At 37.3% G+C, this 72,089-nt stretch overlaps 2 protein-coding genes, 3 long non-coding RNA genes and 1 other non-coding gene across 6 annotated transcripts; 3 read left to right on the top strand and 3 right to left on the bottom strand.

Annotated features, from left to right (window-relative positions):
- Positions 1–7,373: 7,373 nt before the first annotated feature.
- On the top strand, positions 7,374–8,163 carry LOC110898081 (phytosulfokines 5). The gene is made up of 3 exons (XM_022144812.2): positions 7,374–7,524; positions 7,617–7,699; positions 7,796–8,163. The coding sequence occupies exons 1-3, from the start codon at positions 7,443–7,445 to the stop codon at positions 7,910–7,912; spliced, it is 282 nt and encodes a 93-aa protein (XP_022000504.1). The 5' UTR covers positions 7,374–7,442; the 3' UTR covers positions 7,913–8,163.
- Positions 8,164–21,339: 13,176 nt separating this feature from the next.
- On the bottom strand, positions 21,340–21,446 carry LOC118486090. The gene has a single exon (XR_004877946.1). It is a non-coding gene; the product is annotated as a small nucleolar RNA R71 (small nucleolar RNA).
- A 14,253-nt stretch (positions 21,447–35,699) lies between these two features.
- LOC110898082 lies at positions 35,700–40,561 on the top strand. Its single transcript, XM_035981956.1, has 4 exons — positions 35,700–35,797; positions 35,906–35,955; positions 37,749–37,799; positions 38,572–40,561. Exon 4 carries the CDS (start codon positions 39,258–39,260, stop codon positions 40,536–40,538), a length of 1,281 nt encoding a protein of 426 aa, XP_035837849.1. The 5' UTR covers positions 35,700–35,797; positions 35,906–35,955; positions 37,749–37,799; positions 38,572–39,257; the 3' UTR covers positions 40,539–40,561.
- Positions 40,562–43,008: 2,447 nt separating this feature from the next.
- On the top strand, positions 43,009–47,142 carry LOC110902773. Its single transcript, XR_004877185.1, has 3 exons — positions 43,009–46,410; positions 46,536–46,617; positions 46,881–47,142. It is a non-coding gene; the product is annotated as an uncharacterized LOC110902773 (long non-coding RNA).
- Positions 47,143–47,366: 224 nt separating this feature from the next.
- On the bottom strand, positions 47,367–49,020 carry LOC110902774. Its single transcript, XR_002571410.1, has 2 exons — positions 48,987–49,020; positions 47,367–47,585 (listed from the first exon to the last, which is right to left on the bottom strand). It is a non-coding gene; the product is annotated as an uncharacterized LOC110902774 (long non-coding RNA).
- A 3,937-nt stretch (positions 49,021–52,957) lies between these two features.
- LOC118485625 lies at positions 52,958–54,632 on the bottom strand. Its single transcript, XR_004877184.1, has 2 exons — positions 54,599–54,632; positions 52,958–53,176 (listed from the first exon to the last, which is right to left on the bottom strand). It is a non-coding gene; the product is annotated as an uncharacterized LOC118485625 (long non-coding RNA).
- Positions 54,633–72,089: the final 17,457 nt, after the last annotated feature.

Genomic DNA, 72,089 nt, shown 5'->3' with positions numbered 1-72,089 from the left:
CTGTTTGGCCTGGTGATATTCCTTCCTCATCTTTGTTGGATTTGACGCTTTAGCACTATGATCTGTCCTGCACCCAGCAATTTTTGAATTTTTAAGTTTTAAATCTTTTGATTTTTGATTGTGATTGGATGATTGAACTGATGAGATTTTTTCTCCATTTTTAATCTTTTGTTTCTGTTTTACAATCTTCTTTACAGGTTTCTGCTTAGAGCATTCTCCCTTTTCAGTCGAGTGTAAAACAGTTTTCTGAAATTTTTCTTTTAACTTCAAAAATTTCTCCTTTTTCTTAATTTCAACATCAGATTTTGTCTCAGATTCATCTGCTGAATAAAATTCCTCATTTTCATCATCAGTTTTCTCATCACAATCTTCAATCTTTTCACATATCGGCATAGAATTGAGTGGTTTTGGACAGGGAAAACTCAAACTGTCAGATTTAGTCACAAAACCTTTCAATTTCTTCTCAAGTTCATCAATTTTGTTCCTCGAATTCTCAGCTTCACTTTCAAGCTGAGATATTCTCCCAAAATGAGACTTGATAGTTTTCTCATTCTCAATCTTCAAATTTTAAAGAACAGATTTTTCATTCATCAAAACTTTTATTTGTTCCTGAAATTTTGATTCATTCGCTTTTAGGTTTTTGTTTTCCAATTTTATCCAGAAATCTTCATTTTCAGATGATTTCTGTTTGTTTTCAAAAACCTTTTCATTTTCTTTCAAACCTTTGTTCTCTAATGTCAAACTGTTCACACTACCCAACAGTTTAACATTTTCGGCTTTCAGCTTCTCACAAATACTCTGAACTATAAGAATCTGTTTTTCAGCAGTATGCTTCTCGTGTTTCAACTTTTTGACTTCAGATGTCAAACTTTCTGCATCCTTCACAAGTTTGTCATTGACTGTCTTGAAGTTATGACACTTTGAACATACTGAAGCAGACCTTGACGATTCATTTTTCCCAGATTCTTTGACTTTTACTGCTTTTTCTTTCTTTTTCTTATCTTTGATCTCCATCTGTTCTTCAATCCTTTTAATGAGTGGAGTAATTGTCAGTTGAGAAAATTCTCTAGAACTTTTCAAGTTCAAGACATAATCTTCCCATTCTTCTTTCGGTAACGCACTGATAAATTTTTCAATCCACTCTTTTGGTTCTTTTGTAATATTTAAATCAGACATTGAACGAACAAGATGTTTGTATCTCTCAATGACACTTCTTGTACTCTCTCCTGGAAAACCTGAAAATGAATCAAAATCATTCTTTAATATTATTATTCTATCAAGTGTTTCTTGAGTCCTGTTAACGAGATTGAAATCCATGATTCAATAACACGTTTTTCAAACACTGTGACGAATAAGCGAACCAAGTTTGTCCAGATGAGCGGTTCGAGAAGTTGTCCGGATGAGCGATGCAGTCGACCAAATAAGCGACCCTGAATACGTACAAATAAGCGGTTCAGGGTTGATCCAAAACGCGATCCAGAACAATGTCTAATAAGCGGTTCAAGTGGTTCGAATAAGCGATCCAAATACGTCCGGATAAGCGATTTCAGAGTAGTCCGGATAAGCGGTCCAGAACTGTTTGGTCGAGCGGTTCAGGCTATGTTCGAACGAGCGGTCCTCATTCAAATCCAATTTTGACCCACTAAAACTTTGAGTTTTGATCCAAAACTTTCCAGGGTTTGTCACGGTACTATTTTGCACAATCCCTGAGATTTTGAACAAATTCCGACCGTGAAATCTTCCCGAATTAGAAAAAGAAGATGTAGAAGTAAGAAAAAATGACAAAAACCGGCTGATTTCTGTAGAGAACCTCCTCCTGAGCTCTGATACCAATTGTAGGATCGTGTACTGACCCGAACGAGTCGTTCAGAGGCTTTCTCCTTGGTTTCAGGTGCGGAATAACAAGAAACTAAGATAGAAACAGCAGGCAAATCACTTTTAACTACTTGTTTATTGATTTCAAACGTTTACAGATCAAATCTCGCACCGGCAGAACCTCGGCACGATTTCTACGCAACTGTTACCACCCTTACAACTGGAATCGCCCTAAAGGTATTTATAAAGATCTGGACCCGCTTATTGGACAGGCCCAATAAGCGGTCCACACATGATGTCACAAAAGCGGTCCAACCATGTATCATATTAGCGGCCCAGATTGAATGTCACATGAGCGGTCCAGCTTGTTTGTCGTTCGAGCGGACCAGCATGTCCGTTCGAGCGGCCCAAGCTCTAAATGACCTAAAAGGCGATCCAACAACCTAATTTGACTCTAAGAGCGATCCAACCATCTATCACCTATACAATCTCACTATTTCTCGTATTTCAAGCCCAGATCTAACGTTCTAAGACATTGACTCGATACAAGACGTAATCAGCAGATGTAGTGCACCAACACTTATGCTAATAAAAGTTGCATTTTGAATATATATATATATATATATATATATATATATATATATATGATAATGCTAGATAAAAAACCCTAAAATTCTTAGAAAACTCTGGAAACCCAAATGGGAAGCCATTTTTACCCAACCTCCCGACTTTTTTTTTTTTGAAAAAAGTTACACATGTAATATACATGTTTTAGAGTGTTTTGGGCCAAAAAAAACAAAAAAGCGCCGAAGGGATTTTTTTAAAAAAAATAAACAAATTTCAGCTCCTAACACGTGTTAAGCAAAAAAGACATAATTTCCCTAAAAATTGCTGAAACTTGTTTTTTTTTTTTTTAAAAATATCCCTTCGGCGCTTTTTTGATTTTTTTGGCCCAAAAGTCTTAAAAACATGTATATTACATGTGTTATTTTTTTCAAAAAAAAAAAATGTCGGGAGCTTGGGTTTTCTCGGGTTTTTATATATATAGGGTTTTCTATCTAGCCCTACCCTATATATATATAGGATAATGCTAGATAAAAAACCCTAAAATTCTTAGAAAACTCTGGAAACCCAAATGGGAAGCCATTTTTACCCAACCTCCCGACATTTTTTTTTTTTGAAAAAAATTACACATGTAATATACATGTTTTAGAGTGTTTTGGGCCAAAAAAAACAAAAAAGCGCCGAAGGGATTTTTTTAAAAAAAATAAACAAATTTCAGCTCCTAACACGTGTTAAGCAAAAAAGACATAATTTCGCTGAAAATTGCTGAAACTTGTTTTTTTTTTTTTAAATATCCCTTCGGCGCTTTTTTGATTTTTTTGGCCCAAAAGTCTTAAAAACATGTATATTACATGTGTTATTTTTTTCAAAAAAAAAAAATGTCGGGAGCTTGGGTTTTCTCGGGTTTTTTATATATATAGGGTTTTCTATCTAGCCCTACCCTATATATATATATATATACCACTTCCTGTTTTTAGAAAAATTGAAATTGAAAAGAGAGAAAGGTAGAAGATGGGAAACAGTTGTTGAGTACGTGGAAAAGGTTGACTTTGGGTTGTTGGTGTCAGCCACTAACACACTGATTCTTTGTAAGATTTAAGTTTTGAATTTACTTTGGACCACTATATCCTTGACAATGACCAAACACATCACATGACTCGTCTCATCATCATGAGCATAATCATACCTCCATATAAATCGGAACCATTTGCATACCATAATCATGTTTCATCATCACTCATATTATTCCTTGCTAACAAGTTGAAAGAATGTTTAACTTTAAATTTTTTTTGAAAGGCAAGCTTCATATAAAAATATATGTATAACCACTACAAAAGTTGATGTTTTATAAAATTAATAATAATAATAGCTAAAATTTAAAATTGTTATAATTCTAAATGAATGGTAACAACTTTTCTTTCACATTCATAGTAACTCAGTGAAGGTATATGAGTTATAATATTTTAAATCCCTCGATTATATTATATAAGATTGTATTGATATTTCAATACAACTTTATTTTTTATACTAGTATTAAGCTTCTACGTTCCAGTGGTTGTCATAAAACGTTGTTAAATAGTATCAATGCTATACCATTGTCAGCGACCACCAACACTGGAAAAACTAGTAAAAATAAAATAAAGAATAAATTACAAGTTTTGTCCTTTATGTTTGTCCCAAATTTCAAGCGTTGTCCTTTACCTTTAAAATCGATGAGTTTTGTCCTTAACGTTTCAAAATCCTGCACGTTATGTCCTTTGGGCCTAACCCAGTTAGTTTTTTATGTTAAATCAGATCATGTGCTAGGCACATGATGGTGTAATTATCTTTTCACCCTATTAGTTAAAAAACACTTAAAAACTAAAATACTATATATATATACAGACACCCATCTCTTTATCTTTCTAATCTCTCTCTCCAAATTACTGAATCTATCTCTTACCACCACCACGGCACCACCACCACATCCTCCTCCTTCGAAACCCTAACCCTAAAAATCACACAAAACTCATCTGTGCTTGTGCCATGTGGTCCCTCAGATGCCTTAGAAGATGTAGTGGAATTCGAGTGATTGAGTGTTTTGTTACGCTCTGCCGAAGTATGTGTGAAAGCTGCAGAAAAATACTCTATTGTTATACTTTGTGAAAATCCAATGTAAATCAAATCGAGATTCGAACAAATGTTATTTGTGTTCATTGCACACGGTTTCTGCTCTAGGCACAGGTTCTACAACATAATCCTGCACCTAGTACAACTATTTGATGCAGAATTTGGATGTCACGGGTGGCAATTTATGATACGATACGACCCAATTTTCATTGGGGATTTATGTATTTTTGTAGCTCTCTTTTGGGGATTTGTGTATTTTTGTAGCTCTGTTTTGGGGAATCTGAATAGTTTGGATATTTGGGTATTTTTTGTTTGTTCAGATGATTTCGTAGGGGTGGATAGATTTGGGGATAGTTTGTAGCTCTATTTTGGGGAATCTAATGGTGGATCGAAGGGGTGGATGTTGATGATGATGTTGGAGACGGTGGAGTGAGTGGTGATGGTGGGTCAGACGATGGTGGAGATAGTGGGTGGTTGGCGACATGTGAGGGTGGGAGGTGGTGGTGTTTGGCGGCAGGTGAGGGTGGGAGGCGGTGGCGACAGGTGATGGTAAGCGGTGGTTGGAAAAAGAGGCAGAGTGTGTGTGGGTGTGTTTAAGAGAGAAATTGCAGAATAGGTATGTTTTATTTGTTTTTTTAAAAATCATTTATAAATTAGGATGTGAAAAGACAATGCTACCCTCATGTGCAGTGCACATGACATAACTTAACTGGAAATTATAACTGGGTTTACCCTAAAGGACAAAACGCGCAGTATTTTGAAACGTTAAGGACAAAACTCATCAATTTTAAAGGTAAAGGACAGCGCCTGAAATTTGGGACAAACATAAAGGACAAAACTTGTAATTTACTCTAAAATAAATAAAAACGGAAAAAAATAACGCCGAGTGAAAAGCAGACGTAAAATCTTTGAATTACGCATGCTCGTTGCAGAGAAATTAAACCGAAACGTAAAACATAGAAAAGAATAACTAAGTCAATCCAGGACCCGCACGCTGCGAGAAACTTGTCAAACGGAGAAAAATAGATGTGTTGCGATGGGCCAGTCAAACGGGAAAAAATATACGAAAAAAATGTTGAACCCCACACGCACGTTGCGGTGTGTTAACGTTAACACACAAAATTTAGAACGAAACGAAAAACTTGGGAAAGATGAAAAGTATTGTGGACCAACATTGAAAATAAAAGAGTTGAGGTTAAATTGGAAAAGATGAAAAAGTTTGGTTTAAAAGTAAAAAAAAAACAAAGGGTCTAAATTGTAAAAGAAGAAAAGTTTTGGGTTAGAAATGAAAAAAAAACTCTATACATGAGGTACATAACCATAAATTACAAAAAAAAAAAAGTAGAAAAAATATTTTTGTAAAACTTGAATAAACTATTATATATTATATATTAGAGTAAATTCCACTTTGTGTTCTTTATGTATTACCAAAATTATGAAATGTGCTCTTTCAAAGATTTAATTTCAGTTTATGTCCAAAAATCGCATGCTATATAACACTTTATATCCTTTAGGGCTAACCCAGTTAAGAAACTCAATTAATCTCAATTTAACCGAGGGTAATTTCATCCATTCACATGCTTTGACTCTAAAACTCCTATTTGACCTAGATCCATCCTATTTGTCTTCTTCTTCAAAATCAAGTAGGGTTCTAATATTACCACAAACCCCACCTCCACTAACACAACTAAAGGTTACAATCACCATCGTCATCATCTTCATGTCGCCTCTGTTCGCGACCGGCGACCTTCTCCGCCGCCGGCGATCTCTGTTACTATCGTGAAACACCACCCAAAATCACCATTACTTCCTAACATCAACACCACCTAGATCTGTGTCCTGACCTCAATGGTTGTAGATGGTGCAATCACCGGAGTGGCACCGTCATTGGCCGGAATATAATCAATGAGACGACATTAGGCTTGAAATCCGTCAATGGCGTGAATTTAGCCTCAAAAAGTGATGTTGGTTCAACAAGCTAGAAAATGACATCAACCCTGAAAAATAACATGTTTTGGCCTTAAAAAGTGCAAATGAGCAGATTTTTCTTCTTTGATGTTCTTGGTGCCGAACATATAGAAGGTGAGGTGGTACTCGGCGGCACATGTAGGTTCTTGTGGTGGAGGAGGAAGACGGTTCGTAAGAATAGAGTCGTAGCTTGAGAAAGATAGGAAGCAACCATAAAACAAAATGAAACTCGCATAAATAAATAGTTATTTAACAATCAAAACACATTAAAATATGGAATAAAACACATATTCTACAAAGGGTACTAATAAAACCACACCTCAAAATTTTAATTTCAATTCATACCCAGTATACGGGTCGTATAACGTTATATGGTCCACATAGAATAATCTGATATTACAAATATTGGGCTATATAATGTTATACGGCTCGTATAGATGGAGAAAATATTAGTTCGTATAACATTCTATACGAGCCGTATAACATTATAAGGGTCGTATAACATCATATGAGGTTTGGGTTGCATAACATTATATTGGTCGTATAACATTCTATACGGATCGTATAATATTATACGGTCAGGCCCGTATACACGGAGACAAAAAGATATTTTCTGACATATTTTTTTGTGTAACAATCATTTATATGGCATGTATAACTTTTTACGCACCAAATATACAATGTGAAAATAAAATTTAAAGGGTGTGAGAACTATGGGAGTTAATTTGTATACATAAAGCCTTACACAAACCCACTAACCCACTTAGTTAATTTGGATTTTCCAATGAAATATCTTGTTTATGAGTCAATCAAAGTCAATATATCAGTGCGTTGTCATTGCATGTATTTAATGTTTTAAACTAAAGGTACCCCACCCCCACCCCCACCCTACCCCAACTCCCAACAACATATATACACATATCACACACCCCACAAACACAAACACTCACACACTCTCTCACACAACAACACCCAAAGGTGAGACAATGAAGCACACCTTCCGTTGTACTGTTTCTTTCCTCTTCTTTCTCTCCCTCACTTCTGCTCGTTTCTTGCACACCAAACCAGGTAACTATCATCAATCAATCTTCATACATCTATCAACAATCTTAAACACGTAAAACCCTTTACATGTTTTGACTTTTCACATCATATTTCAGGTGAAAACATGATGAAAAAACTTGATGAACCCATCAACACTAGTGGCAGTGAAAACCCTCTTGTTGATTTTCACTCCTTCAATGTAAAGTTTCTATCCTTTTATATCTTCTTTGTTTTTTTTTTTTAACTTTTTATCTAAAGTTTTGTTATTAATTTATTTTATGTACAAAAAATATAGGAGGATATGGGGTTGGAAGAGTGTGGAAGTGGAGATGAAGAGTGTTTAAAGAGAAGAGTTCTTGCAGTTGCAGATGCTCATTTGGACTATATTTACACCCAGCACCATAAACCTTGAAATAAGTCATGTTTCACCCTCCATCTTTATAGCTTGTTAATTGTCGATGTAACATAGGGTTAATGTCACTAAATAACAAGGTACTTAGATTTATTGGTGGTCCACTTCTATAGTTAATTATTTATGTTCTCAAACCATAATATACTGTTTGTTTTTCTTAGTTTAATTTGTAGACAAGCAACAAGTATGATCTATGTTTCAACTATGTGAACACTAATTAGTCTCTATATATATCGAGTAACTCTTGAATATTGATAGATTCTGTTTTTTTTTTTTTTTTTTTTTTTTTTTTTTTTTTTTTTTTTGGGTTAGAACAAGACACATAAATCCTTAATTCTACACCATCTAAAATCCGCCTGAACGCCCACAATGAGGCCAAAGTTCTCTTGACAATAGATTTTGTTGTTTGAGTTCAGTTGCACAGTTGCAATATTACATATATTTATGAGCATTAAAAGATATATCTATATATATCTGAGTGAAGTTGACAAAATTGTACATTAATTGTTGTCATGGTTGCAAATTTCAAAGATTGCAGTTACCATCAATTTTTTTTTTGTCAACAAGAAACCACATTCAGTTGGAGTTAAAGTATGCTAAGCTTAGTAAGCTTTCATGTAAATTCAGTCACATGCTCATCTTCCCATTTCATACCACACTAAATTAAATCAACAACTTTAATGGGTCAGGCTAAACGTACCCTTCTTCTATTGAACATAATCCCTATGTAAGAGAGAAATTATTTTTTAGGTAAGTCCTTTCTATGTTTTATGAAGGAGGGTACGTTTAGTAACACCCTTTATAAATGACCAGACCGGACACACAAAATGGTAATGGTAAATGGGGTTAAGGGGCTGTTTGTTTACCTCTTAATGAGGCTCTTAACGGTTCAGACCTCTTACTGGTTCAGCACTTAATGGCTCAGACTGTTTGTTTCGCGAGCTGATATCTGAATGGTTAAGACCTCTAATCTGAATTGGTCAGACATTTGCCTCTGAACGGTTAAGCATTATACTGGCTCTTAATGGTTCAGACCTCTTACTGGTTCAGCACTTAATGGTTCAGACCTTTTACTAGTTCAACACTTAACCATTTAGAAGTTGCCAAACAACACCTAAAATTCTACAGGATACCATGCAGCAAGACCTCTATAGTGGCAAGATGATAGTAGAACAGCTGGATGGAATAAGTAAAGTAACAGGGATATAGGCTTTACTGTTAATTATGGCGTCCTTGGGTCCTGACCATGTGCAACAATATGTTAATAACTGAAAGTATGGCTACATGCTATGAGGCATTAGCCCCACTTTAACTAGGATTCTAAAGGCCAGGTGGAAAAATAGTGGCTTTTTACTCACTCGTTAATGAAGCAATAACAGACGTTTAACTGGTTGTTCTTTTAACTCTCCCAACCCAACTATTTATACATATAATGCCCATGCCACCATTATACACACAAATTGGACAAGTTGGTCATGAAAGGCAAATAGCTTGTTCGACTAGTAATCTTAAAAAACTAACTTATATATACAACCAAAGTGAGAAGCTAGGGTGGGCCAATGCCAACCGTCCACTCCAGCCCACATACATAACTTTTGCGTTTGCAGCCCATAAATCTTTGTTTTTCACATTTTATATGTTTGAGCATTATGTAAAAGATAGTCTATTACACATTACAACTAAAGTTAGCTTTGTAGTGTGTATGTACTTCATTAAACAAAGATGATGGTAAAATGGGGCACTTTGAAGGAGGAAACGAAGAAAGTTGATGTATACCAGCCCTTTCATAAATAGTTATATGTTTATCTTGGATATGACTACAATTTTGAATGTTAGTTTAAAACCAGTTATACTACCGTGGAGGGTAAAAAGATACGTGGGTGAGCTCTCTCTCTAGAATAACTGAACCGTCGCCGGAAGTGCTCGACGGAGATAACTCAATCGGAATAGCTGTACAGGTCCCGATTTCCTTCCTCTCTGGTTGTACCTGTCCATCTATCTCGATTAAGCGATTCTCCCACTCGCATCCAGGTCGGTTTTTTCTCTACTTTTCTGCTGGTCTCTTCATCTCCTCTTTACCCTCACTTCCCGCAGTGGTTCTTCGATCTCTTTGGGGCTTAGTGGGTCTGATATTGATCGCGGCTATCCGAGTATAGTTCAGCTAGATTGATTCGAATCCCATTAACACCTATAAGGTTCGAATAGCTACTGATTCGTTTGTTCATTTTTGAGGGGTAGGGAGATTGTATAAGTTTATCGGTTCCCTTCACAAATACACTTGATATGGAGTCTGGTAGACAATACTACAATGGCACTGGGTCTGAAGACAGGCGGGAGGAAGAATGGCATGTGGCTAAGTACAAAGGCAAAAGATTAGTTTATGAAGGAAAAAATCGAAACAGGCTTCAAGTGAAGGAAACGACTTTCTTCGTTGGGAATCTACCGGACGACAGTTCCAGCTACCTGCTTTGGGATGTATTCAATGGTTTTGGAAAAATGTCAGATGTATACGTCCCAAAGAAAAAAAGACAAGAAAGGCAACAAGTTTGGATTCATAAGATTTGAGAACGTAAGAGACATTCATGGCATGGCTGCGGATCTTGGTACGGTAAGGATTGACCGAAGAAAATTGTTTGTAAAACCAGCCAAGTTTGCTAAGGAAGCAGAAAGAAAAGGTACCAACTACCATAAATCAGAACATATGAAACACTTGAATCCTACAAACCACCCACCAAACACGCTAACTGGTAGAACAAATAATAAAATGGGGGCGCAGTTCCAAACCAATGACAACAGATCATATGCTGAGGTTATCACTGGAATTAAACATGCTGAGGTACGTGAATTGGATGTAAGTATAAAGGTGGTAGAAAGTGAAGTATCAAAACGATGGAGAAATACGTCATTAGTAGCAGAACTAAAAAACCCGTTTGATCTTAAAGATTTTCAACAACTACTCAATGAGGATGATCTGAATGGTTTCACAGCTCGTTACATGGGTGGTCTCAGAATACTGTTAACGTTTGATAACCAGAAAGAGGCAATGTTCTTCTTAGAACATAAGAAAGATAGATGGGAAAAATGGATGAAATCCCTTCATTTTTGGGATGGACGGCACATTCCTTTTCAACGGCTAGCAAAATTATTCATTAGGGGGGTTCCACTGCAATTTTGGGGACCGGAAATATTTAATCAGATTGGTGGGCTGCTAGGAACGGTGGTTTTACCTTCAACGGCCAGTGAAGAAGATGAGGATCTCACAGTCAGTACAATAGGGATCATTACAGATAATGTTGCGCGTCTTAACAGTAAGTTAACTATTGCATGGCATGGACAACCTCATAATATACTTATCACGGAGGACATCGGTGCCGGATTTCCCTTTGCCACGACCATGTCTGTTCAGCAGGAAGACGAAGATAGAACAAAACCGATGGAAACTGATTCAAACAATTCGGTAAGAGAAGTTAGAAAGTCGGCTTCGGAAAACGGCGGGAGTGGCAATAGCGATGGTAACGAAAAGTCAGACGTAAATGCCAATTCCCCTATTCCAAAAAAGGCGGCGATGTTAGCTTCCCCAAACAACCCCCAATCAAATAATTCGAATTCCGATGAGGGGTCCACAACGGTATCTAAATCGATTAACTCAAATCTGGGCCCATATGACACTCCCCCACCTCCCCCACGAATAAGGCCTGTAGACTTGTGGGCCAACAACTCTGCAATTGGGCTTGACAACCTCTTTGAAGATAATGTACCTACAACTGTATCGCCACCGGTTGGGCCAATAAATGAAGATATTTTGGTCCAGCCCATCATGCAAGAAAATAGTAATCAGGCTTCGTTGTCCCCGGACCCTTTTAATCTTAGGGAACTCTTAAAGCAGGTCAAAGAAAAGGAGCATACCCTGGACTTGAACAACCCTCCCTCTCAACCCGTGATCTCAGTTCATAATTCCACCTCCGCAAGCAGGCCTGACAACACCAAGAAAGGGAAATTCAGATTCCCCTCTATGAAGATGAAAGATACTCTGTGGGTTCCAAAAAACGGTGATAGTTCAAAGAGTAAACCTAAATCGGCGGGGTACAGATCCGATGACGGGAGAGCACTTTCTCAAACCTCAGATACGCGAAGTAAGGAGTTGGAGGTTGACGAAGAAGTCCAGCGAACTAAGGAGGTTGGAGAATTTCTGGGTTTCAACCTGAATGGTAAGGAAGGTGACCTCAGGAAACAGGTCATGGAGGAACAGGAGTCAAGCAAGATCCAATGAATTACTTATCTGCAAACATTAGAGGGGCGGGTGATCCTTTGAAAGCGGATCATATAAAAGAACTGAGAAAGAAAAACAACATAAATTTCATAGCTATCCAAGAAACTCAATTCACAGACGCATCGAAACTCAAGGTAAATACGTTCTGGGATAATTCTATTTTTGAGTTTGATTCGGTGGCGGCGATGGGCAGATCTGGTGGTTTGTTAAACATATGGGACCCAACGATCTTTTCAAAGAAATCCTCGATCTCTAACAGGTTCTTTCTGGCCACAATGGGGGAATTATTAAACGGGGGGAAGGAAATTAACGTGGTTAATGTTTATGCACCTCATGATAAAAATCTTAAAAAGGAACTTTGGGCGGAATTAACCAGCCTTATGTCAACATACAACGGGGCATGGATTCTCATGGGCGATTTCAACTGTGTACGAGAACCCCATGAAAGAAAAAACTCACAATTCAACCCACAAATGGCTGAATCGTTCAATCAGTTCATCCGCTCAGGTGCCTTATCAGAATACACTATGTTGGGTTGCTCTTTTACTCACAGGTCTGATGATGGCAAACGTCTTAGTAAAATCGATAGGATGCTAATATGTCCTTCGTTTCTATCCGAATGGCCGAACGCTGCCCTAACTGGTCTGTAGAGATACAGATCTGATCATCGACCGCTTTTGTTGACGTGCAATGATGTAAAATTTGGTATTCCTCCTTTTCGGTTCTTCAACTCCTGGTTGAATGAGGATAGTCTGCAGAAGATAGTCACCGACTCGTTTGCAATCTCCCAACAGCCTAATCCGCCAGATAAGTTATTAGCTCAACGTTTGAAAGAGGTAAAAAAGGCTATCAAATCGTGGAGTAAAAACTTAAAAGCTCGTGATAGAAACATCATTAATGAACTTACTAAGAAAATTGAAAGTTTGGATCTTAAAGCCGAAACTACATCCCTTTCGGAGGAGGAAAGTGCAAATAGGGAAGTGTGGGTCAAAACGTTGGCTGAGATTGAAGAAAACAACCTTGAAGACCTCAAGCAAAGAGCGAAGGTAAAGTGGATTACTGAAGGGGACGAAAACTCTTCCTTTTTTCACGGCATCATCAAATGCCACCAGAAACATAATAGAATAAATGGCCTCAGTTTCAACAATATTTGGGTCTCGGAACCTTATTCTCTAAAGGAGGAAATAAAGACATACTTTGAGAAACTATTCAAAGAAGAAAATCAAGAGAGGCCAGGTTTCATCAATGACGGCTTTAAGATACTCACTTTGGAACAATCAGCCATGTTAGTTAAGCGTTTCTCCAAAGATGAGATCAAAGAAGCTGTTTGGGAATGTGGTGGCGAAAAAACTCCGGGTCCGGACGGGTTTACCTTTGGTTTCATTAAGCACTTTTGGAACATTCTTGAAGCTGACTTTGTCTCCCTCTTCGATTACTTTTACGTGCATGGTAAGCTTAATCGTGGGTGCAACTCGAGCTTCATTACGTTGGCACCAAAGATTGCAAACCCACAACACATTAATGAGTTCAGACCCATTAATCTCATTGGTTGTATATCGAAGTTAATCTCAAAAGTCTTGGCTAGTAGATTGAAACGTATAATTGGGTTTTTGGTAAGTGAAACTCAGACTGCCTACGTCGAGGGACGCAGTATTCTTGATGGACCTCTGATAATCAATGAGCTAATCTCCTGGGGTAAGAAATCAAAAAAGAAAATGTTGTTGTTCAAAGTAGATTTTGAAAAGGCCTTCGATTCCATCAGCTGGAAATTCTTGGACTCAACACTTGCACAGATGGGGTTTCCTGCATTATGGAGGAAATGGATTACGGGTATTCTGTCTTCATCTAGATCTTCTGTTCTAGTAAATGGCTCACCATCACTCGAATTCAACATTGAACGAGGCGTCCGACAAGGTGATCCGTTATCACCACTATTGTTCATCCTTGCAATGGAAGCACTCCACGTAGCTACGATAAAGGCAAACGCTCAAGGAATATTCAAAGGCTGTGCAACGCCGGGTAATGGGCCTACCATTTCCCACTTACTCTACGCGGATGACGTCCTATTTGTAGGTGAATGGTCGGACTCAAATCTCCTAAATCTAGCTAGACTACTCAGATGTTTTCACTTGTCTTCTGGTCTCAAAGTCAATTTCAACAAGAGCCAGCTTTTTGGTGTGGGGGTTCCCCCTGATATTGTGGAATCAAAAGCTACGATACTTCAATGCAAAACGGGAGCTTTTCCTTTCACCTATCTAGGGCTTCCGGTTGGTGCTAACATGGGCTTGGTTAAGAGTTGGAAACCGGTAATTCAAAGGTTCGAGGAGAAACTCACATTATGGAAAGCTCGTACGTTATCTTTTGGTGGTAGGGTGACACTCATTGAAGCGGTCCTAGGTAATCTCCCAACCTATTACCTTTCACTTTTTAATGCTCCGATTCAGGTTATAAAACAACCGGAAAAAATCCGTCGTAAGTTTTTGTGGGGTGGGTGTCTTGAGAAAAACAAAATAAGTTGGGTCCCGTGGTTTAAAGTAGTAGCTCCAAAGAATGATGGGGGTTTGGGGATAGGAAGTCTTGCATCTACTAACAAAGCTCTCATGACCAAATGGTGTGTGCGATTCAAAAATGAGAACTACTCGCTCTGGGCAAGAGTTATCAGTGCCATTCACGGTGGGCCTAGATGTCAAAATTTTATTCCATTAAAAAGTTCAATTGGTGGGGTATGGAAGTCAATTGTCAATATGGGTCGGTTAACTCATAACCAACCATTCAAGGTACAAGATAGGCTAACTCCGAAGGTGGGTAATGGCGACAAGATCCTATTTTGGCAAGACAAATGGGTGGGAGACAGAACACTTCGTGAAAGATTCCCCAATATTTATGCTATGGAAAGTGAGAAAGGGTGCAAAGTCTCGGATCGGTACAAAGTGGGTCAACACGGCATTGAGTGGTTCTGGGGCAGCAACAATGAACTAACGAATGAAGATATGTTATGTGAATGGACCGATTGTATCTCAGTGATAAAAGAAGTAAAAATTCAGGAAGCGACGGATGTCTGGCTTTGGAAAACAGGCTCGGATACTGCAGATTTCATGGTAAAGACGATAAGGGGTGAGCTAGATCATATTAATGTTCTAAACGAAACGAAGGTTCTCAAATGGCTTCATTGGATTCCAAAAAAAGTCAACTGTTTTCTTTGGCGGGTAGTCCTCGATCGGATTGCTACGAAAGAAGCACTTCAAATCCGAAGAATTAACTTAGCTTCCTTACAATGTGTTCTCTGTAACAATGCGGTGGAATCGGTCAACCATCTCCTCATAACTTGTGAAACGGCTCAACTTGTATGGTCTATAATCTTTCAATGGGTGAACTTACCTACTTCGGGGTACATTCTAAGTGTGGTCCAACTGTTGGAAACTGTTAACTCTCATAATTGGCAAAAGAAAATCAAAAGGGCGATTTATGTGGTTGTGGCGGCTACATGCTGGAATCTGTGGATAATGAGAAACGAATACATCTTCAAGAATAAAGCTCCTAACATCACAAAATTGATCGGAAACATAAAGGCAAACTCGTATATGTGGATCAAAAACCGAGCGGGACTTCAGGAGATTACATGGGAGAAATGGAAAGGCTTCACTCTCTAGTCTTTGTTGGTTTTGTTATTATTTCTATTAATGTTGTATCGTTTCGTTTCTTTTTATTTTGTACTGTTTCTTGAGCATCTTGCTTGAGTTTTATAAAAATTCCGCCCTTTTTCAAAAAAAATTAAAAAAATAATTATATGCATAAAATGCGGCAAGAGAATATTGGGACCCTCAATATGTTGAGCCCTTGCCTCAGCACACCCTATGGGTCAGCCCTGTCTAGTAGTACAATCTGAAACAAAGACTAGCTAATTCCATAGGCCAAATCAATCACAAACTAGGTCGTTTTGTTCTTTACTAATTTTATTCCACTCAGTTTTTGTTATACCTCTTGTACATGTGCTTTTCGTTTCATATATATAACCTGGTAAAACGGGCGGGTCAGGTCAGGTGACGGGTTAAAACAGGTTCAGGTAAAAATGGATCAATTAAAAAAGGGTTGTTTTGGTTTGGGCCGGAACGGAATGGGTTCGGGTTGAAACGAGTCTGAGTCTGAACAAGTTTCAGGTCCGGACGTTTTGGTTTAGAAAAATGTTTTTTTTTTATGAAAAATAAACATCGCTTTGATCCAAAAGAAATCCAGTATGGGAAATAAACACAAGCTCAATTAATAGATGGATGAGGATGAGACGTATTGTTTTGGTCCAAAGAAAAACAAAAGAAATCTAGTGTACAAGCTCAATTAATAGACGGATGATGAAGATACGTATCGTTTTGATCCAAACAAAAACAGTTAGACATGATTGTTCGATAGAGGGGGCAATTTTGACTGTAGGGTATAATATGGGTCAGTTTGAGCATTTTTTAAATTACAACGGGTGTATTTAGGTAAAGAGCTTTAATTATATGATTTGTTAACTTCGTTAACATATTGTTTAATTAGGGCAAAATAATCATTATGATTTAGCAGTTTATGATGTCTTGTTCGTACATTTATCTTGTTAATATATTGTTTAATTAGGGCAAAATATTGTTATGAATTTGTAATTTTATTTCGTAAATTCAATTTCAATAACATAATGTTTGATTAGGGCGAAATATTATTATAATTTTGTAGTTGTATGTTTTATTGTTCATACATTTGATTTTGTTAAAATATTGTTTAATTGGGGAAAATCATTGTTGTGATTTGTAGTTTTATGTTGTGTTGTTTATATATTCGATTTTTATTAAAATATAGTTTGGTTAGGGCAAATTATTCTTATGATTTTGAGTTTCATGTTGTATTGTTTGTAAATTTGATATTTTTATATTATTTTTTTACAAATCGTTTAAAATTGTATTCTTACAATTTAAACCAGAAATATTTCATTGCTTGACTAAAACAAACAACATCAAAACTAATGGTATAAACACTTTGCTAATTGTTTGTGTTTAGAGTATTTTTAATATTATTATTATTTATGAATAGTTTGCTAATTGTTTATGTTTTGAGGATTTGTATTGTTTTTTTTTATTTTGACATTGCAATTGTAGTTGAAAGGTATGTCAAACAACACAAAATTTGAACAACATAATACATAATTTAATCAAGTTATAAGAACATGTGGCAGAAGCTTGATGTTAGCCATCTATCATATATTGTTTGCATATTTGAGCACTTAGTTAGATTTTTGAATGCCACTTGTGTTTGTTTCTATGTATACACCAACATATATCCATGCTTTATATTTTGTAAACATTTATATTTATGAGTGTGTTTCAAAACATAATCACATGCACATATATGTTTTTCTTGCAGCTAGGTAGCTTCTTTTGTGTTTTCTTTTTCCTTAAACATGGTGTTTAATTATCAGGTACATCAACGAGGACGACTCGATAATTCCAATGTTGAAAATGCTTAAAAATTATGGCCGCACTGTATTCTTAGTGACAAACAGTTACTTTTATATTCTTACCCTTTTTTTCTACGCGACTATGCATTTTTGTTTGTTATCTGTGAAAAGTTAAAAAATATATTATTACCTTCATTCCTTAAACTAATTATTTAATTTTCTTATGTGCTATACCTGTAACATAAGATTGTTTAATTTAATGTATAGTCTTTGGGATTATACAAATGCCATGATGAACTTTTTGTTTGTGGTGCACACGATCGATGATAACTCTTCTTTGAGATATATGTCAAGAATTGAAGAGGTTGATTTTAGTTATTTCAAAGTTTTTGCACAATGAAACATGTGTGTTCATTGTTATGACAATTATAGGTATTTGTCTACATCATTTTCGACAGAAGTTTGAATGTTTTTTTATTTGATGGTATATGATATCTCTGGTCATAAAATTTGCAGTATTTTTGAATATGGGAAATGAATATACGTTATCAACATTGATAACGAATTAGTTTTCAATAATTAATTGGAATTTTATTTGTTGTTGAGGGAATGGATATATGATGTTCGACCTTTTCATGAGATTTCCTGGTAACTTCTTCCTTTTCAATCAATTGAGTTATTATCAGTATCTACTGTTTTCTTTTTGTAATGCCCATATTTCTTGAGAGAAAAGATAAGCTTTGTTAAAGGAGGACAAATAGATGTTGGTCTTTTACTTGTTGTATTCCATCATTGTGCCAAACATCAAACAATAATGCCTGACTGTTTTTCTTTTGGATTAAAGTGATATGTTTCTTCATTGTCCATCTTTTAATTGAGTTTATGTTTATTTTCGTCATCGGCTTTCTTTTGAATCAAAGTTATATGTTTCTTTTTTCATAAAAAATCATTTTTTTAAACAGACCGGACCTGCCTAAAACTTGTTCTGATGCGGACTCCTTTAAACCCGAGCCCATTTGACCCTAACCAAAACAAACCTTTTTTTAATTCATCCATTTTGATCCGCCACCCGACCCGACCCGACCCGTTTTGCAAAGTTTACAGTTTGATGTTTAGCACAAAGGTGGAATGCGGCAAATAAAAGACTGATGTGGGTAAAATGCAACATATAAATTACATCAAATAAGGCATAAAACTAACCCTTTTTAAGTACTAATGTTGGAAAAAGTGTGTTTTTGTCTTCCTTTTGTATTTTCAGGATTAAATGAGCTCAGATTAACAAAAGAAGCAAAAAGGCAACTAAATCTAACATAAATACAAGAAAAGGAACAAAAGTGGATTGCCCGACCCCTCGACAGCTTCCTCCCAAGCAAAATAGAGAAGGCAGCAGACTGAACACGCCCCGTGCTCAGCGAGCACGGGGCCGTGCCCAAGAAGCAGCAGAAAAGACAAACCTGTAGAAGCTTCTATTGCTCACCACGGGGGCGTGCCCGTGAACACGGGGGCGTGCCCAAAGTACTGCAGGCGCATTAATTGTAATTGCGAATTACAATTAATGAGGAGAGATAGTGTCAGACGGGCACGGGGCCGTGCCCAGCGGACACGGGGTCGTGCCCAGGCCTCTGTTCAGCCTATAAATAGGAGTGCTTGGCTTCATTGCAACTCATCCCTTGGCACATCACCTCTCTCACACTTCATCCACCACCCACCACCATCACAACACCATCATCCACCACCATCATCCATTGTCCATCATAGAGTGTGTGAGTCGTCTCGGGATCCAAGATTGATCGTAAGAGGTCTTGACAATCAAGGCTATGTTTGCCCAAGTCTCTTACATCACTTGGTGAAGACAAGTGTTTAGTATAATGCTTTTTATTTTTAATCTTTTGCACTTTTTATTTGGTTTTATATTAATGACTTTAATAACTAGTTGCTTATGTTGAAGGTGACTTTTCCTTATCGTTTGTCCGTGGTGTCTTGGCATTATTTTACTGTCTATATAAAATAAAAGATTTTCACCATTCATATCTCCACGGTCTATATGGAGGTATGTTGGCTACCTGGTCGGGGGTTAAGGGAACGGTTTGGTAAGGGTCTTGCCCTTGTTCAGCGTTTAGAGGTCCTGCAAGGGACCTGGGTCAAATTTAGTAGGACCTCTTTCAATACCCAAAAGGTATTGGATGGCGGGGATCCAAAATCTTTGACCCCCTCATAAGTTAACTACTATTAATATTATAATCCGGCTATTTAGGACTGTATCCTTGCTGACTCAGACTACTTAGTCGAGGGTAACGTCACCTCCAAAAGAGGGGCCTACCATAATTTGCATTAATAACTTAATTCATTATCTTTCAATAATCCGACCCTTTAGGATTGTATCCTTGCTGACTCAAACTAATGGGTTGAGGGTAACGTCGCCTTCAAAAGAGAGGCCTACTACAATAACTAAGATAATCTCTTAAACAAGTGCAAAAGTGCAAAAATAATCAAAGGTTATACTAATACACGAGTCGGATCCAAGTGATTCATCTTGTCTATCTGTTTTTATTTTTATTTTATTTTTCAGCATTTAGTTAGTTTTATTTTCTTAGTTTAAAAATCTTTTTCTAACATTTTTTATTTGGTTAGACGTTGAGGATAAACCGGTACTAAAAGCTCTTGTGTCCTTGGACGACCTCGGTATCTTACCAACACTATACTACGTCCACGATGGGTGCACTTGCCCATATGTGTGTTTAGTGTTAGTAAATATCGTGTTTTATAAATTTGAAACTTGGCTAAAAAGTGTAAAAAGGGCTTAAAAATATATCTAAAACATATATACACTAACACGCATCAAGTTTTTGGCGCCGTTGCCGGGGACACAAGGATTTTAAGAAAGTTAGGAATCAACAGCCTAATCATTTTTTTATTTTCTTTTTATGTTCTTAGGATTTTCTTAGTTTTTCAGCTTCTGCAGAGCTCAGCACGGGCCGGGCCTGGTCAGACACGGGCCGTGCCCAGCATTGTTACTGGCAGTTTTTAGTTTTCCAACTTTCAGAAGGCTGACCATGGGGCCGTGTCGGTGCAACACGGGGCCGTGTCCAACTTTCCAGTAACTAGGGTCTGGAAAACAATCACTGTAACTCCGACCACAGGCCGTGTTCATTGAGCACGGGGCCGTGGTGAGCCTTCTGACCAGCATTCTTTTCTGTCTTTGTTGCAGGACTTGGAACCAGACGCCAACCCTACGTAGTGTATGAGCTCCAGTTCTAATAAGGACATAAAAGAACCTCTAGAAGAACCCGAACGCTTTCTCAGGAAAAGACTAAAAGCCAAAAATCAAGAGAAGGTTTCAGGGAACCCACTTCCAATGGCGGACCAACGTACCCTCATGGATTATCTACGACCCACCGTAGGTAACCTCGGCGCCGCTATCAATGCACCGAATGTTGAAGCCAATAACTTCGAACTTCGTCCGCATTTGATACAGATGCTTCAGAACTCCGCAACCTTCCATGGGCTTGCGGACGAGGATCCCCATCTACATATTACTAATTTCTTAGAAATATGTGATACTTTTCGGATCAATGGAGCATCAAACGATGCCATCCGCCTCCGAATGTTTCCTTTTTCACTAAAAGACCGAGCAAAAGCTTGGCTTAACGCCCTCCCAGCTGGTCGGTAAACACCTGGGATGAACTAGCCCAAAAATTTCTATATAAGTATTTCCCTCCCGCTAAAACGGCTAAATTAATAACTGAAATTAATACATACTCACAAGAGGACGGGGAATCCTTATATAAAACTTGGGAAAGGTTCAAGGAGCTATTGCGAAAGTGTCCACATCATGGTCTTGCGATATGGCAACAAGTGTCCACTTTCTATAATGGGCTGTTGCCACACAAGGCAAACACTGGACTCTAGCTCCGGGGGACTTTTAGGTAATCGTCGCCCACATGAAATATATAATCAAATGGAGGAAATTGCTCAAACCAATTTTCAGTGGCACACTCCCCGAGGCAATAAATCCATTGCCCCGGGCGCCCATAAGGTTGATGAAAGCACTTCTTTACAAGCCCAAATCGAGGCCCTTTCTTCAAAAATAAAAAAATTGGAAATGACAAAAACGGTCTCGGTAATGGCTTGTGAGGGGTGTGGTGGGCCACATGAAAATTGGAGTTGTATGAAAAAAACAGACGATCAACAAGAATCAGTAAACTACATTGATAATAGACCTAGGCCGTCGGGTCCTCCAACGGGCACCTACAACCAAGGATGGCGAAATCACCCTAACCTTGGTTGGAGAGAACCCGGCAATGGTAGTAACCAACAAAACGTAAACCAATGAACAAACTTTCAACAACCAAGAAATGAGTCACAAAACTTCCCTCAACAACAAAGTGGACGAGAAAGGCTTGAAGATACTATATCTCGCCTCATGTACGACACTGAAAAGAAAAACTCGGATAGATTTCTACAACTAGAATCAAATTTTAGAAATCAACAAGCTAGTATTCAAAACATCGAAAAACAAATCAGTCAACTAGCACAAAATTTCTCCGAGAGACCACAAGGCGCGTTACCAAGCAATACCGAAACAAACCCAAAGGCGCAAGTCCATCTCATAACACTATGGAACCGCACCGTGGGTCTTACGGAAAGCCCACCGCCCACCGAGGAAACCGTAACACCACCCTTACAAGAGAAAGGTTCCGCTCCTTCATCAGAACCTACCAAGGCTCCTCGAGTTCCGTACCCTGGTAGGTTAATCCGACAAAAGACCGATGAGGAATTCGCAAAATTCGAAAGTTTACTAAAGCAATTGCATGTCAATATTCCTTTCATTGACGTCCTAACCCAAATGCCTAAATACTCTAAGTTCATGAGGGACCTCCTCACTCATAAAAGGAAAATTGAAACATTGCAATTAGTTAACTTAGGCGAAGAATGCTCTGCTCTCGTACTCAACAAACTCCCCCAAAAGAAAATCGGTCCCGGGAGCTTCACAATTCCTTGCTCAATCAGTGACTCCCCCGTTCGTAATGCACTAGCCGACCTTGGGGCTAGCATTAATCTCATGCCCTCATCAATGTTCAAGAGACTCGGCCTAGGAAAAACGAGTCCTACAAAAATGAGTATACAGCTTGCTGATCGATCCGTCAAAGTCCCGCAAGGTGTCATTGAAAATATCCTAGTCAAGGTCGACAAGTTCGTCTACCCGGCCGACTTTGTCATACTTGACATGGAAGAAGACACCGAAGTCCCCCTCATATTAGGGAGACCATTTCTCGCCACCGCACAAGCAGTGGTAGATATGAATGACGGAACACTCACTTTGAAATACGGGGATAATGAAGTAAAGTTCGGGGTTGGGAAGAGAATAGAGGACGATGACCCGGTCAATTACATGAAGGTTATTGATTCGAGTTTGGATGATGCTCTCCGACGGTGCAACATGGGATGCAAAACATCCTGCTCGGAAAACATATAACCTTGCCTTGAGTCTAGCGAAGGACCCTTATAAACGTGGCGCACCACGGAGGCAATCCGCGGAACTATCCTTAGTTTAAGTTTAATCTTTTAGTTCTAATTTGCAGGAATAAAACACACTCATGGTGGTCAAGGATGACAAAGGAAACGAGAAACATAAACCCATGCACAAAAACAAGGCGCCCGACAATAATTTCTCCCTTACAGTAAGTTCAGCACGGGTCGTGCCCAGCCAACACGACCCCGTGCTGAACACCCTGCAGGCAAATGCCCAGTTCAGGTAACTGGACACGGGCCGTGTTCACCAAACACGCCACCGTGTCTAGGCTTCTGTTTCTTTTCTTTGATTTTCGTTACTGGCACCTGAACATGGGGCCGTGCCCGGTCCCCACGGGGCCGTGTCCAGACTGCCAGTAACATAAATTTTTACTTTTAACACCATTTTACACATTCAATCAACCTAAAAATTTATTTTTGGGACACATTGAGGACAATGTGTAATTTAAGTGTGGGGGGATGCTTAAAATCTTGAATTTTGCAAGTCCTAATAACAAGCCTTACACAAAACTCTATTGGAACCGCTAATCACCCCAATTTTTTTCAAAAATTTTTCATTTTTTTTACTTGTCTAAGTTTAAGTTGGGAATTCTAAGACTAACAAGGTTATATTTTTATAAGTTTACAACCGATAGCGTCGTGATAAAAAGAACCAACATAAAGAAATTATGAAACGGCATGACAAGCTTAGTTAAAATTCGATTATATATACTCGATCACATAAAAACCCATTCCCACGAAAGTGAGTTTTGAGCCTTTATTGAACATACAAATATACATCTTTACACTAAATGCTCATTTTTCGTTTCTTGTGTGAATAGCCGCTTGGTTCTTACGACTCTAGAACTTGCCATGACAATTCATTCCCGGTCCTTACCAACTTAAACCCAAGTAAGTAAATGATTGAGGCATTAGGACTAACCCTTTTTCTTTCAACACCATTATTTTTATTTTTACTCAAAAACTCCCCCTAGTTAGCCCCTTTGAGCCTAAGCCTTTTCGTTTCTTAACCCAAAATCCTTTTTACCCACCAAAAACCCTTTTTATTTTTACCCTTTATTTTAGTAACAAGCCCGGTTTTCGTGTGACTAAATATATATATATATATATATATATATATATATATATATATATATATTTCAATGAAGTTAGAAATAAACAAACAAAGCTCTTCAACCAAAAGCTTGTTTGAAGGAATACTTCATTTAAAATAAGAAGTCACAAAAACAAAATGTTTTACGAAAACCGACGCTTTTTACGACTTTCGCCCTTTTCTACTAACCACTAACCCAACCGCCCACCTTTAGCCCAAGCCTAACCCTTCACCCAAAAAGTCCTCTTGATATTTACAAAGGTATAAAGTTAAAAAGGAGGAGGATTGATTGCTTCGCAAGCTTATGGTAGAAATAAGTTCCATGCCGCTCTCGAGTGATTCACTAAAAATACACCTTCGGCCGAGTGTGAGTGATTTCTCCCGTGAGGTATGTGAACTTATATATAAATGGAATTTTAGAAAGGTATGTTATGCCTTAATAAATAATTTACCTTATGAAAAGTTTTTAATAAATCATAACGAATAGGAATTGTAAATAAGTAAAAATAAAACCTAAACAATCTTGGAAAATCCCGACACTCTATGACAAGCCAAAACCTTCTCTTCTACCCATTCCATTTGGGAGTGTAAGCCACATATTAAGGAGTTTTGTGATGCGTGCAAGTGTGTATATGTTTTAGATGTATATTTTAAGCCCTTTTTACACTTTTAGCCAAGTTTTAAATTTATAAAACACGATATTTACTAACACTAAACACACATATGGGCAAGTGCACCCATTGTGGACGTAGTATAGTGTTGGTAAGATACCGAGGTCGTCCAAGGACACAAGAGCTTTTAGTACCGGTTTATCCTCAACGTCTAACCAAATCAAAATGTTAGAAAAGATTTTTAAACTAAGAAAAATAAAACTAACTAAATGCTGAAAAATAAAAATAAAAATAAAAAAACAGATAGACAAGATGAATCACTTGGATCCGACTCGTGTATTAGTATAACCTTTGGTTATTTTCGCACTTTTGCACTTGTTTAAGAGATTATCTTAGTTATTGTAGTAGGCCCCTCTTTTGAAGGCGACGTTACCCTCAACCCAGTAGTTTGAGTCAGCAAGGATACAATCCTAAAGGGTCGGATTATTGAAAGATAATGAATTAAGTTATTAATGCAAATTATGGTAAGCCCCTCTTTTGGAGATGACGTTACCCTCGACTAAGTAGTCTGAGTCAGCAGGGATACAGTCCTAAATAGCAGGGTTATAGTATTAATAGTTAACTTATGAGGGGTCAAAGAGTTTGGATCCCCGCCATCCAATACCTTTGGGTATTGAAGGAGATCCTACTAAAGTTGACCCAGGTCCCTTGCAGGACCTCTAAACGCTGAACAAGGGCAAGACCCTTACCAAACCGTTCCCTTAAGCCCCGACCAGGTAGCCAACATACCTCCATATAGACCGTGGAGATATGAATGGTGAAAATCTTTTATTTTATATAGATAGTAAAATAATGCCAAGACACCACGGACAAACGATAAGGAAGAATCACCTTCAACATAAGCAACTAGTTATTAAAGTCATTAATACAAAACCAAATAAAAAGTGCAAAAGATTAAAAATAAAAAGTATTATAGTAAACACTTGTCTTCACCAAGTGATGTAAGAGACTTAGGCAAACATGGCCTTGATTGTCAAGAACTCTTACGATCAATCTTGGATCCCGTGACGACTCACACACTCTATGATGGACAATGGATGATGGTGGTGGATGATGGTGTTGTGATGGTGGTGGGTGGTGGATGAAGTGTGAGAGAGGTGGTGTGCCAAGGGATGAGTTGCAATGAAGCCAAGCACTCCTATTTATAGGCTGAACAGAAGCCTGGGCACGGCCCCGTGTCCGCTGGACACGGCCCCGTGCCCGTCTGACAGTCTCTCTCCTCACTAATTGTAATTCGCAATTACAATTAATGCGCCTGCAGCACTTTGGGCACGCCCCCGTGTTCACTGGGCACGACCCGTGGTGGGCAATAGAAGCTTCTATAGGTTTGTCTTATCTGCTGCTTCTTGGGCACGACCCTGTGCTGGCTGAGCACGGGGCGTGTTCAGTCTTCTGCCTTCTCTGTTTTGCTTGGGAGGATGCTGTCGAGGGGTCGGGCAATCCACTTATGTTCCTTTTCTTGTATTTATGTTAGATTTAGCTGTCTTTTTGCTTCTTTTGTTAATTTGAGCTCATTTAATCCTGAAAATACAACAGGAAGACAAAAACACTCTTTTTCCAACATTAGTACTTAAAAGGGGTTAGTTTTATGCCTTATTTGATGTAATTTATATGTTGCATTTTACACACATCATTTTGCTTGAGGACAAGCAAAAATTCAAGTGTGGGGGTATTTGATGTGTGTAAAATGCAACATATAAATTACATCAAATAAGGCATAAAACTAACCCTTTTTAAGTACTAATGTTGGAAAAAGTGTGTTTTTGTCTTCCTTTTGTATTTTCAGGATTAAATGAGCTCAGATTAACAAAAGAAGCAAAAAGGCAACTAAATCTAACATAAATACAAGAAAAGGAACAAAAGTGGATTGCCCGACCCCTCGACAGCTTCCTCCCAAGCAAAATAGAGAAGGCAGAAGACTGAACACGCCCCGTGCTCAGCGAGCACGGGGCTGAGCCCAAGAAGCAGCAGAAAAGACAAACCTGTAGAAGCTTCTATTGCTCACCACGGGGGCGTGCCCAGTGAACACGGGGGCGTGCCCAAAGTACTGCAGGCGCATTAATTGTAATTGCGAATTACAATTAATGAGGAGAGATAGTGTCAGACGGGCACGGGGCCGTGCCCAGGCCTCTGTTCAGCCTATAAATAGGAGTGCTTGGCTTCATTGCAACTCATCCCTTGGCACATCACCTCTCTCACACTTCATCCACCACCCACCACCATCACAACACCATCATCCACCACCATCATCCATTGTCCATCATAGAGTGTGTGAGTCGTCTCGGGATCCAAGATTGATCGTAAGAGTTCTTGACAATCAAGGCCATGTTTGCCTAAGTCTCTTACATCACTTGGTGAAGACAAGTGTTTAGTATAATACTTTTTATTTTTAATCTTTTGCACTTTTTATTTGGTTTTGTATTAATGACTTTAATAACTAGTTGCTTATGTTGAAGGTGACTTTTCCTTATCGTTTGTCCGTGGTGTCTTGGCATTATTTTACTGTCTTTATAAAATACAAGATTTTCACCATTCATATCTCCACGGTCTATATGGAGGTATGTTGGCTACCTGGTCGGGGGTTAAGGGAACGGTTTGGTAAGGGTCTTGCCCTTGTTCAGCGTTTAGAGGTTCTGTAAGGGACCTGGGTCAAATTTAGTTGGAACTCCTTCAATACCCAAAAGGTATTGGATGGCGGGGGTCCAAACTCTTTGACCCCCTCATAAGTTAACTACTATTAATATTATAATCCGGCTATTTAGGACTGTATCCTTGCTGACTCAGACTACTTAGTCGAGGGTAACGTCACATCCAAAAGAGGGGCCTACCATAATTTGCATTAATAACTTAATTCATTATCTTTCAATAATCCGACCCTTTCGGATTGTATCCTTGCTGACTCAAACTACTGGGTTGAGGGTAACGTCCCCTTCAAAAGAGGGCCTACTACAATAACTAAGATAATCTCTTAAACAAGTGCAAAAGTGCAAAAATAATCAAAGGTTATACTAATACACGAGTCGGATCCAAGTGATTCATCTTGTCTATCTGTTTTTATTTTTATTTTATTTTTCAGCATTTAGTTAGTTTTATTTTCTTAGTTTAAAAATCTTTTTCTAACATTTTTTATTTGGTTAGACGTTGAGGATAAATCGGTACTAAAAGCTCTTGTGTCCTTGGACGACCTCGGTATCTTACCAACACTATACTACGTCCACGATGGGTGCACTTGCCCATATGTGTGTTTAGTGTTAGTAAATATCGTGTTTTATAAATTTAAAACTTGGCTAAAAAGTGTAAAAAGGGCTTAAAATATATCTAAAACATATATACACTAACACGCATCAAAGACCAACATCTATTTGTCCTCATTCAATAAGGCTTATCTTTTCTCTAAGGAAAATAGATGAGAAATAACGGAATCTGGCCATTACAAAAAGAAAACATTAGGTAATGATATTAATTCAATTGACTGAAAAGGAAGAAGTTACAAGGCTATCTCATGAAGAGGTTGAACAACGTATATCCATTCCCTTAATGGCAAATAAAATGCAAATTCTTGATTGTAAAACTAATTTGGCATCAATGTTTACAGCATATATTCATTCTCATATTTAAAAACAATGCAAATTCTTGACCAGAGATATTATCTACCATCAAATTTAAAATAAAAAACCTTCAAACTTCTGTCAAAAATGATGTATACAAATACCTATAGTTGTCATAAAAGTGAATACACCAGTTTCTATAGGGCAAAAACTTTGAACTAACCAAAATCAACTTCTTCGACAAAATCTTAGAGCTGATCAAAGCTCAAAGAGAAGTTGTCATCAATCGTGTGTGCCTCAAACAAAAAGTTCATCACGGCACTTATATAATCCTAAAGACTACACAAATAATTAGCCAATCTTAGGTTACAAATATAGCGCGTAAGAAAATGAAGTTATTAATTCAGGTAATGAAGATACTAAGATATTATATAACTTTTCATAGATAACAAACAAAAGTGCATAGTCATACAAAAAAGTAACAATATAGAAGTACCTGTTTGTCACTAAGAATACAACGTGACCAGAGTTTTTTCAGCATTTTCAGCATTGGAATTATTGAGTCGTGCTCATTGATATACCTGATAGTTAAACACCGTGTTTAAGGAAAAAGAAAACACAAAAGAAGCTACCTAGCTGTAAGAAAAGCATATATATGCGTGTGATTGTGTTTAGAAACACACTCATATATATAAATGTATACAAAATATAAGGCATGTTGGTGTATACACAGAAACAAACACAAGTGACATTTAAAATTTAACTAAGTGCTCAAATATGCAAATTATATATGATAGATGGCCAACATCAAGCTTCTACCAAATGTTCTTATAACTTGATTAATTATGTATTATGTTGTCCAAATTCTGTGTTGTTTGACATACCTTTCAACTATAATTGCAATGTCAAAATAAAAAAATAATTATAATCCTCATGACACAAATAATTAGCAAACTATTCATAAAAAATAATAATAATCCTCAAAACACAAACAATTAGCAAACTATTCATGCTATAAGTTCTAATGTTGTTTGTTTTAGTCAAGCTATGAAATATATCTAGTTTAAGTTGTAAGACTATAATTTAAAACAGTTTATAAAAAACTAATATAAAAAGATCAAATGTACAAACAACACAACATAAAACTACAAAATCATAATAATAATCTGTCCTAACCAAACAACATTTTTAATAAAAAAGAATGTATAAAAGTACAAAATCACAACAATGGTTTTCCATAATTAAAAAATATTTTAACAAAATCAAATGTATGAATAGCACAATAAAAAACTACAAAACCATTACAATATTTTGCCCTAATCAAACAATATGTTTATGAAATCGAATGTACGAACAATACAACATAAAGTTACAAAATCAAAACAATATTTAACCTAATTAAATAATATTGTAACAAAATCAATGTATGAACAACACAATATAAAACAAGAAAATCATAATGATATTTTACCAAGAAAATCATAATGATATTTTACCCTAATTGAACAATATGTTAGTGAAGTCACAAAACTATATCAATAATTTTCCATAATTTAACAATATGTAAGCAAAATCAAACGTACCAGTGGGAGGTATGAGGAGTTTTTACAAAGAAAATCTCGTCGATCTTGATATGTGTCATAGGTGAGAAAATCTCATAGATATTAATCTCTGTATAGAAAGACGTTAGGTTGAACTCTTGTGAACAGGAACACGAGCATGATCTTGGGGATGAAATAAAGAAGGTGGAAGTGATGGTTGCACATGATGGTAGACCTCCATGGACTCATCACATGGAGAGTCTACTGGCTGAAATCTCATCTGGATTAAAGCCATCACTAGGCAGTCTAGTGAAAGTATAATTGAAGGTGCTGAGGGATCACAAGGCAGCGATCGGATTGACAAATGCATATTTAAAAGGTATTAGTCCATCTATAGTTATGCACAAAAATATTACTGATGCGAATGCAAAGCCCACGTGGGATACTCAACGAAGATTAAATCCCAACATGCATGAGGTGGTAAAGAAAAAGGTGATCAAGTGGTTGGATGCGAGAATCTTCTTTCCCATTTCAGATAGTGTGTGGATGAGTCCAACACAAACAATGCCTAAGAAAGGAAGCATCCACATAATTAAGAGTAAAAACGGTGAGCATAATGCCATCCCACCGGCAACCGGGTGGCGTGTTTGTATTGACTATAGGAAGCTTAATGCTGCTACCTTAAAGGATCACTTTCTTTTATCGTTTATTGACCAAATAACTGAGAAATTTTCAGGTAGGAAATTATCATTCATGTATCCTGATAACCGAGAAAAGACCACATTTACATGCCCATTTGGTACCTTCGCCTTTTGGTGAATACCATTTGGGTTGTGCAATGCCCCGGCCACCTTTCAAATGTGCTTGAGAAGCACCTTCTCGGATATGGTCGAGGAGTCCCTGGAGATTTTTATGGATGATTTTTCATTGTTTGGTCCGTCTTTTGGGTCATGTTTGAATGATTTGTCTAAGGTCTTAAAACGTTGTGGAAACTAACTTGGTCTTGAGTTGGGAAAAGATCCATTTTATGGTTCAAGAGGGTATAGTGGTTGGATACGTGGGGTCAAGTTGGGGGATTGAGGTAGATAGGGATAGTGTTAAAGTTATTTCAACATTACCAAACCTGACTAATGTTAAAGGCATCCGTTCCTTCTTAGGACACACCGGGTTCTACTGAAGGTTTATTAAGGGATTTAATATCATAACAAAACCTTTATGTAATCTACTATTGAAAGATGTTTGTTTTGTTTTTAACGAAAAAATGTTAAAAGCTTTCAATGTGTTAAAGGAACAACTGGTACAAGGCTTGATCATGAGATCACCGGATTGGACACTTTTTTTGAAATAATGTGTGATGCAAGTGACTATTCTATGGGACAGTGTGAGTCAAAGAATCGATAAGAAACTGGTTGTTATTTACTATGCAAGCAAAACCCCCTCTGATGCACATTTGAATTACACAACTACAGATGATTTGGTTGCTATGGTGTATGTTTTAGATTAATTCTGGTCTTATATTAGGGGCAATAAAGTAAATGTTTACTCTGATCACATTATAGTTTTGTATTTAGTGGAGAAGAAGGATGCCAAACCGAGGTTGATTCAGTGGGTCCTTTTACTGCATGAGTTTGATTTGGAGATCAGGGACAATAAAGGGTGTGAAAATATGGTTGCAGACCACTTATCAAGGATCCCAGCTAATGTGGGGGACATTACACCTATTAATGAACAATTTCCTGATGAATACCGGTTACCTATTTCTATAAGGTACGCAAATTTTGCTAACTATCTGGCTGCAGATACAATCCCATATAGTTGGAATAAGAGAAGGAGACAACCGTTCCTGTCTCAGGTTAAGCAATATATCTGGGATGAACCGGAATTGTTAAAGATTGGTCCTGATCAGGTTATCCAAAGATGCAACCTGTGGCTCAAACTCAAGAAGTGTTGAAACACAACCATTCATTCGTGTGTGGTGGCCATTTTAGTGGCCAAAAACTAGTCACCATATATTATCATGTGGATTTTATTAGCCAACATTGTTTAAATAGGCATTCAAATATGCTAAAAATCGTGCTAAATGTCAAAAGATGGGTGGGATTATAAAGAGAAACGGGATGCCCATGCAACCAATCCTCATTGTTGACATCTTTGATGTTTGGGGGATTTTTTTTCATGGGACCAGTCCCTAATTCCTATGGTAATCAATACATTCTGGTGGCGGTCGATTACATTTCTAAATGGGTTTAAGCAATTGCCACCAGAACGAACGACCATTCCGTTGGGTGTAAGTTTGTCCAATAAAACATAAGTGATAGGGGTCCATTTTAAAAATAGTCATTTTGGCAAACTATTCATACGAGATAGCGTGAACCATGGGTTTGCAACCCCATATCACATACAGACAAGTGGGCATGTAAAAGTCTCAAACAAGCAAATCAAAGAAATCTTATAGAAAACTATGCGAGTCGACCGCAAGGACTGGTCCACTAAACTGGATGATGCCTTGTGGGCATACCGCACCGCTTCTAAATTGCCTATTGGCACTACATCCTATTGTTTAGTGTATGGCAAGAATTGTCACTTACCAAAGGAGTTAGCATGTCATGCAATTTGGGTAGTTAAACAGGTTAACATGGATTATGATAATGCAGGTTCCCAAAGGAAGTTGCAGTTGTGTGAGCTTGAGGAGTTACATGATGAAGCGTGTGATTATGCATCCGCATATAAGGATAAGATGAAAGCGATGCATGATGCAAAGCTAAGAAAGAAGACCTTTTTGGTCATGCAAAAGGTTTGGTTATTCAACTAGTGATTAAAGTTATTTCAAGGCAAGTTGAAAAGTAAGTGGTTGAGTCCATTTGTGATTACGCGAGTGGGAAAATATGGTGATATTGAGATAGAAGACTTGCAAGACCAAAGGAGGTAAGTTGTCAATGAACACAGATTGAAACCATACTTTTATGGTAATGACATTAACAAATCATCGGTTGATAAGGTGAGTGGCATTTCGAGCTCACCGGATGATACGACCGTTTGAGGGTTACAAGAGGTCGGCTGAAGACGGAAACTTAATGCTCTTCGGAGGCAACCAGAGGTAAGTATCTTTATTTTCTTTTGTCTGTCTTTGTTTTGTGTGTGTGTGTGTGTGTTATAACCATTGTAGAAGACAAGTGTGGGGAAGTTGTTCGGACATGCAAGGTTAGTAGCACTAAATCTATACGCATGGAGTCGATGTACATTTATTGGGGGTGTTGAGCGTTCATGGAAGAACCCAATAGGCATTTGATTAGGTCAATGTACTCTTCCCTACTTTTAATTTCTTGCTTTGGTGAACTATCTTTATTTGCTTTTGTGTGTTTATGCTTTATTTGTTTCCTGGGCTTAGTGATGTGAAACAATTATTTTTGTGTTTAGTGTCTTTAGTGTGTCGGGTTGGATTGGCGGTTGAATAGTCGCTTATGGAAATGAGATGTTGAATGAATTGGCAGACCACATGTTTTTAAGCTTTAAACCCATACATTTGGGGACAATGTATCCCAAGTGTGCGGATGTGGGGAAAATCGAAAAAAAATTAAAAATGTTTGCTTTTAGATGATCTAATCGGGAACGAAAGTGAGTGTTTAGTACATGTCTATTTGTTCCTACTTGTTTGGGTAGAGGTACTTAGTCATTGTCTAGTTATTTGGAATGCATAATGAACCATTTTCAGCAAGTATTTTATAGAAACCGTGTAAAATTTCCTAACCAGGGGTAACAAGTTATTGGTACAATAAATGCATGCGCACGGTAACCTTCCTCACATTGGTGAGATCTTGAGTCTACTAGTATTTTGTTGTTGATGTGATGTACAAGATAACACATTTGTAGCTTGTTTTTACTAACATAAAAACAAAATTGAAAAAAAAAAAAAACAAAAATATAGTCTATGGAACCCTACTAATGAGGCAGTGGTGGAGTGGTTGGGGAAAAATTTGGTGTTCCTTGTGATCTAGGTTTGACTCTCACTCTCCCCATTATTTTCTGCGGCATCCAGGTGAAGGGCGAATACGGGTGGCGTTGGTTCGTCTTAGATGGGAGGCGAGATTTTACCGATTATTCCACTGTCGTGCCTTCGGGCGGGTAGAGGTCGGGTTTCCTCGCATCTGTGAGAGCCAAGGGGCTGGCGGCGGTCGAGTAGTCTGTAGTCGACCTTGGCCACAGCGTCCAGTGTCACGGTGATTGGCACGTCATTCCTTGCCGTTAAAAAAAATTGATGGAAAGCTAAAATGAATTTAAGAATAAGACAGAATAAATTTTTCTGAGACGAAAACCTTAAACGAAGACACGAAACCGTATGGGGTTTTGGGTAAATGGTGCAATTGATGAGCGTCGTTTAGAATCAGCAACTATTGGCAGGAGAATGACGGTATGTGAGTTGCTACCTATTATGTATTTTCTTTAAAAATTGCCACTTAAGCAAAATAAATTTAAAATATCACATAATCAGTTTTTTTTACATGAATACATATATCGTATACTTGTATTAAGATAACAAATGCAACATCACGAAATATTTTTGAAAGTAAAATCTATTTTTTGCAGCACGTTAACTTTTTATTAAAGTGACACGTTGAGAATAAAATAACAAACCTCTTGGGCCTAAATTAAGACAGTGCATCATTCAGTTTTTTTTTTTTTTTTTTTTTTTTTTTTTTTTTTTTTTTTTTTTTTTTTAAGACGACTTTCTTGTATTATATTATCGCACTCCCTAAATTGGAGAGCATCGTTGCCCCACTCCGGCCAGACTATGTTGTTTTAATCGTGCTCACGCTGCCTTCAGAGTTTAGCTTAAGCGTTCCCTGGGAAACCATACTGCCGACTGTCACTTGATAGCCGTTGTGCCATGACAAGAGCTGAAGTGCTGGACACTCTCTGACATAACACACATGTGACGAAAACCCGGATGGACTCAGGATAGAACCTGGCACCTTTGCAATAAGGTTAGGTTCTATCCGTTGTTGGCTAATTCACCAAAATGACATAAGTGGAGATTGAACTTGGGTCTCCTTTAAAGAACCCAAGCCTCCCTACCACTAGGCCACAAGTCATGGATTAGTACATTATTCAGTAAGCCGTTCGTGTTTTGGGCCTATACTATGGGCCGAGTCCGTTTTGTTTCCAAAGCTATTGTTATTACCTTTAGTAGTCTGGTAGGCCTATTATTTTGCAACAATAGGAAATGCTAATATGCTATGGAGTTATTCAACCCATTCATGTTTTCTCTATATTTATTCTCTGGCTCTCATGTATTCTCTCGCACATATCACATATGTCAAGTACAAAAGGGGAAAATTAGAGGATTCACATCCAAGGAATCATATTATGTGTGTGGTGTTTTTAAAATATGAATAGTATAAAAAATGGTTGTGAGTGGAGGAGAGAGAAAATGTTACTGTTCATCTGTATATTTGGGGGGACACTGTTCCCACCCTATAATTTTTTAATATATTTTGAAAGTGGTTGTGAGTGGGGAGAGAGAAAAAGTAATGATAAAGGTATAAAAAATATTATTTAATTAAAAAGAAGAGAGAAAATATAGTGTTTTTTAGTGTAATTTAGGGTGAAAATATAGTGGGATGGATGTGTGCTCTTATATATTATATATATATTAAAGAGAAAGGTCGGTGGCTTTGCCACCTACCTTTCTCTTTTATAATCTCTTAGCACACGTGTCTTCACCTATCTTTTTTCCTCTTAATACTTTACTTTTGTATACCAGATCTTTCTACTTCTCACTCTCTGCGATCATTGTTGCTGCCATAGGTTTGTATCAATTTCTTCTCTTCTGTGTTTTATTTTTCCTCATAACCCTAGGTTTCGTCTTTCATCAATTTCTTCTCTTTTGTGTTTCATTTTTTCTGAAAACCCTAGGTTAGGAATTTGCTTTAGAAGCTGACAATCGACTCAACATCGCCTTCAAGGTTTGACTTCTGTCATCTCTATCTGTTGCCATTTTTCACGGGTATGCTAATTTCAGCAGTAAAACAGGAACTGAATATACCATCTTTTAATGACTAAAAAGTAAGAAAAGGTATACTGATTAAAATGGGACAAATGATATAAGAATGTTCATATTTATGCAAAAGCATTACTGATAAACATGTGCTTAGATGAAACTGAATAGAAAATCATTATTTCTTTCTTCTATTTGTTTAGACTATGGAGTATGGGGCTTGGGTTGGGGCGTGGGTTGGCTGAAAACGCCCAAGCCACCACCCCGGGGGCTTGGGTTGGGGCGTGGCCCAAGGGGCGGAAGTTTGAAGCCGGGCGTGGGCCGTGCTAGCGATCCTATGTCGCGGGCTCCTATTCGCTTTGTTGGCCATGTCCTATTCGTTTTTTTTAATAAACTGCCAACCCACGCCCCAACCCAAGCCCCGCCATACCCCACGGACACGTCACTCACCGGTGGGGAGGCTCGAACTCCACGTGTTAACTCATGCCCCCAACCCAAGCCCCATCATACCCCACGGTCTTATATTGTTCATTTTCTGCTGCCACAATCAGAGCTTAATCGTATAAATACTTCATCTTCATAGAGGTTAATCAGATTACGAACTTATAACGGTGATTTTGCTTTCATAATTTGCGTGAAAAACTATAAGATCTACATGAATTTAAAGTTTATAGATCAATATTTACCTTCGAACTTATAACAGTGATTTCCAAGTTTATATGGAATTCCCCCAATTTTCTTACTTCAATTATACAATAACACAAAAATTGCTATCTTACGGTCATTTAAGAGGCTAATGATATTACTTTCGAATGTAATGCTTTTATTTGGTAAATGGGGATGTCTTTCGTTATTTGTTCGGGTAAAAAACGGTTAGTCTTTAGCAATATTAATGACGGTTTTATTATAAATCCTAAGTCAAATAAAATAAATCCAGCTCACAAATTTTACAAAATTCAGATTACAAATATAAGTTAAGGGTTGTGATAACAAGGAGCCCAATTCGCCTTGAAGTCCAAAGTCCATGGGCACAAAGTTTCGCCCAAAAATTCATCAATATTGGGCCATTGGAATTTGTATTGTTCTCTGGCCCTTTTTAGATCTTTTTCATTTAAAAGAAGGAGTCAAAGATTTGAGAGAAAAATCGTAAATGGCTGCGTGGGTAAAAAACGGCAGGTGTAAAATACATATACAAAGCTGGGCAGGTGTAAAATACATATACAAAGCTGGGTTTTCTAAACCAAAAAATTTGTGCCTCATAGTTTTTGAATGCGCAAAATTAACAAACTTTGTCGGTATGAATTACATGTTTTTTTTTTCAGTTTAGAAGATTAAATAGTTTAGACATTTTTACTTCTGAGGTTGCTTTAAGTGTTCAAAGTTACGTGCAGAAGATTAAAATTTTATGTCTACGCTTAAATTTGTCGTTTCTATGATTTTGGAATATGTTAAAGTACCAAACTTTGTTGTTCTTTTCCAAATGTTAAAAGAATACTGTTATCATAAATTAGTAACAATTGGTTTGAGTTAAATTACTATATTCAATTTTGTACAAATTATATGAAGAATAGACTACATATTTGGGCCATATCAGTGTAATGAATGTGGGTTTCTAATAGTAATGTAATTCTATTTATAGGCTGCCTGTAATTATGTTTTCTTTGGGAATGCTTAGGCTGCATATACGTTGCAATGTATAAACAGTTTTTGAAATTCTGGGTTCTCGGGTTAGGACAACTTTTTAACCTTTTCTTTTTTTAGGTACCTTGGATCGTTTGAAGATTCTCTAAAGTTTCTTACTGTACTTTTAAGGTAGGTGTTAAGAACTCATGTTTTACGCCTTCTTGAAGTTTTATTTGTTTCTTTTGTTGTTTACTAAAATTTTTCTTAACTTTCCGTCTGGATATGCATACATGTTAGACACTAATACTATTATCGTGTTTGCTGTTATGCTAATTTTAGTCGTCTTTTAAGATGTCAAGCATTCTAGGCTCTCTTCTTAGGCTAATACTTATTATTCTGGTCACCCGTCTGCTTATGCATGCATCTGAAAGGTTAATACTATTGTCGTGTTACTGTTATGATATTTTTAGTTATATTTTAAAATGTCATCATCACGTAAATGTACTAGGGTCTCTTCGTCGGTTGACGTTTCTTCTTCTTCTGGTTGTTCCTTATATTTGGACAATGGAGACTGTACTAATGTTTGTGAGCATTGCGGTGCTTTTTTTTGGTTTGATGAACGTATAGTTGCAACATCTACGACACGTCATCTTCGATATAACCAATGTTGTAAAACTGGACGTGTGAAGCTTTCGCCTCCTAATCATCCTTTGTCGGTTTTCGTTGATCTGTTTGACCGACCAGACTTTCTAGCAAATATACTTGCTTATAACTCTATGTTCTCAATGACTTCTTTCGATGGCAAAGTAGACGAATCTGTTAATACTAGGTCTGCACCATATGTGTTTAAGGTTGAGGGCCAGGTTTATCATTCGTTGGGTTCATTGTGTCCCATAGATAATGAACCCCCAAGATTTTTACAGATGTATATCTATGATACTGATAACGAAGTTGTGAACAGGCTTCGATTCTTTGATGGCGCTACACGTTCACGATTAAGTGTTGATGTTGTTTGTACAATTCTTACAGCCCTTGAGAGATGTAATAAACTGGTGAGGTTTTTCAGAAATGATAGAGATTTGACTATTTCGTCTAACTTGCCTTCGTTTTCAATTCGTTTGTACAATTTATGTAATTCTCTGTCTTATGATAGACCTGGTCCTGACTGCATTGGTGCGATTGTCATTGACCAGGACCCCAATTCTGATGGATATGACATTATTATTCGGCATAAGGCTACTGGACCTCAACGAATAAGCAATCTTCATCCTTATACATGGCTTTGCAATATCCTTTGTTGTTTATTTACGGTGAGAGTGGTTGGTCTCCTGACCTACGTCTTTCTGGTGTTTCCGGAAAAGAGGACAAAAATTTGTCTATGAATATGTTCTATAGTTATCAACTTCACGATCGTCTTAACGTCTACACATTGTTCCTGCGAGGAGGTCGTCTATTCCAACAATATCTGGTTGACGCCTACGTGTGTATAGAGCAGAATAGGCTAGAATATTACAGACGTAATCAAAGTTCTTTAAGAAGTGACGTATTGAAAGGCATACATGATGCTATTCACCGTGGTGATACTGAGGGACGTGATATAGGGAAACGTACTATTTTACCTTCATCATTACGGGGGGTCCACGATACATGTACAAGCACTATCAGGATGCGTTAGCGATTTGTAGAGTACATGGAAACCCTCAATACTTCCTCACTTTTACATGCAACGTTAACTGGCCTGAAATTCGTAGATATGTGACTAGGTATCCGGTACTTAAAGCGCAGGACCGTCCGGATATCATAGCTCGCGTTTTCCATATGAAAGTTGCCTCATTTGTGAACTTTCTTCGTAATAACAGGCCATTTGGGAATGTTACCGCAGATTTATACACCATTGAATTTCAGAAAAGGGGTCTACCACACTGTCATTTATTGTTATGGGTAGCCGAAACTAATAAGATAACTGATGCTACTCACGTTGATAGGTATATTTCAGCAGAAATTCCAGATCCTGTAATCGACCCAGAGCTGCATCGGATTGTTACCGACTTCATGATACATGGACCATGCGGTACTGTTAGACCCAACGCGTCATGTATGTCATTCGGTATGTGCTCTAAGAACTTTCCAAAGGCTTATCAACAGAGTAGTATGATTGACGAGAATGGATATGCACATTATAAAAGATGGATGACTGGGAATACTGTTCTCAAAGGTGGCGTTGCTCTTGATAACAGGTACGTTGTCCCATACAACCGTGCTCTACTTTTACACTTCCAAGCACACATAAATGTCGAGTACTGCGGGTGGAGCATGTTGATAAAGTACCTCTTTAAGTACATATCAAAGGGCTCTGATCGTATTCGTTTTAACATTAGTAAAGGTCCTTCTTCTGCTGATACTGAAAGTGACACTACGTTTGAAATCGACGAGATTAAAAACTATGTTGACGGAAGATTCATATGTCCACATGAGTCAGCCTGGAGAATTCTTGATTTCCACATTCATCAGAGAAATCCTGCAGTACAAGTTTTAGCTGTTCACTTGCAAGAAATGCAAGGTGTAACTTTCAGGGACAATGACCAATTAGAAAACATTGTTAGAAACCCGTTATCAAGGCGTACTACCTTAACAGAATGGCTTTACAACAATTGTATTGATGAGAGTGGACGACATTTGACTTACGTCGACTTTTTATCGGAGTATAAATGGGATGCCTCAAGTAAGACGTGGCTACGTAGAATAACAAACAGAACAAACCAGCGATTGGGAGACTTATCTACGTACACCCAATGTGTGGTGAAACGTTCTACCTGCGTCTATTGCTGCCACACCAAAAAGGTTGTTGATCCTTCGAGGACATTCGCACAGTTTCTCGAGAGGTATGCTCAACATACCGTACTGCATGTGAAAGGCTTGGATTACTAGGTGATGACAGGGAATGGTCATATACCTTCGTTGAGGCTGCTGCTTGGGCTACTGCTTCTGAGTTACGACACCTATTCATACATATGCTTTTATATTGTGAGGTGTCAAACCTTAAACAATTGTGGGACATGCATTGGCATCGAATGGCTGATGACGTTGTGCATAGACATCGTCTATTAAACGATGATGATAAAATGCAACATGTTTTGTATGAGCTTGAACTATTATTGCGCACTGGATCGTCTTCATCATTGTTCGAGTTAGGGTTGCCAATGCCAAATCCAACAGTTGTTGCATCAGTGACAAATAGACTACTCATGGAAGAAAGAAATTACGATAGGCAACAACTTGCAATTGAACATATGTCATCACGGTCTGTTCTCAATCCACAACAAAAAAGCATACACGATTATGTTTTGTCTACATTAGAACGAAAGGAGCAAGTAATGGCCTTTGTTTATGGCTATGGTGGAACAGGTAAGACATTCCTATGGACTACTATCATCTCGGCCTTACGCTCTGAAGGTAAAATTGTACTTGCAGTGGCTGCATCCGGTATTGCGTCTTTGTTACTCCCTGCTGGAGGAACGGCTCACTCGCGATTTAAGATACCGCTCGATCTAAGAGATCAGTCAACATGTTACATAAAGAAAAACACTCATCTAGCTCAGCTGCTAACAGAAACAACACTCGTAATAAATAAAAATAAGATAACTAATACTATTTTTCATAGATTTTACATAATAGTGAAACTTAAAATGACTGAAAAATTTACGAAAATAATTTGTCAAAGGAAGCAACACAAAATGCATACATGAATACTAAATAGGGGTGTAAACAAGCCCAGAGACTCAAGAGCTACTCGTTATCGACTCGGTTGAAAGCTTGAATGAGCCGAGCTTTAACGAGCCCGAGCTCGAGCCTTAAATAGAGCTCGTTTTGATATCGAGCCCGAGCTCGAGCCTGAAATACAAAGCTCGTTTAACCTCGCGGGCCTAAACGAGCTCAAACAAAATTTATTTTTTTGTATATGATATAATAATAATGATGATAACATTGGTGAGCCGAACTCGAGCCGAGCTTCCATATTGAAACGAGCTCAAGTCGAGCTTTAAGCTTGTTTGAGGTTGTTCTCAAAATAGCTCTAGCCGAGCCGAGCTCGAGCTCAAATAAGTAAGCTCGAACCGAGCCGAGCTCGAGCTTCAGAAAACATGATGAGCTGAGCGCGAGCCCAATCTAGCTTAGGCTCGGCCCGGCTCGTTTACGCTCCTAATACTAAATAATAATAACCATAGCAATAATATAATACATAATTTAATAATCCAAAATTCAGTATATAACATACACATGTGTAGTTTAATGATACAAAATTTATAGGTTATTGGATTCTATCACTTTCAAATATTGGGTATTGGTCGCTGCTACCTTAACTATCACTTTAACTCTCACCACTCTCAACTTAACACTTTGTGTTTTGTGTTACTCCACATGTGAACATTTCTTAGTGTTTGATTTGTGTTATTGATGATATTAGGCTAGCACTTTATGAATTACTAATTGATTGTTTCTATTTACCAAACCCCGTAACTTTCTAAAAAGTTGCTAAACTGTCGAGGGTTTTTTAATACACTATGAAACCTTTCCAAAACTTTAATCAAGAGCGACGATTTCAAGCGTTTGAGAAAGATTAATCCATAAGTTGAAAAACAATGAGAAGTGAAGTGCATTTAATAGACTTATATTTTTGTTTATTATCATGGCCGTGGAGTTATTTTACATGTATTTAATCCTTGGTAGTTAAGTTTTATTTATTTTCTGAACTATCTGATTCTCAAAAACAATGTGAGCTTTCCATATATGTAACAGCGAAAATCACATAATAGAAAACCAAATTACATATAGGCCTGTAAAAGAACCCAACGTTCATGAACTGTTCGTGAACTTGTTTGGCGGGAAGTTCGTTTATGTTCGTTTATTTAATAAACGAACGAACATGAACAAAAATTTTTGTTCGTTTAATTAATTAAAAGAACAAATAGGAACACACCTTGTATTCGTTCATTTATGTTCGTGAACGTTCGTTTAAGTTCGTTCATTTATGTTCGTGAATGTTGTTTAAATTTTGGTAAATACATGAATATTTATATTTATATAAATATTAGGTTTTCTAACTACTTATATAAAATAACTAATTAGTAATTGAGTTTCTAGTAATAAAAAATGAAATTTAAATTTTTTCTTAGATCGTAACCTATCACTTACTTAATATTTTTATAAAAAAAACTACTTAATTTTAGTATCTGTGAATCCTAATTTAGATGTGTTTTTGGAGGAACTGTAATATATTAGATTTGTTTGTTTGTGCTCACTAATGTTACATTGTGTTTGTTTATATTTGTTCAATTACGTTCATTTGCGTTCGTTTATGTTTGTTCAATCATGTTAATTTATGTTTATTCAAATATGTTCAGTTTTTTTTTTTTTTTTTTTTTTGTTGTTTATGTTCGTTTGTGTTCGTATGTTCGTGAACTGTTCGTTTATGATTTAAACGAACGACCATAAACGAACACGAACATGTATGATTTCTTAATGAACGAACATGAACAAAAAAATGTGTTCGATTATACGTTCGTGTTCGTGTTCGGTTAAAGTTAAATGAACGAACACGAACATGCGGTTCATTTACAGGTCTAGTTATATATATTTTAGAGTAAAATGCTAAAATGGTCTATGAGGTTTGTTCACTTTTGTCACTTTAGTCCAAAACTCAAACCTTTTGAATCTGGGTCCCTGTGGTTTTAACTTTGTTGTCATTTTCATCCAAAAGCAAATTCTGATCAGATTTTTCAGTTAACATCCAGCTTTGATTTTGTCTTTTTCCTCCCTTTTAATGAAGGGCAAAATAGTATTTTAACGTTTTATTATAACAAATTAAAAAAACAAAAAAATTAAAATTGACCTTATAAATACAAACGTTTACCTGATTTCCCCCAAAGACATGCGATTAAACCCTAACTGCTCTGTTCCAAAATACAAACGATCTATGGACGATTACGATGATTTTAACTGCTCTGTTTGATAACAAGGCTCCACTTTTTGATCCTGAAGTACACCATGAACAAGAACAAAATAACCCTGGGATAACTTTTAGCATCTTGTTCTCTTGAGCAATTTTTTTGCTTCTTTTTCAAGATTCCTGTTCCCATTTCCTATATGGATTGCATTCTCTTCATGTTGATTGATGGTGTCCAACAGTTTAGGAATCATAACAGCAGGGTTTTGACTCATCAGTGGCTCAGCCCAACCAATAAATTCGCAGCTTTGACCCGGTTTTGGTTTGTTGTGGCGATGGAAGCGATGACCGGGGTTTTGTGTTGTCCACGATGTGCTGAGTTGGGTTGTGGCTCCACATGTGCAGACCACCATTGTCGATCTTCAGTTGCAGGTGGATGGGGTTTGAAGAAGAGACAATACTGGATTATGGTTTGCTCCTTTACAAATGGGATTCGTTAATTATATTTGTTTTTTTCTTTTTCTAATTAAGTTAAAATTTTACGTAAAAGACCATTTTACCCTTCATTAAAAGGAAGGAAAAAAGACAAAAAAAAAGTTGCATGTTAATTGAAAAATCTGACCAGATTTTGCTTTTAGATGAAAATGAGAATAAAATTGAAAATACATGGATCCAAATTCAAAAAGTTTGAGTTTTGTACTAAAGTGAGAAAAGTGACTAAACCTAATGAACCATTTTGGCAGTTTATTTAAATTTTATGACTAGTAACATGTCCTATTACATACATGTAATCACCAATTGTCTATTATGTATTAATTCATAACAAATTGAGGAATATTAAACTTTTTGTTTTTTTTTTTTCATTTTGTCTTTTATGGATTTTTTTTTATTAAACTTTAATATTTTTCATTTTTGTAATTAAAGAACTTTGGTTTTTTTATAATTTTGCGACAAAAGTTAAATGGGTTTAGTCTTTTTATATTAAATTTTTGTTTTACGCTTTTCACAGGGTTGGCCATCGTTAGATTGATACTTAACATATGGTGTTTGATTGTCACATTTGATCTCTTAAGTTTTTTTTATCCCCTAAAACATTAATACATGTCAGTATACATTCAACTTCATCTATGTTTTACATCATGTGGGTCACTTAGTGTTAAAAGTTCGTGATTTTGTTTTACATTTTTTTCCGGTTTTGGTTGTCGTTTGATTGCTACGTAACATTGTTTTACGTCTTACACCCTGCAAAGTTGGTAGCACAATTTTACACCCCTGCCCCACAACGCGAGGGGGTTAAGACTAGTTTCACATATTTTATAACTAGTAATAATTTGTTCTATCACAATTATCGCTACATACTTGGGTTTCATACATCTGATTTTCTCTCCTAAGCATTATTATATATATAATTGACGAACTTCTTAGTTACAGTGAAAGATAAATTGACTTGTTATTTTTTATATATGAAATTCTAGAACCCGTAAGCTAACAAAATGGAATATGTATCCCTGTTAGATTACCATAAAACCAAGTTAGTATAAACTTAACCCAATCACTTAGGTATGTACATTTAATATGTGGCGCATGATTCACGTAACATGTGAGAATTGATATCATTTACGCCTTGTTAGGCTTTTGAAAAAGACAAATGTGGTTTGGTCAGGGATCGGCATGCTTCTACTAACGTTTGGCCGATTTATACACACATATATAGGGCTGCAAATGAACCCAATGTTCGGCGAACAATTCGTAAACCGTTCGACGAGAAGTTCGTTTATTTAATAAACAAACGAAAACGAACAAGAAATTTCGTTCGTTTGGTTAAATGAACGGACATGAACAGAGATCGCGTTCGTTCATTTATATTCATAAACGTTCGGTAACGTGTTCGTTTGTATTCAATTGTGTTTTTAGTCTTTATTTTATTTTATTTAAATATTTTAAAAATTCCGACAAACAAATATTTAATAAGTGTCAGTGTATTATATATCTGTTCATGAACGTTTGTTTGTATTCATGTGTTTCCATTTTTGTTCATGAATATTAGTTTCTATTCATCAACGTTCATTTTCGTTCGTTCCCTAAAATTAACAAAAAAATACAAACGAACATGAAGAAAAATCTCATTCGGTAAGTATTCATGAACAGTTCGTGAACACATATATTTCTTAACAAACGAGCACGAAGAAGGTCTTTTTCGTGTTCGTTCGGTTCGTTTGCAGCCCTACATATATAACACGCGACAATAGAATAACATCGAGTTTCCAAATGCATTGCACAACTGGCAAATTAAACAATCTACAATTGTTCGGCCAAATATGTGTAACCTAACAATAAAAATTCAATTCGACTAACACAACTTCAGGAATATGGGAGTCATCAATCTTTTTGTTCAAGGTGGGTTTAAAAAATAGTTAGTTATTCATAATTGTAGAAAAGTCTATAAACTTAACATAAATATTGGAGGCTGCATAGGACTAAAAGTGGTAGGTAAATTCTGTGCACATGTTACCAGGCAATGTGCTTCCCACTCTAGGCATAGGCCTAGAACCACCCAAAATGAAAGGTCTTCAAATTTTTTTTGATGGTTCTTTATATACTAGGCCCATTTTTTATTTTATACTAAACATAAATAATAAGCCCAAAGAAAAGGCCTGAATGTCTAGTGAAAAGAAAATAAAAGGCCCAAATCGTCGCACACAATTCACGAATCGTCGCCTGAAACATTGAAAGTCGCTGCTGTCTCGGTCTCCCACACAATTCACGAATCGTCGCACAGAGAGAAGAACATAATGAACGGCGGCGGCTTTGCATGTTGGAAGTCACGTTGTTGTCGCCTGAATCGTCGATTGGTTACAGGTATTAACGTCTATATATTCTTCTCCATTCAGTTTTGTTAGTCATCAAACAAATTAACAAACTTACAAACCCTCAGTGCTCAGTTCTCGATTGATATCTGTTATCGGAATCTTGATTTGTGGCAGACGTGGATTATCAGTTCTCGGAACTCAGTGGCATAGAGTCTCAAACACTCAGATTCTCGGAACTCGGAAGTCAGTGGCACAGGTTAGATATCTGATTTTTTTCCTGAATCAAGTTGTTGTTTAGGGAATTAGGGCTTATTCTTAACTACGCCAATTATAAACTTTTTATTTTATAATTGCCGGTCCCAAGCCCGGATAAAAGAGGAGGGTTTTGTTACTAAATATGTTGAAAATGATAATTTTGCAAAAAGGCCACCACTTCATAGTTCGATTAGGACCTCTGAAAACGTAGAAACGGCTCTGCACGTTACTTCTAACTTTTGCTTATTTTGTAATTTTGTGAAGGCCAAAATCAAATTTGACTTCAAGTTCAGTGAGTTGTGACTATTCAAACAAAATGGTAGAATATGGGAAAAGCAGGTACTACCCATACCATTCTGATGGTTTATCCACCAAACGTTTTTGTAAATTCGGTTTAATGTGTAATTATTTGTATTTGTCAAGTCATCAAAAGTGTTCTATGTGTTCATAACTTCGTGGCGTCTCGTGAAATCATTGGCCGACGTACATAGATGAATCCAGTAAAAAAAAATCGTGTTATAGATTATTGGATACTCGTTTTCTATGTTTATATATCTGACACCCAAATAACACCAATTTAATAAATGTCTTCGAACAACGACACTACTAAAAATACTAGGCCTCTCACTGGGTGAAGTTGAGGCATGCTAGACTCTTGTGTAGCTAATCTTTGTTAACCATCACTAGTGCTCTAGTGGTAGCCACGATGTTACGCCCTAATACATTTTTGACAAAAAGTCGCAGCGGAAATTTCATACCATAAAATTTCTTTCATTTTAAACGTCTTGACTTACTTGAAGTTAATTTTTAAAGTGACACTGTTACACTGAATACTCCCATCGAACTTATTTACAAATAGAAACATAAATTATATTTATGACATTACTTATTCAAACACTCCCGTACAATATAACTTAAGACTCGGTCTTCGATCTTCACTTCTCAGTAATCCTCCGTGACTCATACAACCTGCATTCACACATACATTCATAACATTAGCACGCATTATATAAACAAGATTCATTCTCGTACGCTTCCCATTTCGTTATCTTCCTAACTTTAAACATTCCATACGCGTATGCATTACCAAGTGAGGCTTCAATAATGTACCTGCAATGCTTTTCATTCTCAAGGCACGCTGTTAATAACGTTATTACTTAACACATCTAAATCATGGCTACATATATTCCTATATGCATACATACACATCTATGTACATACACACCTTCCTATATTTCTACGTACATACGTACACTTATACGTACCTTTATACATACATATATACACCTTCACATTCGCACCTACATCCCTACATACACATTCAAGATCTTACATAACACTACATACACATATATTAATCACATGGGACCTAAACTTAGATTTATAGCCCAAAAACATTAAAGGCACGATCAAAACCATGTTTGGGAGATCCACCGTAGTCCACGGTTAACATACCGAAACCTACGTTCCAAAATTGACTTAAATAACAAATTTCAGCATTTTGGACATGGGGAGGGCGTCGGCGACGGCCCTTGGTTTTACGCGTAGCCCAAACTCTCTGTAGACAGCAAAATAAGGCATCGGCAAAACTGCATTTTCCATGAGGCGTCGGCGACGGCCTCTAGTTTTGCCATTTTCTTGCTGTGTTGTTTTCGTCGATCGTACGCACTAAAACTTGCGTAACTTTTGATCCGTTTATCCGTTTAACCTCCCGTTTCTTCCTACATGCTTTAAATTTCACATTCTATCATATGGACTTGGAATCCCATATCCGATTTAAGGAAATTCCTATCTTACACGCTTCCGGCTTATTATTCTGTTTCTAACTATTTGACCCGTTCGTGCTTTTACCAACATAATCTGATTATTTGACCCCAATGCCATATGAACTTAATAATTTTATTTTCGACTATCGTGAAAGGTTAAATTCTCGGTTGCCTTGCATCCTCTTAACCCATTTTCGCTCAAAGGCTTATTTTGACCCGTTATGGGTATTTGCGCATTAAATGGTCTATGACATAAAAAAACTCTATACTTCGCTTTTATACTTGAGCAAGACATTACTCTAATCAAATAGTTCGTTTCCAAACGACTTTTAAGGTCATTTGGCCGAAATACCCATCAAGGGCGTTTTTTGTCAATTTTTAGCCCTATCCTTAACAACAAAGGACTTCCTTGCCTAAATAACCAATCCTACTACTTAGCTATAATTCTTAATCACACATACCATACTCGGATCAAAGCTAAGATCCGTTTAATACTTCATTGATATCATACAAATTCATTCCTCTTTGACCTCAATTATCATACTAATTAGATTGCACATAACTTCACATAAACAACTAAGAAGTAATTATAGAAATTACTTACCTTGTGCATCCGTGCTCGTAACCGCTTCCTTGCCTCATCTTGACCCGTTAGCCTTCCATGCTTGGTCCATGCTAGTGTGGTTCCTATTCTTTCATGTCGTCATGCCATAATGTTAGCATTCATGCTCATTCATATTAATACACATTTTTCAACTCTTATCTACATTGACTTTTACTAACACGCATACGTCATGATTTGTCAACCACATCGTTCAATATCTTCAAAATCCAAATTCGTTATCACGCATAACACATAATTGGTCTAGCACATATTCCATGATCTCTCGATTCCTATATTTGTGTCAAAAATGCCTATCCATGCTATAAATTCTTGGTTGACTTTCAGAAAGTCAACCTTCTAGCATATAACTTCTAACTTTTGAACACGCATTCATATTGATATAGTAGACCATATTAGTGGCATCATATTCATTTCATACATAATGTTGCATGACAGATACAACTACATGACCACCTAGTCACATACACAACATACACATACTCAATTCACACATACTTATGTTTTCATAATTCTATATTCGACAACCACACCCTTTAAGAATCAACTTAACATATTCATAACATCATCCTTTACTAGTAAAGTTATATGCTATTCATTCAATACACGTTCACTTTTAGCCGAAATCAAAGGGATTAGTAGACCACATAGCAAACCTCACCTGTTCAAACACAATGTACAAGCTCTTAATGCATAAACTTGACCAACACATACATTCAGCCCGAATTCTCATACAAGTTCCATCTAAGGCACATTTTTTCAAGTTAGTAAACTACTAAATTCATCACGATCACTTTCCATACATATAAACCTACAACTTCCATTCAATTCAACATATTTTCTCTCTTAGGCATTTCATCAAACACTTGGTGTGCATACACCGTTTGATGCACAATGTACAACCAAATCATGCTCTCATTGCTATATCTTACTTTCATTCATCACCACCACTAAGAATTACATAAATTTCATACCATCCTTCAATCTAACCTATAACTACGCATCCCACATCTACTAGATCCTCTCATTTACACAAGCTTCACTCTTACAAGATCATCATATATCATCATACTACATTGAACGAGTGGGTTTCATCCTAATTCATCAATTTACTCAAAGTCTTGCACAATTCGTCTTTCATGTGATGATTCTAACATATGTTCATAGCTAATTTCATGAAATTTCCTAGATAAATCATAACCCACCTTATTCAAGATTATCAAATCATAAAATTTAACTTACTTGCTTGTGAGGAACACATAGGAGAACGAAAATCTTGACACATGCATCCTATTCATCTTCGATTTCCCTATCATTTGGCTGGTTCATGATGAACTAGGGTTTCCCCTTGTTCTTCTTTGTCTGGGCGACACACTCACACACATCAGTGTGTGAGTTTTGTGTTTTAATTGTTATTTATTCATTTCATCTTTCATAATGCCCAAAATAGTCCCTCAAGTTTCTAATTTCTTATAAATGAGATTAAACTCATTATTTTGTCATGTAATGGCCCACACAGTAACTTGGTTACTTTCGATGATTTATTTGTCAATACTTAAATTACTAGTACCTTATTTACTTTCATATGGTAAAACTTACATTTACCACTTTCTTTTATAAAGCATTAACAACAAAACATTATATTATGACTTTTTTTTAAAAATTTCGGGGTGTTACAAGTCTACCCCCCTTAAAGAAGGTTTCGTCCCCGAAATCTTTCTCATTCGAACCAAACCAATTCTACTCTTACCCCTTTCGGGTTGTTCATCCACAATACTAATGTTAGATTCTGCTCCAGAGCTCTTATTAGTGTCTTTTACTTTATAATCATAGCTCTTAGCACATATCATCACTAGCGTTTCATTCATCGAATTTATTCCAATTGTATACAATTATTAATCGTACAAACCTAAGTGTGCGGCTTGTTTCCACCTTTCTAATTAAGCATAATACATTCATACATTTACTAATCGAACTAAATCGATTTATTTCATTCTACTCATACATCATATACGATCTTTCATTTTATTCGCTTTGAGTCATCCTTAACATCCCATTACTAATGTTACTTCTAATTATCTTCATGTTCATATGAGAGGTCAACATATCATCATAGGCATACTATAAACATTTAATTATATTAATACTTACACATAATCACAAGCTAAACATCTTACTAACCTTGATTTCGTTGTGTATCCCAACGGTTTGTGGCCCGAGTCGGCCCGTTTCTTCATGAGTTCATGCAATACCTACATTGATTGCTTCCATTGATTTGTTGAGCATCCGCCTATGCACATCCTTTCAACAATGTCTTGTTCGAATGAACATGGCCAACAAGCCCAACATCAAAATTAGCATTTTCCATCGGTAATTGTCATTATTACTTTTTCTCCATACTTATTTTACTCGGGGTTTTAAATGCTCACAATTCTTTCATTCTTATAACTATTTCATTAACCTTTTTGCAAAACTTCCCCTTCCCGTCCATACTTAAGTTATTGTTCGGGTCGTAGCCCGTCATTCATTCTGACTCCCACGAGTCATTCACCAACGTTTCTAACATGTGGCTTAATCAAAATTTTCTTTCCTTAACTAAATTTTAAGTTCGCATGTCATTTATGGTCATTCTTTCATCCTTAAATCCGTCTCGCGGATTCATACACATTATTCATACACTCCATTACTTTTATGTTTGAATCCGTCTAGCGGGTTCAAACATATCATTCATTCATTCCATTACTTTTATGTTTTGAATCCGTCTCGCGGGTTCAAACATATCATTCATACATTCCATTACTTTTATGTTTTGAATCCGTCTCGCGGGTTCATACATATCATTCATACATTCCATTACTTTTATGTTTTGAGTCCGTCTTGTGGGTTCAAACATATCATTCATACATTCCATTACTTTTATGTTTTGAGCCCGTCTCGCGGGTTCAAACATTGCATTCATGCCTTTCATTCCTTGAATCCGTCTCGCGGATTCAAGCATTGCATTCATATCTTTCTTTCCTTGAATCCGTCTCGCGGATTCCAGCATTGCATTCACATCTTTCATTCCTTGAATCCGTCTCGCGGATTCCAGCATTGCATTCACATCTTTCATTCATTGAATCCGTCTCGCGGATTCAAGCATTGCATTCATATCTTTCTTTCCTTGAATCCGTCTCGCAGATTCAAGCATTGCATTCACACCTTTCATTCCTTGAATCCGTCTCGCAGATTCAAGCATTGCATTCATACATTGTCGATTCATACTTTCTTATGGATTCAAAATTTCATTCTTTTCACTCACACCCTTCACTCTTACATAGTACTCTCAATCTTCCGAGAGTCTTACTACCCATTTCACCCACACGCCTAGCTGCTACTAAACTCTATCGGACATACCTGTAACAATTATCACGGTCTCACGAACGTCCTACGTTTCTTGTGTACTGGCCAGGTACACATTCCACGTACTAGTTTCGTGTCTTCGCGTAATCGCCACCTTATGTCCGAAGAATTTAGTTTCGGCAGGTGTAACATTTTCAAAACTTATTTACCATGTCATTATTATAATTTGTTTAAAATTTTTCTTTCACTTGCTTAACTATACCATTTCATACGCCCATACGTTAGGTTTACGTACCTGGGGTCAATTCGTCTCATTACTTGCCTTGATGTCGGTCCTAGACCGCATTCACGGATCATCTCTTCCAACAATTGCGCTCACCCTTCACATAACATACTATTAGTTTCCTTTAATTACATAATCTAATACATACTTACATTCGCTTTTGCCTTTAGGCCTCGATCGAGTCTTGGATTGTACGGGTTCTTGGTCACGGGAGCACACCGGTTTGAGTTCAAGTATTTACCTCCTGTTACTTGATTCTCTCAAACCAGGGCTCTGATACCAACTTGTTACGCCCTAATACATTTTTGACAAAAAGTCGCAGCGGAAATTTCATACCATAAAATTTCTTTCATTTTAAACGTCTTGACTTACTTGAAGTTAATTTTTAAAGTGACACTGTTACACTGAATACTCCCATCGAACTTATTTACAAATAGAAACATAAATTATATTTATGACATTACTTATTCAAACACTCCCGTACAATATAACTTAAGACTCGGTCTTCGATCTTCACTTCTCAGTAATCCTCCGTGACTCATACAACCTGCATTCACACATACATTCATAACATTAGCGCGCATTATATAAACAAGATTCATTCTCGTACGCTTCCCATTTCGTTATCTTCCTAACTTTAAACATTCCATACGCGTATGCATTACCAAGTGAGGCTTCAATAATGTACCTGCAATGCTTTACATTCTCAAGGCACGCTGTTAATAACATTATTACTTAACACATCTAAATCATGGCTACATATATTCCTATATGCATACATACACATCTATGTACATACACACCTTCCTATATTTCTACGTACATATGTACACTTATACGTACCTTTATACATACATATATACACCTTCACATTCACACCTACATCCCTACATACACATTCAAGATCTTACATAACACTACATACACATATATTAATCACATGGGACCTAAACTTAGATTTATAGCCCAAAAACATTAAAGGCACGATCAAAACCATGTTTGGGAGATCCACCGTAGTCCACGGTTAACATACCGAAACCTACGTTCCAAAAATTGACTTAAATAACAAATTTCAGCATCTTGGACATGGGGAGGGCGTCGGCGACGGCCCTAGGGGGCATCGGCGACGGCCCTTGGTTTTACGCGTAGCCCAAACTCTCCGTAGACAGCAAAATAAGGCGTCGGCAAAACTGCATTTTCCATGAGGCGTCGGCGACGGCCTCTAGTTTTGCCATTTTCTTGCTGTGTTGTTTTCGTCGATCGTACGCACTAAAACTTGCGTAACTTTTGATCCGTTTATCCGTTTAACCTCCCGTTTCTTCCTACATGCTTCTAATTTCACATTCTATCATATGGACTTGGAATCCCATATCTGATTTAAGGAAATTCCTATCTTACACGCTTCCGGCTTATTATTCTTTTTCTAACTATTTGACCCGTTCGTGCTTTTACCAACATAATCTGATTATTTGACCTCAATGCCATATGAACTTAATAATTTTATTTTCGACTATCTTGGAAGGTTAAATTCTCGGTTGCCTTGCATCCTCTTAACCCATTTTTGCTCAAAGGCTTATTTTGACCCGTTATGGGTATTTGCGCATTAAATGGTCTATGACATAAAAAACTCTATACTTCGCTTTTATACTTGACCAAGACATTACTCTAATCAAATAGTTCGTTTCCAAACGACTTTTAAGGTCACTTGGCCGAAATACCCATCAAGGGCGTTTTTTTGTCAATTTAGCCCTATCCTTAACAACAAAGGACTTCCTTGCCTAAATAACCAATCCTACTACTTAGCTATAATTCTTAATCACACATACCATACTCGGATCAAAGCTAAGATCCGTTTAATACTTCATTGATATCATACAAATTCATTCCTCTTTGACCTCAATTATCATACTAATTAGATTGCACATAACTTTACATAAACAACTAAGAAGTAATTATAGAAATTACTTACCTTGTGCATCCGTGCTCGTAACCGCTTCCTTGCCTCATCTTGACCCGTTAGCCTTCCATGCTTGGTCCATGCTAGTGTGGTTCCTATTCTTTCATGTCGTCATGCCATAATAATGTTAGCATTCATGCTCATTCATATTAATACACATTTTTCAACTCTTATCTACATTGACTTTTACTAACACGCATACGTCATGATTTGTCAACCACATTGTTCAATATCTTCAAAATCCAAATTCGTTATCACGCATAACACATAATTGGTCTAGCACATATTCCATGATCTCTCGATTCCTATATTTGTGTCAAAAATGCCTATCCATGCTATAAATTCTTGGTTGACTTTCAGAAAGTCAACCTTCTAGCATATAACTTCTAACTTTTGAACACGCATTCATATTGATATAGTAGACCATATTAGTGGCATCATATTCATTTCATACATAATGTTGCATGACACATACAACTACATGACCACCTAGTCACATACACAACATACACATACTCAATTCACACATACTTATGTTTTCATAATTCTATATTCGACAACCACACCCTTTAAGAATCAACTTAACATATTCATAACATCATCCTTTACTAGTAAAGTTATATGCTATTCATTCAATACGCGTTCACTTTTAGCCGAAATCAAAGGGATTAGTAGACCACATAGCAAACCTCACCTGTTCAAACACAATGTACAAGCTCTTAATGCATAAACTTGACCAACACATACATTCAGCCCGAATTCTCATACAAGTTCCATCTAAGGCACATTTTTCAAGTTACTAAACTACTAAATTCATCACGATCACTTTCCATACATATAAACCTACAACTTCCATTCAATTCAACATATTTGCTCTCTTAGGCATTTCATCAAACACTTGGTGTGCGTACACCGTTTGATGCACAATGTACAACCAAATCATGCTCTGATTGCTATATCTTACTTTCATTCATCACCACCACTAAGAATTACATAAATTTCATACCATCCTTCAATCTAACCTATAACTACGCATCCCACATCTACTAGATCATCTCATTTACACAAGCTTCACTCTTACAAGATCATCATATATCATCATACTACATTGAACGAGTGGGTTTCATCCTAATTCATCAATTTACTCAAAGTCTTGCACAATTCGTCTTTCATGTGATGATTCTAACATATGTTCATAGCTAATTTCATGAAATTTCCTAGATAAATCATAACCCACTTTATTCAAGATTATCAAATCATAAAATTTAACTTACTTGCTTGTGAGGAACACATAGGAGAACGAAAATCTTGACACATGCATCCAATTCATCTTCGATTTCCTTATCATTTGGCTGGTTCATGATGAACTAGGGTTTCCCCTTGTTCTTCTTTGTTTGGGCGACACGCTCACACACATCAGTGTGTGAGTTTTGTGTTTTAATTGTTATTTATTCATTTCATCTTTCATAATGCCCAAAATAGTCCCTCAAGTTTCTAATTTCTTATAAATGAGATTAAACTCATTATTTTGTCATGTAATGGCCCACACACTAACTTGGTTACTTTCGATGATTTATTTGTCAATACTTAAATTACTAGTACCTTATTTACTTTCATAAGGTAAAACTTACATTTACCACTTTCTTTTATAAAGCATTAACAACAAAACATTATATTATGACTTTTTTAAAAATTTCGGGGTGTTATACACGAGTATTTAAGTTTCACCCTATAGTGGGTCCGAATGAGTTTTCCCCTCCAGGTCTCAAGTTCGAGTCTCGGTAACCGGGGTTTCTCATTGAGGGGTTTAAATTGGGGATCTATTGTGCGAGGAGGCTCTCTAGCGCGGACCTGGTTAAGACAACGTATACTAGACCTCCCGACATTCGCGAATAATTCCCACCTTCAAAAAAAAAGCTAATCTTTGTTGTCTTGGTGAAGTCGTGGTTATAAACAAGCTACACCAAAATAGAATTCATTCTCAAGAAAATTTTTAACTAAGACCTTTTGTAGTGGAAGGTGATATAACGCCAAGGGCCTTCATTGCGCCGTATCGTGCCACCAAACACCGCCCTGAGGGGCGCTATACCCCTCCAACTTTGTTTCCTTGCGAAAGTTTTAACGGAAAAGTTTTGAAGGATTCAGTATTTTTGACCGTTGGAACAGTCAAAAAGAATTTAAAAGAAAATTAATTTCCTAAATCTATATATATATATATATATATATATATATATATATATATATATACGGATTAGGATCAAATACAAAGGATCCTAATTGTAAGAGGTGTAAGAAGGATTTGTAGAGTGACAAGTGTCCAATAACCTAAAAAAACCCATTACACAAAAAAACCCCACTACAAAAAAAAAAAACCTTAAACATCCACCACCACCAAAAACCTAAACCCCCCACCCCCCATCACCCACCCAAAAAAAAATATTTTTTTTTGCCGAGGGGGTGGGGGTTTAGGTTTTTGGGTGGTGGTGGGGGTGGGGGTGGGTGTTTAGTTTTTTTTTAGGTTTTTTGGGGGTGGGGGGGGTTAGGTTTTTTTAGGTTTTTGGGGGGTGGGGGGGTTAGGTTTTTTGGGGGTTTTTTTGGTGAGGTACAGTTTTTTTTTTTGTTTTTTTTTTTTGCCCGAGGGGGGGGGTTTAGGTTTTTGGGTGGGGGTGGGGGGGGTTTAGGTTTTTGGGTGGTGGTGGGGTGGGGTGGGGTGGGGGTGGGTGTTTAGGTTTTTGGTGGTGATGTAATGGGTTTAGTTTTAGCTTATTGGATGGACACTTGTCACTCTATAAATCCTTCTTACACTTCTTACAATTAGAAGCCTTTGTAGAATAACTTGACCCATATATATACAGGGGTAAGATCAAATAAAAAGTTTATTTTGCCTAAGTAGGATGAGAAGGAATCTTAACCATTCATTTTTCAAATCAATGGTTAAGATGAAAGTGTAGGAGAAAGGAGGAGTGCAAGGGTATCTTGGAAAAATCTTATTTATGGACTTTCTCTCTCCACATGCAAGGCACATGCATATTCCACCCTCATTTTTTAAACGTTCGTAACTTTTTTATACGACATTATTTTTTTATAAAAGTTTCACCGTAAAATCGAGCTTCTTTTTATCTTTAATTTGAGTACCATATTGCTATATAAAATATGAAGACTAAAAAACCCACTAAAATGTGTTGTGTTTCTATGTTGTATAACATTTTTTTGTGCTATATTTTTATGCTAAATTTTTTGTGGTGAAGTTTTTTGTCTTAATTTTTTTTTCTCAGTTTTTTGTGTTGGATTTTTTTGTACTACATTTTTTTGCTGATTTTTTTCGTGCTATATTTTTTTGTACTAGATTTTTTATGCTATATTTTTTGCACTACATTTTTTGTGCTATATTTTTGTACTAGATTTTTGGTGCTATATTTTTTTGTACTAGATTTTTTTGTTGTATTTTTAAAAAACAAAAGAGGTGCCACATGTCATTTTCACTGCTATTTATAAGGACCAAAATGCCCTTCATTCCTTCTTATTAGGAGTGCCACATGTCATCACCACAATCCTTCTTATGCTACTTAGGCAAAATCCACTTTTTAGTGGATCCTTCCCCTATATATACATACTCCTTTATCAATTTAAATAAGCAAACCTCACTCAAAATCCATCCTACATCCAACAATCTAACAAAAATACTATTTGCAATGTCTTCGCCTCCATCGGAAGATTTGTTCATCGATCTCTACCAAATATCTTTTTCCTACGACGAAACCACAGAGGAGGAGGAGGAAGCGGTTACGAGTGCGTGTGCCCTCAGGATTCAAGCCATACAACAGGTTAACAGTTCTCCTGCACGCCCAATCTTGAGGAGGGAATATGTTGTGCGTGACTCTGAAGTCGCAAATGAACGTTTAATGAACGACTATTTTGATCCTCCACCGGTTCACGGCGCCGGTTTCGGATGAGCAAAAGGTTATTTTTGCGCATTAACGATGATTTGAAAGGTAAGTATGACTACTTTCAGAAAAAATGACGCGAGAGTGTAACGCTCCGCATTTCCACACTTTCTTATTTTTAGCAAGTCATGATGTACTTTCCATATTTAGACACTTGTACCTCTTTGAAATCTACTTTCGTTTCATTTGTAATTCGAGACTACTGATCATAATGAAAACGAAGCTATTTTAATCATGTTTGTATATTAATAGTTAGTCTTATGTGCAACTGTTAATCAAATTCTCGTTTGAACGAAATATTATTCAAGGATTCTTGATTCTTTATTTATCGACTTGATACTTGTTAAACTAATTAAAACACTTAAAATAATGAGATTCGGAAGCTTCGTGAAATGAATAATCGTCTAAAGAATTTTATCCTAATTTAAATTCGTTCATAAATATGGTTGTTTATCTTATCTTATCCTATTTTATTTAATTAGTTAAATTAATTAATATTGCTATTTAAAAAGTTTATTTTTATTATAATATAGTTAGTCTTGTTAGATATTAAAGTTAGTAAACTAACTTAGTTTAAATTAAAAAGCTAGTTTCCTTTTTAAAATAACATAATATAAGTTATTTAAGTCCAAGGTGTCGCAGCCCCCGATCCCTAATCCCCGGGAGCGGGCGGCCGCGAGCCAGTTTTGGTGGTATCACGTTATTGTCTAATTTGGCAGCGGAAATTTTTCATCAGGACCGTAGTTAGGAAATAATTTATCAGAGTAAACCACCACATTTTATAATATTAAACACATGGGTAAAACCCAAGTTTTCAGTATACACACTTTTATAGGAATAAATCCTATTTTATTTAACAAAACATCTATTTTATTCTTAAGTAACTTTATTGCCACTTTTTCAAGCCTTCAGTGCTGTCCAGCTGGCTTCTATTTGGCTTTCACATATTGTTACCTGAAACGCGTTTTAAAAACATTTTGTCAGTGGGAAATACTGGTGAGTGAATCCCAGTTTAATCAAGTTTAAGTAAAACCATTTCACATTGTACAGTATTGAGGGCGATCTCGCAATTACATTTGTTTCCAAGTTATACTAATTATCACCCGTCGGTACTGTCAGACCTGACTTGTGGAAATGTTACTCCTTGACGAGGTGGTAACAAATTTTGTATACAAAACCCCAACATACCCACGATAATTGTATTATTACAAATACTCAATAACTGTTATTCGCATGGAAAGGTATTTAAGGTTTTGTAAAAATAGTTAACAAAAAGATTTACAAAAAGTGGATCAACTCACATTGCTATTTTATGGTTTTCAGTAAGGACTTCCTGGGAAAAATCTATAAATTACACAAATGCATGTGTGTTAGTATAATAACCCATTTTAACATTAGTAATACCCTCCCCGAGACGGCATTCCAACGACTACGTCGGGCAGAACCACAACAGCCGTTACGGAACCCTAGATCAATCGGGCAGAGTATGTAATACGTCTCCAGGGGTTATAATACTTACATTGTAGCAGAACCTCGCTATTTAGGGGGGTATTAGACTCGGGTATAATGCCCGCTATTTAATTTTGAGAGAAAGAAAAGAAAGTTTGTACGATCGGAACTGAAGGCCGATGCTCACAATTTATAGGGCTGTAATCTGCATTTCTCGCGGCCCATGTAAAGGTAAGCCTAGGCTTACGCGGCCCGCGTCAACCCTAGGTCAAAGCGTAGGTGATCCGGGTCATCAGGTATGGTCAACACGCGTCGGACACGTGGCCGCACCGGGCTGTGCCACAATCAAAGACTCTAGCGGCCCGCCTGAACTTAAAATTCTGATTTCTATTTTATTTTTAATGTTATTGATGCGTGTTAGTGTATATATGTTTTGGATATATTTTTAAGCCCTTTTTACACTTTTTTTAGGCAAGTTTTAAATTTATAAAACACGATATTTACTAACACTAAACACACATATGGGCAAGTGCACCCATCGTAGACGTAGTATAGTGTTGGTAAGATACCGAGGTCGTCCAAGGACACAAGAGCTTTTAGTACCGGTTTATCCTCAACGTCTAATCAAATGAAAATGTTAGAAAAAAGATTTTTAAACTAAGAAAATAAAACTAACTAAATGCTGAAAAATAAAATAAAAATAAAAACAGATAGACAAGATGAATCACTTGGATCCGACTCGTGTATTAGTATAACCTTTGATTATTTTCGCACTTTTGCACTTGTTTAAGAGATTATCTTAGTTATTGTAGTAGGCCCCTCTTTTGAAGGCGACATTACCCTCAACCCAGTAGTTTAAGTCAGCAAGGATACAATCCTATAGGGTCGGATTATTGAAAGATAATAAATTAAGTTATTAATGTAAATTATGGTAGGCCCCTCTTTTGGAGGTAACGTTACCCTCGACTAAGTAGTCTGAGTCAGCAAGGATACAGTCCTAAATAGCCGGATTATAGTATTAATAGTAGTTAACTTATGAGGGGATCAAAGAGTTTGGACCCCCGCCATCTAATACCTTTTGGGTATTGAAGGAGGTCCTACTAAATTTGACCCAGGTCCCTTGAAGGACCTCTAAACGCTGAACAAGGGCAAGACCCTTACCAAACCGTTCCCTTAACCCCCGACCAGGTAGCCAACATACCTCCATATAGACATTGGAGATATGAATGGTGAAAATCTTTTATTTTATATAGACAGTAAAATAATGCCAAGACACCACGGAAAAACGATAAGGAAAAGTAACCTTCAACATAAGCAACTAGTTATTAAAGTCATTAATACAAAACCAAATAAAAAGTGCAAAAGATTAAAAATAAAAAGTATTATACTAAACACTTGTCTTCACCAAGTGATGTAAGAGACTTAGGCAAACATGGCCTTGATTGTCAAGAACTCTTACGATCAATCTTGGATCCCGAGACGACTCACACACTCTACGATGGACAATGGATGATGGTGGTGGATGATGGTGTTGTGATGGTGGTGGGTTGTGGTTGAAGTGTGAGAGAGGTGGTGTGCCAAGGGATGAGTTGCAATGAAGCCAAGCACTCATATTTATAGGCTGAACAGAGGCCTGGGCACGGCCCCGTGCCCGTCTGACACTATCTCTCCTCATTAATTGTAATTCGCAATTACAATTAATGCGCCTGCAGTACTTTGGGAACGCCCCCGTGTTCACTGGGCACGCCCCCGTGGTGAGCAATAGAAGCTTCTACAGGTTTGTCTTTTCTGCTGCTTCTTGGGCACGGCCCCGTGCTCGCTGAGCACGGGGCGTGTTCAGTCTTCTGCCTTCTCTATTTTGCTTGGGAAGAAGCTGTCGAGGGGTCGGGCAATCCACTTTTGTTCCTTTTCTTGTATTTATGTTAGTTTTAGCTGCCTTTTTGCTTCTTTTGTTAATTTGAGCTCATTTAATCCTGAAAATACAAAAGGAAGACAAAAACACACTTTTTCCAACATTAGTACTTAAAAAGGGTTAGTTTTATGCCTCATTTGATGAAATTTATATGTTGCATTTTGCACACATCAAATATCCCCACACTTGAATTTTTGCTTGTCCTCAAGCAAAACTCTTTAATATGTGGCTTACACTCCCAAATGGAATGGGTAGAAGAGAAGGTTTTGGCTTGTCATAGAGTGTCGGGATTTTCCAAGATTGTTAAGTTTTATTTTTACTTATTTACAATCCTATTCGTCATGGTTTATTAAAAACTTTTCATAAGGTAAATTATTTATTAAGGCATAACATACCTTTCTAAAATTCCATTTATATACAAGTTCACATACCTCACGGGAGAAATCACTCACACTCGGCCGAAGGTGTATTTTTAGTGAATCACTCGAGAGCGGCATGGAACTTATTTCTGCCATAAGCTTGCCAAGCAATCAATCCTCCTCCTTTTTAACTTTATACCTTTGTAAATATCAAGAGGACTTTTTGGATGAAGGGTTAGGTTTGGGCTAAAGGTGGGTGGTTGGGTTAGTGGTTAGTAGAAAAGGGCGAAAGTTGTAAAAAGCGTCGTTTTTTTGTAAAACATTTTATTGTGACTTTTTATTTTAAATGAAGTATTTCTTCAAACAAGCTTTTGGTTGAGGAGCATTGTTTGTTTATTTCTAACTTCATTATATTTTTTTTTAGTCACATGAAAACCGGGCTTGTTACAAAATAAAGGGTAAAAATAAAAAGGGTTTTTGGTGGGTAAAAAGGGTTTTTTTTTTGGGTTAAGAAATGAAAAGGTTTAGGCTCAAAGGGGCTAACTAGGGGGAGTTTTTGGTAGGTGAAAAGAAAAATAAAAATAATGGTGTTGAAAAAAAAAGGGTTAGTCCTAATGCCTCCATCATTACTTACTTGGGTTTAAGTTGGTAAGGACCGGGAATGAATTGTCGTGGCAAGTTCTAGAGTCGTAAGAACCAAGCGGCTATTCACACAAGAAACAAAAAATGAGCATTTAGTGTAAAGATATATATTTTTATGCTCAATAAAGGCTCAAAACTAACTTTTGTGGGAATTGGTTTTTATGTGATCGAGTATATATAATCGAATTTTAACTAAACTTGTCAGTTTCATAATTTTCTTATGTTGGTTCTTTTTATCACGACGCTATCGGTTGTAAACTTATAAAAATATAACCTTGTTAGTCTTAGAATTCCCAACTTAAACTTAGACAAGTAAAGAAAAATGAAAATTTTTGAAAAAAAATTTGGGGTGATTAGCGATTCCAATAGAGTTTTGTGTAAGGCTTGTTATTAGAATTTGCGAAATTCAAGGTTTTAGCATCCCCCCCACACTTAAATTACACATTGTCCTCAATGTGTCCCAAAAATAAATTTTTAGGTTGATTGAATGTGTAAAATGGTGTTAAAAGCAAAAATTTATGTTACTGGCAGTCTGGACATGGCCCCGTGGGGACCGGGCACGGCCCCGTGTTCAGGTGCCAGTAACGAAAATCAAAGAAAGGAAACAGAAGCCTGGACACGGGGGCGTGTTCAGCGAACACGGCCCGTGTCCAGTTACCTGAACTGGGCATTTGCCTACAGGGTGTTCAGCACGGGGCCGTGTTGGCTGGGCACGGCCCGTGCTGAACTGACTGTAAGGGAGAAATTGTTATCGGGTGCCTTGTTTTTGTGCATGGGTTTACGTTTCTCGTTTCCCTTGTCATCCTTGACCACCATGAGTGTGTTTTATTCATTATGACACCATCACACCTTAAAATCATCATTCCATTAAAACCATAGAGAAGTACATAGTCCTAAAATACTAGTAGTTTAAGTAATCATAAGAAGTTTTAACCCAAGGAGCCTCTAGCCTACAAGTTATTTTAATTAGCAAAATTTCCGAGAAGATAGTAGTCTCGGTTGAATGTGGCTTCATAGGACTCCTTCCTCCGGTTATGGGGTCCTCATATGTCGGCGAGCCATTCCTTTATCTCCCTTGGGAGGAGAAAGGAGGGCTCATTGGCGTTGGTTTGAGGAGGTGTGACTTTCATCGAGACCTCTTGTGGATCTTCAAGGGGAGGTTCTGCTGGAATATCATCCCATCCGGTAGGGTTATTGACTCCGAACGCTAGGTTCCAATCCTCTTGAGGGAGGATGGGTTCCATGGGAGGAGTCACAAGAATATTTAACCTCTGGTGCAAGTGGTTAATTTCTTGAAAACTATTTTCCAGCCCTACCGTAAGATAATTTATACGGTCTATTAGGACCTCCTCTACCGAAGTCATTTCATCGATTGCCTCCCGTAGTGCCATGACGTAGTGTACAAGGGTGGCTTCAATGGAAGGCCTTCTTCCACTTCTACTGTTTCTTGAATGCACTGACGATGTTTCACTGTTTTCACTTGACATTCTGTGAAAGTAAACCGAAAACAGCTTATTTACTGAAACAGTATCTTCGACACGGCCCCGTGCTCAATGAGCACGGCCCCGTGTTCACCTTTCTGCAGAATTTTGAAACAAGGAATCTTGAAGTTTTAAGTTATTTTCTCTAACTTGTGAAGCCTTTTTGAGTAATAGTAACTTAAAACAATGTCATACAACTTGTTTTTTTAACAAGATTCCTTGAACAAAACCCAATATTTCTTGCCATAAAGCTTGAATTCTCAAACTTTAATGGAGGTTTTTGGAGAAAGATGAAGAAGAGGAAATGGATAAAAGAGGAAAGGACAAGAAGGTTGTTGGAAACTTCTTTTAGAACATACCTAGGATAGTTGAGAGAAGATTCCTTCAAATCTCTGTCCCTAGATGGTCCAAATGTGCAGAATTCTTGGCTTCATTTATAGAAAACGACAGCGTGCTGGACAGGCCCCGTGTCGGCTGGACACGGCCCCGTGTGCAGACAGAATCCTGACACAGTTTGTCCGTATTCTGACGTAAAAGTCAGAAGGGAATCTTTTGGTGGACACGGGGCGTGTTGGCTGGGCACGACCCCGTGTCGAGGGGCTGATTATGAAGTTCGTCTATTTCTAAGGAGTCTATTTGGATCGGGCGGTTCCTTACTGGATGGAACAACCCCAAAATGCCTAAGATACCTTAATTGCTCTAGACTAAGACGAGAACGCAAGAGGTTGTCGGTGAGGGTGATTCCTATTTTTATTCTAGGTGGACAAGTCCAACCCTTTCCCAGGCTCTCGTTAAAGAAGGTATATGCCGAATCGCTCAGGTCTATGTATGCACCGAACAAAGTCGATGGGGAGTCCTTCACGGCACAATCGGCACAGGGACGACTATCGTCCAAGTCTTCGCTAGAACTGAAGGTATTTTTGGGAGCAACGAGGTTGTTGGAATGCGACCCCAACATTTCTTCATGGTCGTCGTCTTGGGATGGATCACTGAAGTCCTTCCTAAGCTCCTTTAACCAATTTAAAATTAGATTTTCTAGTTGAAATAACTCGTCAAGGAGCATTTCTCCCAGAATATCTGGCTGGGCACATTCGAGGGAGAAATAGTGATTATTTTTACTTTCGCCCCTCTTAAGGTTACAGGGAGATGGTGGGTCTATATAGTGGGGCCTATAATTTAGAAAATAATATTTTAATTCTTTATGGTCGCCTCCACATAATTGACATCACGTACCATAAGAGTGCCGAAAGTAAAAAAAATTACTATCACTCATGTTTGTGTCAGAAATTACCAACCGCCGGGATCTAACGGTTCTGTTTTCAGTAACTGAATCTTGGGTACGGGGGCGTGTTGAGTGAGCACGGCCCCGTGTTCAGCTTACTGTCTGACTTAAAACAAGATTGCCAGTTCCAATGATTGAGCACGGGGGCGTGTTCAGCAGGCACGGCCCGTGCTGAGCTCTGCAGAAGCTGAAAAACTAAGGAAATCCTAAAAAAATTAAAAAGAAAATAAAAAAAATGATTAGGCCGTTGATTCCTAACTTTCTTAAAATCCTTGTGTCCCCGAGAACGACACCAAAAACTTGATGCGTGTTAGTGTATATATGTTTTGGATATATTTTAAGCCCTTTTTACACTTTTTTTAGCCAAGTTTTAAATATATAAAACACGATATTTACTAACACTAAACACACATATGGGCAAGTGCACCCATCGTGGACGTAGTATAGTGTTGGTAAGATACCGAGGTCGTCCAAGGACACAAGAGCTTTTAGTACCGGTTTATCCTCAACGTCTAATCAAATGAAAATGTTAGAAAAAAGATTTTTAAACTAAGAAAATAAAACTAACTAAATGCTGAAAAAAAAACAAAAAAAAAAACAGATAGACAAGATGAATCCTTTGATTATTTTCGCACTTTTGCACTTGTTTAAGAGATTATCTTAGTTATTGTAGTAGGCCCCTCTTTTGAAGGCGACGTTACCCTCAACCCAGTAGTTTGAGTCAGCAAGGATACAATCCTAAAGGGTCGGATTATTGAAAGATAATGAATTAAGTTATTAATGCAAATTATGGTAGGCCCCTCTTTTGGAGGTGACGTTACCCTCGACTAAGTAGTCTGAGTCAGCAACGATACAGTCCTAGATAGCCGGATTATAGTATTAATAGTAGTTAACTTATGAGGGGATCAAAGAGTTTGGACCCCCGCCATCCAATACCTTTTGGGTATTGAAGGAGGTCCTACTAAATTTGACTCAGGTCCCTTGCAGGACCTCTAAACGTTGAACAAGGGCAAGACCCTTACCAAACCGTTCCCTTAACCCCCGACCAGGTAGCCAACATACCTCCATATAGACCGTGGAGATATGAATGGTGAAAATCTTTTATTTTATATAGACAGTAAAATAATGCCAAGACACCACGGACAAACGATAAGGAAAAGTCACCTTCAACATAAGCAACTAGTTATTAAAGTCATTAATACAAAACCAAATAAAAAGTGCAAAAGATTAAAAATAAAAAGTATTATACTAAACACTTGTCTTCACCAAGTGATGTAAGAGACTTAGGCAAACATGGCCTTGATTGTCAAGAACTCTTACGATCAATCTTGGATCCCGAGACGACTCACACACTCTACGATGGAAAATGGATGATGGTGGTGGATGATGGTGTTGTGATGGTGGTGGGTGGTGGATGAAGTGTGAGAGAGGTGGTGTGCCAAGGGATGAGTTGCAATGAAGCCAAGCACTCCTATTTATAGGCTGAACAGAGGCCTGGGCACGGCCCCGTGTCCGCTGGGCGCGGCTCCGTGCCCGTGTGACACTATCTCTCCTCATTAATTGTAATTCGCAATTACAATTAATGCGCCTGCAGTACTTTGGGCACGCCCCCGTGGTGAGCAATAGAAGCTTCTACAGGTTTGTCTTTTCTGCTGCTTCTTGGGCACGGCCCCGTGCTCGCTGAGCACGGGGCGTGTTCAGTCTTCTGCCTTCTCTATTTTGCTTGGGAAGAAGCTGTCGAGGGGTCGGGCAATCCACTTTTGTTCCTTTTCTTGTATTTATGTTTGTTTTAGCTGCCTTTTTGCTTCTTTTGTTAATTTGAGCTCATTTAATCCTGAAAATACAAAAGGAAGACAAAAACACACTTTTTCCGACATTAGTACTTAAAAAGGGTTAGTTTTATGCATCATTTGATGAAATTTATATGTTGCATTTTGCACACATCAGTTATATTGTATTTTGGGCTCGGTTTTCACATATGGGGTATATTTAAAGACATATTAGGACATTTTAAATATTTTTAGGGCGTCGGAAAAATAATTGAGAGTGTCGGTTTTCCTAAGGATTGTTACATCCTCCCCACCTTGTTTTAGAGCTCGTCCTCGAGATCTACTGGAACAAGTGCGGATATTTCTTTCGCATTTCTGATTCAAGCTCCCATGTGTACTCAGGTCCTCTTTTGGAGTCCCACTTTACTTTCACCAGAACTAATCTCTTATGTTTGAGATTCTTAACCTTCCTGTCTTTAATCTGTAGAGGCCTCTCTATAAACTTGAGTTGTTCATTTACCTCTATATCCTTAAGAGGTACTACAAGTGATTCATCAGCTAAGCATTTCTTGAGATTAGATACCTAAAATACATCATGTATACCTGCCATTTCCTCTGGCAGTTGTAGCTGATAGGCTACAAGTCCTATTCTTTTAATAATCTTAAAAGGTCGAATATACCTGGGACTTAGCTTTCCCCGTTTGATGAATCTTACCACTCCTTTCCAAAGAGAGACTTTTAACAATACCTTATCACCTATCTGGAATTCTAACGGCTTACGTCTGTTATCAGCGTAGCTCTTCTGTCGATCACGTGCTGCTTTCAGTCGTTCCTTGACTTGAATGATCTTATCGGTTGTTTCCTGCATTATCTCAGGTCCAGATAGTTGCTTTTCCCCAATTTCTGCCCAACAGACTGGGGTTCTGCACTTTCGTCCATAAAGTGCTTCAAATGGTGCAGCATTGATACTTGTGTGATAACTGTTATTATAAGAAAATTCTATTAAATGTAAGTGATCGTCTCAATTACCTCCGAAATCAATTACACAAGCTCTAAGCATATCCTCCATTGTCTGAATTGTTCTTTCGCTTTGTCCGTCCGTTTGAGGATGATAAGCTGTGCTTAGATTCAGCTTGGTTCCCATTGCCTTTTGGAAACTTGCCCAAAAATGAGAGGTAAAACGGCTATCCCTATCAGAAACAATTGATAAAGGTATTCCATGTAATGAAACAATTTCATTTACATACAATTTGGCTAATTGTTCCATACTAAAATTTCCTTCACTGGGAAGAAATGAGCTGACTTGGTTAGCCTATCTACAATCACCCAGATTGTATCATTACCTTTTCTTGTTTTGGGTAATTTGGTAAGAAAATCCATTGTTATCAATTCCCATTTCCAAACTGACATTTCTAATTGCTGTAACAAACCTGAGGGTTTCTGATGTTCAGCTTTGACTTGTGAACAAGTCAAACATTTAGAAACATAAGATGCTATATCCTTTTTCATTCCTATCCACCAGAAATTTTTCCTTAAATCCTGGTACATCTTATCACTTCCTGGATGCATCGTATATTTAAACTTATGAGCTTCTTCTAATATACGGTGACGTAAATTTCCTAATTTAGGTATCCAAATTCTCTCTTTATGGAATCTCCAAATTCCATCTGTTCCTTGTGCTTTTCTAATCTAATCATTTAAATCTACTTGTAGATTTAATTTAAGAGAACGTACCCTTTTTGGCTTTTCGTGATACTTTCGACTTAAAGCATCTGCCACTACATTTGCCTTTCCTTCATGATATTGGATATCACAATCGTAATCACTAAGCAATTCCATCCAGCGTCTTTGTCTCATATTCAGCTCTTTTTGCCTGAAAACATACCTTAAGCTTTTATGATCTGTAAATACGGTAAACTTACTACCATAAAGATAATGTCTCCAAATCTTAATGTGACACCTCGAAATTTTGTGTCCAATAATGTGTTGACACGTGTCGTGAGTTTACACGTGGTATTAAATATTAAATAAAGGACTAAAGTTGACAAACCTTGAAAGTATGTAAATTCGAGGGTTAAAAATATCAACGAGGGGTAAATATACTGTATAGTAACCCTAAATGATGCTCGTACCTTCAAACGAATAAATCATGGATCGTACGGAGCGAAACGCGGAAGAAAGTGAGAGATTACAAACTACAGGGGTTAATTGTGTCAACATGTTTAATTTATACCTCTGAGTGACCCTTTGACGAACCCGAGACTTTGTAACAGTAAAATATGCTCACTAGAATATACGATATAAATTCCGTGAAGTTCCGTTTTAAAACGAGAAAGTTATGATCAAATTCGTATGCGAGGGGTTAAAAGCGTCAACAATAAAAGTTAAGGCATTTCGGATAGTAATTAAACTAACCAGGGACTTAACAATGCGGGTAAAAGTCACGAGGCCCTTAATTGTAAATAATCGAGGGCCAAATCGCAAAGTTATCCCTTCGAAACCGAAAGGTCAGGCTAATCATGACAAAAGATTTGAAAATCTTGGAAATCCAGCCTCAGGCGGGCCGCGTTACAGAAACAATCAAGCTGATGCGGGCCGCGCGCCATATAAAGATCCGTTTACTGATATTAGGATTTAGGCGGCCCGCGTGAGCCTAGCCTGAATTCTAAAGCGGGCCGCGTGAAGGTCCCAGATGCAGAAATCTTGGACAGATTCAATGTTTGAGCTTGTAAACGATCATTGATGCATTAATTGAAGCATGGGCGCCCTCTACATGTCCCCTAGCACTCAGGGACACCTGCTGATCATCCATAAGCAATCATAGGTTGAGTTGTAATGATCTTGAGCTAAATTTTTCACTATAAAAGGCAAGGTAGTGTTCCATTGTTCAACACACCTCAAACCTGCCTTCTTGATCATTTCTGAAGCTCTCAAGCATTCTTCTAACATCACTAGTCGTGCACCAAGCTTCTGTAAGTACGCCTACCCTTTTGTGGCTTAGTTTATGCATAGTTTAGCTTAAAAGTCAATCCGTCATAATTAACGATTGACTTTACGATAAATCACAAATGGTCCAGTGGTTTGTTGAATCAAAGGTAGTTATATGTTGGTAATCATGTGGGCTTTAAACCCCTAAAAGGGCACCCTCTGATTCCCACTCTAACTAGTCCGAATGTCAAGTCAAACGTGCTTAGAAAAAGTCAACAGAAATGCTATTTTGCGATTTCATGCATAATCAGTAATGTAGATGGTGTGTAACCTGTTTAAACACTCATTAAACATGATAATAAGTATATTAACTAGTCTAAGCTTGTTTGATCTGACCATTTACTGTTTTGACCCGGTTCGGAGCCGAAAGTCGCAAAACTTTGACTTTTGCTTTGACTTCAGTTCTGACCCGTTAAAGTATGATTTAGAAATGCCTTAGGACTCTCTTAGGACCAGGTTACATGATGGTATAACCCTCTGTGACCGGTTCGTTGTTTGTCCGAGTCTTTTACACCTTTCCGTTAAATGCTTAAAAGTTGACCGTAACGCCCTTTTTAATTTAAAACGATAATTTCGGACACGTGAAGGGACCATAACCTTGGTTACTGATTTCTAAGCATGTCCCTAAAATTTCACGTCAATCCGAGGTCCAGAATAGGAGTTATGCTAAATAGCGCAAATTACGGAAACTTTAGTAATTAAATAGCGCAATTAGCATAACGCCTATCTAAACCCAGATTTCGACACCAAACCTTTTACACATTGATGTAAAATAATATTTTGGGATTTTTAAAGATTTTTAATTATTTTTAACCTGCTCATAACCTGCGGTTATGGCAACGGTTCGGTAAATACCGAATATACCCTTTTCGGCCATAACTTGAGTTCTACAAGGTCTTTTGACCCGATTCCAGTTGCTACTGATTTTAAATAATAAATAAAGTATTTTGGACTTTATAAACTATTCGGGAAACTCAGATTTTCTGTAGAACTCAGAAACCTCTTTTATAATCTTTAAAAAGACCGAAATACCCCTACGGGGCATAAAATGGATTAAAACTCGTTACGGGCATTATGGAAGGTATCCTACTGATACCACAACCTATTTAAAGCATATTGACTTAGGAAACCAGTGTAGGACTCTCACGGTTACCCGTTGCGCCTTTTGCGCGCACGGTTCGGCTTATGTAACTAGTTTACATAAACTAGCCGAAACGGGTCAAACCATATTGTTTTGACCCCAAAATCCAGAGTGTGGTTATTATACCCGTATAAAACAAGTCTTCAAACTTGTTGGGTCCAAATCACATTCCATTCCCGGTTTTCGCCTTTCACGCGATTAAACCGTAATTATCCTTTGAAACTGACCGGTCTAAGCTACGGCTAAAATTATAGACCCGTTAGGATTCTAATAGGTTATTTTAAACCTTCGTTCCAGAATAGAAGACCAGTAAAAGCTATTTGCAATTTATTCGATTAAGGATTTATACTTGCAAAGGTAAATACTTTTAACTTATTTTCCGTTATACGGGCTTGGGTTACGGTATATAGCATACCGCTTGATCGGGCATCAAATTCTCCACCATTGAGTGGGTAATTGAATAAATTTGATCGGCTCATTTAAACAGTCTTGTTACTTAAAGCCTTTAGGGGGTTAATGACCATGTCCCGGATATC

This window comes from Helianthus annuus, chromosome 13, assembly GCF_002127325.2.
Source record: "Helianthus annuus cultivar XRQ/B chromosome 13, HanXRQr2.0-SUNRISE, whole genome shotgun sequence".
NCBI classification, from domain to species: Eukaryota; Viridiplantae; Streptophyta; class Magnoliopsida; order Asterales; family Asteraceae; genus Helianthus; species Helianthus annuus.
The sequence above is the reverse complement of the archived record's forward strand: the minus strand, read 5'-3'. Positions and strand labels throughout refer to the sequence as shown.

What these genes read in the sequence shown, in the direction of transcription:
- LOC110898081 (XM_022144812.2), top strand. Translation starts at nt 7,443, where the DNA reads ATGAAGCACACCTTCCGTTGTACTGTTTCTTTCCTCTTCTTTCTCTCC. An exon ending in TTTCTTGCACACCAAACCAG is followed by an intron (nt 7,525 to 7,616) that starts GTAACTATCATC and finishes ATCATATTTCAG; the next exon opens with GTGAAAACATGATGAAAAAA. An exon ending in TTGATTTTCACTCCTTCAAT is followed by an intron (nt 7,700 to 7,795) that starts GTAAAGTTTCTA and finishes CAAAAAATATAG; the next exon opens with GAGGATATGGGGTTGGAAGA.
- LOC110898082 (XM_035981956.1), top strand. Translation starts at nt 39,258, where the DNA reads ATGTACAAGCACTATCAGGATGCGTTAGCGATTTGTAGAGTACATGGA.